The sequence below is a fragment of the Schistocerca cancellata genome, chromosome 7, assembly GCF_023864275.1.
Source record: "Schistocerca cancellata isolate TAMUIC-IGC-003103 chromosome 7, iqSchCanc2.1, whole genome shotgun sequence".
Lineage (NCBI taxonomy): Eukaryota > Metazoa > Arthropoda > Insecta > Orthoptera > Acrididae > Schistocerca > Schistocerca cancellata.
In genome coordinates, this window is record NC_064632.1 from 420,700,461 (window position 1) to 420,772,549 (window position 72,089).

Here is a 72,089-nt window from a genome sequence, read left to right on the forward strand (position 1 = left end):
ACTTGGCAAAAACCAAATGGCTCTGAGCACTATGGGACTTAACTTCTGAGGTCATCAGTTCCCTCGCACTTAGAACTACTTAAACCTAACTAACCTAAGGACACCACACACATCCATGCCCGAGGCAGGATTCGAACCTGCAACCGTAGCGGCCTCGCGGTTCCAGACTGTAGCGCCTGGAACCGCTCGGCCACCAGGCCGGCGTACGTGGCAAAGTGACGCTATCCAAAACCGGTGTCGAAGCAAATGCGGTTCACCATGGGCCACAGATGACAGAGGTGAACGATGGTTATGGAGACGTGTATGGACGATGTGTACTGTTGAGCAACTGACTGCCCAGATGAAACTGCTTACGTACGGATATACCGCAACTTAACATCCACTGAGTGGCATCTAGTGGCCTTCCCAGAAGAACCACATTTTATGCTCCGTCATACAGACAACCATCGCATTTATGGCACTTCAACAATCGTCGGAAGGGTTAGGTCGAAGAAGAGAGCATTGTAGTCAGCGGTATGTACACTCCTGGAAATTGAAATAAGAACACCGTGAATTCACTGTCCCAGGAAGGGGAAACTTTATTGACACATTCCTGGGGTCAGATACATCACATGATCACACTGACAGAACCACAGGCGCATAGACACAGGCAACAGAGCATGCACAATGTCGGCACTAGTACAGTGTATATCCACCTTTCGCAGCAATGCAGGCTGCTATTCTCCCATGGAGACGATCGTAGAGATGCTGGATGTGGTCCTGTGGAACGGCTTGCCATGCCATTTCCACCTGGCGCCTCAGTTGGACCAGCGTTCGTGCTGGACGTGCAGACCGCGTGAGACGAGTCCCAAACATGCTCAATGGGGGACAGATCCGGAGATCTTGCTGGCCAGGGTAGTTGACTTACACCTTCTAGAGCACGTTGGGTGGCACGGGATACATGCGGACGTGCATTGTCCTGTTGGAACAGCAAGTTCCCTTGCCGGTCTAGGAATGGTAGAACGATGGGTTCGATGACGGTTTGGATGTACCGTGCACTATTGAGTGTCCCCTCGACGATCACCAGTGGTGTACGGCCAGTGTAGGAGATCGCTCCCCACACCATGATGCCGGGTGTTGGCCCTGTGTGCCTCGGTCGTATGCAGTCCTGATTGTGGCGCTCACCTGCACGGCGCCAAACACGCATACGACCATCATTGGCACCAAGGCAGAAGCGACTCTCATCGCTGACGACGACACGTCTCCATTCGTCCCTCCATTCACGCCTGTCGCGACACCACTGGAGGCGGGCTGCACGATGTTGGGGCGTGAGCGGAAGACGGCCTAACGGTGTGCGGGACCGTAGCCCAGCTTCATGGAGACGGTTGCGAATGGTCCTCGCCGATACCCTAGGAGCAACAGTGTCCCTAATTTGCTGGGAAGTGGCGGTGCGGTCCCCTACGGCACTGCGTAGGATCCTACGGTCTTGGCGTGCATCCGTGCGTCGCTGCGGTCCGGTCCCAGGTCGACGGGCACGTGCACCTTCCGCCGACCACTGGCGACAACATCGATGTACTGTGGAGACCTCACGCCCGACGTGTTGAGCAATTCGGCCGTACGTCCACCCGGACTCCCGCATGCCCACTATACGCCCTCGCTCAAAGTCCGTCAACTGCACATACGGTTCACGTCCACGCTGTCGCGGCATGCTACCAGTGTTAAAGACTGCGATGGAGCTCCGTATGCCACGGCAAACTGGCTGACACTGACGGCGGCGGTGCACAAATGCTGCGCAGCTAGCGCCATTCGACGGCCAACACCGCGGTTCCTGGTGTGTCCGCTGTGCCGTGCGTGTGATCATTGCTTGTACAGCCCTCTCGCAGTGTCCGGAGCAAGTATGGTGGGTCTGACACACCGGTGTCAATGTGTTCTTTTTTCCATTTCCAGGAGTGTTTTTGTGGCATTCCCAAGGTGATCTCGTTATTTTGGATAGCACATTGGATCGACACAAGCGTGCATCTATCCTCAGGGACCACGTCCACCCGAAATCACAGTTTCTTTTTTCAACAGGACAATGCAACGTGTGACACATCTCGCAGTGTACATGCTTCGTTCTAAAAGCACCGTGATGAATTTAAAGGTAGTCCTCTGATCATCAAACCCTCATGATTAAAACACAATGGAGAACCTGTGTGAACACATCGATCGGGCTGTCAGCGCCCTGGATCCTCAACCGAGAAACGTAGCTCAACTGTCCACGGCGCTGGAGTCGGCATGGCTCCGCATCCCTGTCGGTACCTTCTAGAACCTCACTGGCCTGGTACGGATCCCGAAAACTCGACCAGTACTCATGAATGGCTCGTACTAGTGTCTTATATTCTCTGTCGCTCTCAGATGAATCATACTTTCCTAAATTTCTCCGTATAAACCGAAGTCTACCATTCGCCCAGTCCCCTTCCGTACTTCAATCCTTACATTCTGGTTCCATTTCATGTCGCTGTACAGCGTTACTTCTGCACATTTAATAGATTTCACTGTGTCAAGCAGCACATTACTAATTCTGTATTCGGACATTATGGGTTTGTTTTTCATACTAGCCTGCAGTCACTTTTCTACATTTAAAGCTAGTTAGCTGACATTCATCACACCAACTAGAAATTTTGTCTGAGTCATCTTGTATCCTCCTGCAGTCACTCAAACGACACCACCTTCCCGTACACCATGGCATCACCAGGAAACAGCCGCAGGCTGCTGCGCACCAATTCCTTCAAATCATTTAATTTCCATCAGACTGCCACGGGGATTCGTGAGTCCACATAGTCCAACCATCTAGTGTGTAGTGGCACCGCTTTTTGCACTAGCTCACGTGTCGCTTAGCACTGACTACAGAAAGACGTGGCTTAGAAGGAGTTCTTCGGCCATTGTGCCCCATTCTTTTCCACTGCTTCCGCGTAGCGATTGTGCTGGAGGGGCTGCTAGTAGCTCTTTGGTACTAACGAGTGATTCCTTCCGCTGACTGCGCGCGGTTTTTTACAGCCACCCTTCGCAATGCTCGACGATCGCTGTCCGTGAGTACACGAGGCCTACCTGTATGAAACTTCCCCATTGTATGTAAAGTATGACAGTGCCGGGAAAAACTGTTACGTTATTTGATTTTCAAACAGCTGAGCAAAACTGAAAGCACTCAGACAGTTCTCTCTTTACTTGTTCTGGTCATCACTAAAGTGACACACAATATTTTTAGCGCAACGCAGTCTGATTTACAATACGCCCTACAAAAGAATGGCCCAGACTAACAATAACCTATACCTTACACGAATCACTTACCTCACAAAAATCTTCGTTACTCGAAGTACTGCAATACAGCGAGTGCCAGTACTGCCAGCTAAATAAAAAATTCTAACTATTGAAGGCACTAACTACTGATAGGCATTGTTAGCAAATGAAAGATTTTGATAGAGAACAAACAATGTATTTACCTTAATAGTGTTCAAAGTTATATATACATATCAGTTCATGACATCCAATCCTACAAATTTCCTTTTTCTGACGGACACACATTTGCTATGAAAGCGGTGCTGATAGACAATAAAAGCGGTTTAAAAGCTGTGAGCTATCTGGGGAAGTTAACCTTGCATTACTGCGCAACTGTTTCACCAGGTATCCAGTCTAGCTTACCAAATTCCCAACCGGACTAACATTAATTACAATCTTTTAATAGTCATACGACAACCGGTGATATATATATATATATAACCTGAAGATAATGTCTATATATATATATATATATATATATATATATATATATATATATATAAAACCTGAAGATAATGTCAACATCTCTAAGAAAATGTCCAAGAAAACAAAAGACATGGAGATCTCCTATACAACAAATTGGCGAGTTTCAAATAGATCATGTGGCGATTTCATACCCAGTACAAAAAGAAATTTACGACGTCCAAGTACGCAGAGGAGCAAACATTGATTCAGACCATTACCTAACTAGAATTAAAATCAAGTTTACAGCACGAAGAAGTCATCAGAAGAAAACAGAAATACAGAAATATGACACCAAGAAGATTAAAGAATCAAAAGTAAAGGAAGAATGGGAGAAGGAAAAGGCAAACACATGGGAAGAATTTCATTCTAAAATCACGCGAATAGCTAAGGAAACTATTCCCTTGAAAAAGATATTCAAACACCCTTGGTGGGATTCAGACTGTGAAAATGCATTGGAAAGGAGAAAAAAGGCATTTCAAGAATATAACAGTAAAAAAATCACAAGAAAGTCTACATTTATTTAACGAGGTTAGAAAACAGGTTTCAAAATCTATTAGGCAAGCAAAAAGGAAGTACACAAAGGCACAACTGGATGCCATAGAAGAAAATTTCCAAAACTATAATACAAGAGACTTCTACAGAACTTTCGCAGATAAAATACGAGGATATATCCCCCAAAATTTATGTTTCAGAAAACCAGATGGTAAATTAGCCCTAACAAACCAGGAAAACTGTCAAGTATTGGCTCAATATTTTTCTAACCTACTAAATTGCCCAGAACCTAGTTTAAGGTTTCCCAAAGAAATCAGTGCCAACGCTCAACCGGATTCATTACCACCAACACAGGAAGAAATCAAATGTCACATTAAAAACTTAAAAAATAGTAGAACATCTGGCGAAGATGGCATTGTTGCAGAGCTATTAAAAAACCTAGGACCAAAGACGTTGCAAGAGCTCACAAAAATAATAACAAAAATATGGGAAACAGAAAAATTACCAGAGGATTGGAAATGTGCCCTTATTCACCCGTTACATAAAAAAGGAGACAGAACAAATGTCAATAACTACAGGGGAATCTCACTTTTACAAGTCACCTACAAAATTCTCTCAACATGCCTGCTGAAAAGAACACAAGAGCAGCTGGAACGCCAAATTGGTGATTATCAAGCAGGCTTCCGCCCCGGTCGCTCATGCATAGAACAAATATTTAATTTAAAGACAATATTAAAACACAAAGCAATTAGAAATGCCCCCATAATTTGTACATTTGTAGATTTTAAGAAAGCCTATGACTCAATTGACCGGCAATATTTGTTTAACATTTTAGAGGAACTTGGACTTGACTCCAAAACACTAAGGCTTATCAAAGAATCACTGACAGACACTGTATCTAAAGTTAAATTCAGGGGAGAAATCTCTGAACCTTTTCTCATAAAAACTGGAGTACGTCAAGGTGACGGGCTATCTCCACTTCTGTTTAATATAGTCTTGGATAAAGTCATTAAGGAATGGGAAAAAGAATTAAAAAATCAATCCTACTGGAAACCAATCCATCTTGGTAGAACCAAAGACAACGTGGAGGTATCTTGTTTAGCATTCGCGGACGACTTGGCCATACTTGCAGATGATGAAGAAATCGCCACCAAACAAATAGAGATCCTTAAGGAATGCGCGGATAAAGTAGGTTTACAAATTTCGTTTCAAAAGACAGAATTTTTCTGTACGAAATTCCATATACACAGTTTGAACACAAAATATGGAAAAATAAATAGAGTAAAACATTTTAAATACCTAGGTGAAATTTTGGAGCCAACCGGAGGATAGAAAGTTGCACAGAAGATCAGACAACAGAAAATGAAGAGAGCATATGGTATGACACATGAAATATACAATAAAAAATGCATCTCCTCGAACACAAAAATCAGACACTACTGCGCAGTAATTAAGCCAGCAGCACTATATGCTAGTGAAACGCTCACACTCCACACAAAATGTGACTTAGAAAAAATACTAAAAGAAGAACGCAAAATTATGAGAAAGATTTTAGGTCCAAAATTAACAGAAGAAGGATACCGGATACAATCAAGAAGAACCACAGAAACTATATCAAACCTGACAGCAGACATAAGAAGGCGAAGATTAAAATTTTATGGACATGTCACTAGACTTCCCCCCACACGACTCACCAACAGAATTCTCACTTACATAGAAAAAGTCAAATCAACAACACCATGGATTAGCCAAGTAAAATTAGATTTACAAAAAGCAAATATTGAACTTAAAGATGTCAAAGATAGAAAAACTTTTAGAAATAAGGTGGAAAAGTGGATTGTATTGTCGGAGAAGGAAGCACTAAAGAGACCAGGAACAAAATGGACAGAAGAAAGAAAAAGAAAACATGGAGAACGAATGAAAGAAGTATGGAAGAAACGACGTCAGAAAGCTTTGCGTGATCCTTCTGGGTCCATTCGCGATAAGTAAGTAGTATAAAAGAGAATTTAAATATAAAGAAATAAATCAGTTTATATTTGGAAATTTATTTTTAACATTGACCATTGAAATTTCAGCATATTAAACTTGATTCATAACTAAACTGGTGCCTTATTTAGGATTGTGAAAATGTGAGATTGTAATCTTACGGAACACATCAAATATGGAGCCAAGATTGGGAGACTGCATACAACACTGCATTCATAAAATAACACACGAAGAACGTTGAAACATATGCAAGAGGAAATTAACCACAACCAACCGATTCAATTTTCACCCAAAGAAGTTACGTTCGTAGCACAATCCTGTCCGTCATGTAATTACCACACACTGGTATACTGAATTCATACTAACTCTCTGTTAAATCTTCCCGAAAACAATAGCTGAGGGCTACTTTGATGATTACACCACATGCTTCACGTGGTCAACTTGGTTTACACAAAGAGTGTAACTCCACAATAATTTTGATAATTAAAATAAATTAGATCGAAAAGCAATTTACAAAAGAAAAACCTCGAACTGGTTACTATCGTCTTACTATTAACCTGATGGGTCAAACAACTGTATAAGCACGTGGTACTGGTCTCACAAAGTACACCCCACATGGGTTGAACATAAAGAAAAGTTGCTATATTGAAAAATATTGTCAAGACGAGACGTTATAATCTCACGCACATTCGCGTTGAAGATTGATGATGCTAGTTAGAGTTGCTGATCAACACGTGGTTCCACTTTACTCATAAAGTAGTGACAAAGCAACTACCGAAATATATTCTGAACTTCACACTCGAATTACACTGCGTTGCAATTTAAGATAACATTAGATATTTTAGAGCTAAACCTGAAATAAAGGTGATTAAATTTTCAGTTAGGCTGAACTTAAGAAATCCATTGTCCTACGGACTTAGCATACACGCACTTAGCCGGAGATCTTACCACGCCACGGACAGACTGCGCTGGTCCCTTCCTGAGGGTGGCTCACAAATACAAACGGAAGTGGCCAGAGGGGCAGCTTCCTATACCAACATGCCAAGGGACGGACAGGACCATACTAAGGATAGAAACCTCCTTGCTTTTAGAAAGCGTAGCTACCTGTTCCGACGTTGGTCCTACTGTTCTCTAGCAGACAGGCTTGTCTGCTACCCTGAAGCATGCAACTAGAAATACATTTGCTCATTCATCCTCTCACACAGAAGGGAAGGGGTATGACAGTATCTTATCATATACAGTATATAAAAGAAAGCGGATGTAGGTTCCGTATGAGACTGTGTGACATGAATTACATATAAACTGTGTTTTAAAGTGTAGTAGTGTGACAGATCGTTCTTGTTTATGTGTAAAAGTAACACGTTCCACTACTCAGTCTCCTCCCAGATAGAAACGCCACAGTAAATTTAGAAGAGGAATTTATGCCGTAAATGACAACAGATTTAAGAAATTAACATGAAAGAAATCCAACACAGACCTTTCTTAGTAACCTCTCCCGGCATCCGCCGGCCGTGGTGGCAAGCTTTTAAAGGCGCTACAGTCTGGAACCGCGCGGCCGCTACGGTCGCAGGTTCGAATCCTGCCTCGGGCATGGATGTGTGTGCTGTCCTTAGGTTAGTTAGGTTTAAGTAGTTCTAAGTTCTAGGGGACTGATGACCTTAGAAGTTGAGTCCCATAGTGCTCAGAACCATTTGAACCATTTCTCCCGACATCCACCACTGCTGGCGGCTCACCTCCAACTGCCCAACGCTACGCGCTGTTGACATCCAACTGCCCAACGCTACACTAGCGAATATTCCAACAATGAGTCTAACCAGCCACAGACTGCACACAGAACAGTCATTGCTTTTCATACAGAGCACTACGTGGCGTTACCAACGTAAAAACCTAAACAGCCTACTTTCACCTTGTCGTGGTTTACCTGTGGTTGATCTTCGCATTTCTACTTCACGTTCACATCGCCAACAGTCGACGAGGACAGCTTTAAAATGGCTGAAATGTCCCTGACGGATTTGTTGCACAGGAAACATTCGTAATCGAAGTTACGCGCTCTCTTGACCAATCCAGTCTGTTGTTACTGTTCTCTGCTGAAACATAATATCTCCCTCGCCCCTCCTCTTTATTGGCGTGGTCGCTTCTTGTGTTACATAGTGGGCTTGTTTGAGGGAAGACAAGTATCCATACCGATAACGCGGTAACATGTCAAGCACTATGAATTTTTATTATGGCGGCCATTGTTGATGTTTTTCTAGGCATGGCAACAGTGAGCCACATCCGACAGTCCAACAGTGGCGTACCCAAAGACAATTCTAGACACTGGAGTGGGGCGACACGGGATTTTCAGAAGATTCCCGTTTCTGTAACAGGTGTGTGTACGGTTCTGTGTCACGGTAGACGTAATCGTGCACGGAGCCTCCGAGGAGAACGAATGTTGCCGAACTGCATTCTTCGTCGTTATACGTTCCCAGTAGCTAATGTTATGGTACATGGCGTGACTGAGTACACAATACAACCACCTCTAGTCCTCGCAGCCAGTAATTTGGACAGCAGGAGCTACATTTTTGGTGTCGTAGGGTCAGTGACTGCGTGCTGTCTGCAAGGTCTGCGTGACATTATCTTTAAACGAGAGAACGCAAACCGCGCACTGTCCGTGCTGTCCTGACCTACCTCGACGCAGACGGTGTTCGACAGCTGCCCTGGCCAGCAGTTTCTCCAGATCTCTCACCCATCCAAAACATTTGGTCACGGTTTGCCGAGTGACTGGCACGCCACCAGTCGCTAGCCACGACGATTGGTGCACTCCGCCACAGAACAGAAGCACCACTGAATGACGTCCCTGATGTCTGTCATACAGGACAATTTGTACTACATTTTTGCATCCTGTATGCCGCCAAATCACCTACAAATTTAATCGTGTAATCCTTCTACTATGCTGTGTGTATACAATACATAAAATTTAGTTATTTGCTAATCGTGGCTTGTGGTTTTAACGACAACAAAATGAATCCACCTCCTCAAGAATTTCTTCCGCATGTTCAACATTCAGCGATGTACATTGCTCAGCCGCATTAATATGACCACCTGTCAAAAGCCTGAATATGATCCCCAAGGACAGATGCGTGCTTGTGTTGATCCAATGTGTCGTCCAGGACGACAAGGCCACCCAGGGAATGCCACGAAATCGTTCCCTAGACCATAACACTCCCTCCTCCGGCCTGGACCCCTCCAGTTCTTGTGAGGTGTTTGCTTTCAGACGTTACACACAGACGGAGCGTAAGAAGTGATTCATCCGAAAAAGCCACCTGTCGCCACTCACAGCACGTCCAGTGTCGGTATTTGCGTGCACATTGTAGCTTTTGGCGTCGATGAACGGCAGTCGGCGTGGCTGCACGAACGAGGTGCCTGTGCAGAGGCCCTTTCGCAGCAACGTTCGTTGAACGGTAGAGGAGGACAAACTTATCCGTTTCGGAAATGCTTCCACGCTTGGTCCAAAAGGCAATGATCATACCCCTCTGGACGTCAGATCAATCGCAACCTTTCCTCATTGCAACAACGACTATACTGTTTCCCGCGTCCCCTCCCCCCCCCCCCCCATCCCCCTCCACAATGCGCTTCATATACCCTCCAGGGTTAATGTTGCCCGCCGTCGGCGACTGGTTATTGCAGGTCGACATCGAACATACGCGGTGGTCACACTAATTTCACTGGACGGGTAGCATATGAGCCAGTTGCACACACCAATGCCTCATTTTCCTTCTGTTTGCATACTGGACTCGCATTCGGGAGGACGACGGTTCAATCCCGCGTCCGGCCATCCTGATTTAGGTTTTCCGTGATTTCCCTAAATCGCTCCAGGCAAATGCCGGGATGGTTTCTTTGAAAGGGCACGGCCGACTTCCTTCCCCGTCCTTTCCTAATCCGATGAGACCGATGACCTCGCTGTTTGGTCTCTTCCCCCAAACAACCCAACCCCCAACCCTTCTGTTCGCATCAGCTTGTGTGTATCAGTTATTGCACGATCAGTTTCATTAAGCATCCGACTCCGCACCGTATTATTGAATAATACACACGCTGCAATATCGTATTTATCCGCAGACATCGGGCGAGCGACTTTTAATTATAATGTCACCCCGGTACGGGAATATACATATGAATGTACGAGTGTAGGTTGTAGACACATGGTTGATATATGGAAGTTTGGATCCGGCCGTTAGTCGTGCTCGGATAGCACGCACGGTAGCTCAGCGTATTCCGTCAGAAGGTTAGCTAGCCTCTGGAAAAAAAAGAAGAAAAAGAAGTGAGTGAATGGATCAAAAAAATGGTAGAAAAATGGTAAGACGAGAGGTTGCGATAAGCGGGAAATCCGGGTTAGAGTCCCCGTCCGCCACATATTTTCATTGTTGTCATTCCATTATACAGCTAACGGTTGTCCATTTCCACAACTGCGAATAAATTTCATGTTTCCCTAATTTTGGTCTTTTGTATCATTCTATCAGCGCTCACTAGTCAAGTCTGCTTCGTATGAAGACAATTGATTAACTTTCTATCCACGTGGTTGATACCACATTGCTAAATGACGGAAAATATTTTGCGAAAATTGGACAGCGAATGATGGATGGTGAGAGCGTAATAAAACACTCTCAGACACGGGACCTGGCAGAGAGTTTTTCGAAAGCTTTATACAACCACGAAAAGGTTCGGTGAGTAGCGACGACGGCTAGGCGCTAACACGGTGCGGCTGGAGGCAGAACCGCGATGTTTGTTCTCAAGGGCTGGAGGAGCGCCCGCTGCGGCTTGTTTATGGCCTTGCGGCGCGACAGGTGGACTTTCAATTGCGACTGTTTTGCCAGGTGCTGCCTCCTCAATAAAACACTTACACACGCGCTGTGTCTTGTTGCTCCTGCAGCATTCCGCGCCCATAAACAAGAGCCGGCACAATGAGCCCGCAACAGGTGGAGAGGCAGGGGGAGGAGGGAGTGGTGTCTCTCTCCCTCCCACCCCTCAGCCGGGCCCTCCAGAGTGGCTGCGTCACCTGTCACTGGGAGCAGCGGCGGCTCACTCCGCAGCATCGCCGTGCCGCTGCCGAGAACACACTGACGTTTGTTCGGGCCATGAAAATCAGGACGCGTTACAAATATGGTTAATTATCTCTTCAATGGAAATCACACTGCCCGGGAGAAATGCAACACGCTCAAGGACAAGGAAATTTTGTACATAAATGAGGTGAGCGGTAGTTAATCATTGTAGGAGTATATGATTACAAGCTCAGAACAAATTAAACCCACGTCATGGTAAGGGGTGCCTAAACACATCAATAGACAGTCGCACCCCTCCCCATTCTGGAGGCAACGCAGGCGTGTATTTTACATAAAGGTGCCGAATGGCACCTTACGATAGATGATCCGAAGCATCTTGCACCTTTCCTTGCAATTCGGCAACGATTCTTGCAGGCACTGGGGAACGAATAAGTTCCCTTATGATGTCCCGTACGTGTTCAATTGGCGAGAGAATGGTGACCTTGCTGGACAGGGCCGTCGTTGCAAGTTCACGTTCCTTTCGCAGTAACCGTGTAATTATGTCCATTGCCCTGCTGGAAAAGAACATCACCTTCCCGTTGATGAAATGGCAGTAAAAATGGTTCAAATGGCTCTGAGCACTATGGGACTCAACTGCTGTGGTCATAAGTCCCCTAGAACTTAGAACTACTTAAACCTAACTAACCTAAGGACATCACACACATCCATGCCTGAGGCAGGATTCGAACCTGCGACCGTAGCGGACGTGCGGTTCCAGACTGTAGCGCCTTTAACCACTCGGCCACTTTGGCCGGCTGAAATGGCAGTAGCTCGAGAATAACAGCGTGAGGAATTAAAAGACACTGACTGGTTACTACCCTGCAGAAACACCACAAATGTGAGGGCGAGTCATAACTAATCCCCCCCCCATACACACACATACGATGTAGGCTGGGATGGGACGTTTGTGTCGTAGGCGAATGTGCTCTGGTATAGGCAGCTCACCAGGTCTGCACCTCACAATTAGTCGCATACAGACCAAACTACACGTATCACTGAAGCCGACAAAGCGCCATTCCATTCTTCATTGAGCTCTTTCACGGTACCAGTGTGACCATGGGTGGCGGTGTGGTGGTGTCAGTGGTAGCCTAGCTAGACACACGTGTGACCTTAATTCTGCGTTTCGCAGTGGTTCCTAATAACACAGCAGGTGCAACATGTGCCAGGATCTCGTCCCTGCGTGAAGTTCGGTCGGCCATCGCTGCTCGTAAAGTGCGTCGATCTTCTACTGCACAACCTGGTCCACAGGTTTGGGAATGTCGTGTTGAAAGCAGCGACCCACCTCCGGTACACTGTGCCCACATGTGCAGCAGTCCGTTGATACATCCGTCCAGCTACCCACTAGCCCACGATGTGATCCCATTCAAATGGTTGAAGTTGTTCAGTAGGAGTATGTACTCGTCTGCGGGACATGGTTGTATCCAAGAAAGAAAGTTGCAAACATTGTTCACCTCTAAACTCATTACACAGAGGGTGCACAAGTAGGCCTCCTGATCGCCATCTGATCGATGATGACCGTGACAAATGAATGACTAGCACTACAGCCTCTTAGTATGCACATATTATACCCTGGTGCCACTGAACATAGTCCTTGAATGAACTGCATTTTTCCGGCAGTGTACGTTTTTATGGCGTAAAGAGACTGACAGCTTCCGCCAAACAGTATACGCAACTTTGTGTATAATTATCTTGGTTTTGTGCTTTGGTGAGACGATAATCTGCCACTTTAATATATCACGATCATGTTAGCTATCGCTGTTGTCGGGCGAAAAGAAAGGCCGATTAGGGTCGAGGCGTTGTCATTAGAGACGGCGCACAGGCACAAATCGAGGAAGGATGGGGGAAGAAAATAGGAACCATCTTGGCGATTGCCTTAAACTGTCAAGGAAACCACGGACACCAGTCGCCGAGCTCTGCGCTGCGAGAACTGTGTCTCGCCATCCTTGCCCTTGTTCCACCAGTTATGGTCTGATGCCGAGGGAGATGGTACAAGGGTCAATGCAATAAACTCGCCTTCAGGAGGAGCAGGGTTCAAATTTGTGTCCAGGCATCCATACTAATGTTTCCCGTCACTGTCAAAGCCATTTCAGGCTAAGGTCGGCATGGTTCCCTTAAGAGAGCAATGCTGAATGCCTGTCCCTTATTTATCTACTCACAGCTTGAGCTCAGTATTTAAAGACTTTTCCATCAGTGGAACGCATTGGTGCCCGTATTTTTACTCTTGGAGAAGGAGCGGGCTAAGAAAAATTCGCAATATAGTCACGTGTGTAATGTACAAAGTTCTAAAATTTACTGAAACAAAAACGGATACTGATTATAATTAACAATTAAGCAACTTAGCTGGCCGAAGTGGCCGTGCGGTTAAAGGCGCTGCAGTCTGGAACCGCAAGACCGCTATGGTCGCAGGTTCGAATCCTGCCTCGGGCATGGATGTTTGTGATGTCCTTAGGTTAGTTAGGTTTAACTAGTTCTAAGTTCTAGGGGACTAATGACCTCAGCAGTTGAGTCCCATAGTGCTCAGAGCCATTTGAACCATTAAGCAACTTATATCTTATATTGTGCGCGGTACATCGAGAAAGATTTCTATTCTATTCATTATATGAATTCAGATAAAAAGAGAAAAAGTAGTGAGACGTGGATGGCTCATGCTATGTGTTGAATTAAACCTTGGTTGCTATTCTGTTTTCAGACTCCGGCGGTTATCGCGATTACGCTGTTATCTTCTCTTTTCACGGGTGGCAGCAGTGGTGTGTATCGATATTCGCACCTTGGACTATATTTGGCCTGGAGCTTGAAGTTTCCAGCTGGGCTGTGTGCGGGCAGTTAGTCGGTTGGCGTGGAGCAGCGAGAAAATCTCCAGGGCTCGTTGTTTGGCCGGGCCCGCTGGCGGCCTCTATGCTGTGCCGGAGTGTGTGGTGCTGTTCCCATTGATATGAGGTTCGTGGCTCACCGATCCTGGACATGAAAGTTGACTTTCGACTTAATGTACCAGCAAGTCACGACTGTTCACATTGTGTCATTTGGAGTTCGTTGTCGGCTGTTGGAATATTCCTACGAGCAACAGCGTGTGTTTTCAAGTTGGCAAATTTTAGACACCCTCCAATGGAGTTTAACTGTACTTGGTTATTGAAGTGCGCCAGCGGAATCTTCTGCCTTGTGGCCGCTAACGTTCCGGTTACTTGCCCTGGCCATTGACGTAAATTGAGGCAGTGTATTTTCCTCATTGTGTTGTCGCTGTCCAGCACAGTGTGTAGTTTGACAGCTCTATGTATAACTGGTTGTGGGCGCCAATACTTTCTACGTTGTTCCATTGAACTCCCTGTTATGTGCTGGTCGGGTGAAACCGAGGTTATCTTGCCGGTGGGTCCGTCGACTGTCTGTCGGTTGGGTTGTCATTAGATCGACAATGATTGGGCCGACTGCCGGTCTCACCTAAGCGAGCGTTAGTGTTCAAATTCCAGGCTGACCCTCGGAACTTCTGAGCGCCCTTGGGTATACTGCCTTTTCTTGTTTGTTCTTCTTGTTTGTGCGTGTATGGTTTCTAGCCGATTTTCAGAGTAAGGTTGTTTTGCCTTTAAGGCGTCAGATGGTTCGGGCGTTCAGCCTAATTTAAGAACTATTTTTGGTATTTTTAAAATTAATGTTATTGAGTCTTCAGCCGATTTTGAATTTAAGTTGTTTTGCTCTTAAAGTGTCAGATTCTATGGGCCTTCAGCCTAATTAAGGAACTGTTTCAAGATATGGCTTTGCCTTTTAAATTTCTGATTTTGGTGGAGCTTTAAGTTATCGACTTTCAGCCTTTCTTAAATTAAAGTGGTCTTGCCCTTAAGGCATGAGATTGTACGGTGCATTCAGCCGCTAATTAAGTTTCAAAACTAAATCTGTGTTGTTTTTTTAGTTTTTTTTTTCTTGGCTCGTGTAATGTTTGATCAAATAATACGTTGTATGTTCGAGTGTAACTAACAGCCGCTTATTTTGGCCCCTTTCCACAACTTAAACTACCTGTCCTGTCCTGAGGGTTTAGCAGGGTGTCTCAGGTAGAAATGCCGTGGCTGACAATTGCATTGAAATTTAGAATAAACTTTCAAACTGCGATTATGGTTCCGCATCAACTGTAGAATATTTCAGGACAAATGAAAATTTGAGCTGGATCAGGACCAGAACCCGGATTTCCCGCTTGTTGCGAGCGGTCGCCTTAAACACATCGGCTATCCGAGCACGCCTCCAAGAGTGGTCCAAATCTCCATTTGTTCCCATATTTTCACTCCCTTGTTCTCGCACAACATCCCCACGTTGCCTGCACAGGATAAGACACTGTTTTCTCTCGTCATCGCCTTGTTATTACATTAAATTACGTAATTAGAATGTATTGTATTAAATTGAAATTTACAATTACATGTTACATGATGTATCAAAACTGCATTTGCAATCAAGATTAATTTTGTACCAATTTTCTTTGGTGAAGAAGCTACAACTGTACTATGAAATTAAAAATGTAATCTGGCTCTGGAGAGCACGCTTTTGGTAAATGACAATTACACCATGATATTTGTACTTTTATAAAAAGCAAACTGAAGGTCCCCCTTGATTCTGGAAAACATGTCTATGACTAAGTATTCCAAACTCATCTTTTTTTTCTGTTCTATTTCTCTCTGATCATTGCATAATTTCACGGGGTTCATAACTCTGCCCAAAGAACATTTTTCTAAAAGCGTTTACAAAATTGGGGGAATAAAGCGGCAGGAAAATAAAGTGTCTGGAAAATGGAAAAATAGCAAGGAGATCTAGGAAATTACAAGTTTTAAGACAGATGCTTTTCAGGTGCTCGCCTGGGGGGTAGCCCGCTTGGTTGCGCTTGCGATTTGACCGGCTGAGTCACTCATTCCAGTCAGGTGATGGCGCCTGTTAATGTGATGACCGCTCTTTCTGCCAACAACAAGACCAACACTATACACGAGCCCACTTGTAGAATCGACAGCCTACAGAAATCTGAAAATAACGAGACTGAAAGAAGACACCCTTCCCCCCATCTCTCAGAGTTACACACTTGCGTAGACCCATGTTCACAACTGTAGTGTTTCAGTGCTAAGTGAATCAACTGATATTGGTGGTTGCATGCTTAGATTTTATATCGCGTGAAGTAAAATATTGTCAAAATTGTGAGAACTTGTTGCTGGTACAGTTCTTAAATTAAATGCGTGACACGAGGACTGATACTGATGCGACCTGGAATGGCGTGTTCAATACTACGACGTGTTGGGAATATCAATCCAACGGAAGTTGATGAAACGTGATATAGCATTCCTTCCCCTTTACTTTAGAGAATAAATCTTGAAGCTGCGGAATCTGGGATCTATGTACAATAAGGAGAGAACTTAATGTTCTTACGTCCGCACAAAGTCTAAGGATGACATTACATTTCTGTACGGATAGCGTTGGTGAAGTTAAATGAAATTGGGTGATCACTGCAGCAACTTGTGAATGATAACATTTGTTTGAACGCGTCAACACTAAACGCATTCTCGATGTTGAAAAATGGTTCAAATGGCTCTGAGCACTATGGAACTGCTGAGGTCATCAGTCCCCTAGAACTTAGAACTACTTAAACCTAACTAACCTAAGGACATCAAATACATCCATGCCCAGGATTCGAACCTGCGACCGTAGCGGTCGCGCGGTTCCAGACTGAAGCGCCTAGAACCGCTCGGCCACAACGACCGGCCTCGATGTTGAACATCCCATATCTAAACAAGGTACTTTTCTCGTACTTTTATGGCACATAAATTTGAAACTCCATTTTAAGTGTAATGGGTGTGCATGATAAATTATTACTTTCGTATTATGTGGTTGAAATACTAGAAGTCCAATAGAGAAGTATGTAAACCGTTTTATAAGTGATGCATATGCCCTTGTTGTTCTGAGGCATCAAGGGATCACCAATTTAGTATTGGAAGGCAGTGTGGAGGGTAAAAATCGTAGGGGGAGACCAAGAGATGAATACACTAAGCAGATTCAGAAGGATGTAGGTTGCAGTAGGTACTGGGAGATGAAGAAGCTTGCACAGGATAGAGTAGCATGGAGAGCTGCATCAAACCAGTCTCAGGACTGAAGACAACAACAATGCCCTTGTATACATTGGAAATATTGTTCTACTCAAGATTTATAGGGCTATTAATACACTGAAGCGCCAAAGAAACTGGTACAGGAACGCGTATTCCAATATAGAGATATGTAAAAAGGGAGAGTACGGCGCTGCGGTCGGCAGTGCCTATATAAGACAACAAGCGTCTGTCGCGTAGATCGGTTACTGCTGCTACAATGGCAGAATGTGGTGTTATAGTCGGCGCACGAACAGTGGGACACAGCATCGGCGAGGTAGCGATGAATGGGGGGGGGGGGGGGGGGTTCCCTTACGCCCATTTCACGAGTGTACTGTGACTATCGGGAATCCGGTAACACATCAAGTCTCCGGCGTTGCTGATGCCGGAAAAAGATCCTACAAGAACGGGACCAATGACAACTGAAGAGAATCGTCCAACGTGACAGAAGTGCAACCCTTCCCTAAACTGCTGCAGATTTCAGTGCTACGGCATCAACAAGTATCAGCGTGCGAACCATTAAGCGAAACATCACCGATGTGGGCTTTCGGAGCCGAAGGCCCATTCGTGTACCACTGATGACTGCACGGCACAAAGCTTTACGTCTCGCCTCTGCCCATCAACACCGACATTAGATTGTTGATGACTGGAAACGTGTTGCCTGGTGGGACGAGTCTCGTTTCAAATTGTATCGAGCGGGTGTATGTGTACGGGTATGGAGACAAATTCATAAATCCATGGACCCTGTCAGCAGGGGACTGTTCAAGCTGGTGGGGGCTGTGTAGTGGTGTGGGGCGTGTCTAGTTGGAGTGATATGGGACCCCTGATACGTCTAGATACGACTCTGACACGTGACAAGTACGTAAGCATTCTGTGTGATAACCTGCATCCATTCATGTCCATTGTGCGTTCCGGCGGACTTGGACAATTCCAGCAGGACAATGCGACACGACACACGTCCAGATTTGCCACATAACGTCTTCAGGAACACTCTTCTCAGTTTAAACACTTATGCTGGCTACCAAACTCCACAGACATGAACGTTATTGAGCATATCTGAGATGCCTTGCAACGTGCTGTTCAGGAGAGATCCCCACTCCCTCGTACTCTTACGGATTTATGGACAGCCCTGCAGGATTCATGGTGTCAGTTCAGTACTACTTCAGACGTTAGTCGAGTCCGTGCCTTGTCGTGTTGCCTCACTTCTGCGTGCTCGTGGGGGGCATACACGATATTAGGCAGGTGTACCAGTTTCTTTTTCTTTTCAGTGTGGTTTCTGAAGCTTACACCTTTTTAGGACTCGTCAGTGTATCACTGCAATTGGGATTTTCTGCCTTGTGTGATGCAGAGGAATATCAGATGCCGGTGATGTGAGCATGTTTCTCACACTGGACATATATTTGCTTCTTCTTAGGACAACGGTGACGTTGATGACGTATAGAACCCTCAGGGCTCAAAGAATGCATTCTCGCCCATTAAAAACATTTGGTTTTGGGTTGTCCAAAAACTGGCACGCTGTCACTATGATTGTTGACCTCTGGCACTGATCTGAAGCTGCATGGAATGACGTGTCCGTATCTCTCATCTAAGGTCAGCTAACCTCGATGTCCATCATGCTTAGAGCCATTATAGCTGCTAGACGTCGCAGCTCTGTCTCATGAATCTCGCACTCTTTACACTTCCAAAACACCTACAAGTTTAATCAGATATTCCTCCTACCACACTGCATGCATGCAATAACTAATATTTCGTTATTTATTATTCTTCCTGGTGTCGTAATTGCAATGTTCTCTGCTTGGCAAAACAATAAACACGCAGAAGGGGAGGAGGAAGCGAAATGAAGCTTCACGAGCTGAGGGGTGCATGATGTAATTTCTGTGACTATTTACATGGAACCTGGCAATAAGAACCCAATTGAAGCATGACGTTGCACCATCTCTGACCTGAATGTATACACTGATTCATTTGGGAAGTATGTCACAAAGCCATGGTATCCTCTCCTAAGGAAAGAAGGGCCACAACTGTTGGAAGCGGTTTTTGATATCCTGGATACTGACACAAGGACGGAACAGATGCCCGAATTGGCCTTTCATGTGATCCATTGGGGATAGATCTGGGAATCTTACTCGTCGCGAGAGTACCTCAACATCATGCAAACAGTTCATAGAGAAAGTGCTATGTTTGGACGAGCATTGTCCCATTGGAAAGTGGCACCACGGTACTGTCTCATCAGAGGACGTCCGTGGCGCAACACTGCGCCGTCAGAGTTGGCTCAGTCACTGCCAGCCATGAGCCGAAGTCATACCCGACGGCTTCCCGCACCTTTGTGACAGGAGTCACTCTGGTGCGTCTCCCTAAAACAATGAAAGAATGGGACATCGCCCCACGTCGTAGCTATGCTTGCCAGCGACGGTCAGACGCAGATGTGAATTGTGCACGATGTGCTTGGTGCACAGTACGACGATCCCCCTTCGTGGCCAGATGTCATCGACTGGAATCTTGGCGACAAATACATATTGTGTTTCTGTTCCGTTAGGATAGCTAATGTGAAGTTCCAAGCTGCAATACTATCTCGTGGCGAGTTACAGCGTTACGATCCTTGAAGTGTCAACAGCAACTGCGTGGAAAGTCAAACCACAAGCATCACTGCAGCAGGCGTCCAGACTGCGAATGTAACAGTATGTGTCTGTCACTCGCCGGAAAATGGCGGTGGAGCAATGAGGCAACATCAAGTTTTGTGTTGGGTTAGGCACACCAGCCAGTGAATTTGTCCGATTTTACCCGAATACCGATGGGCAGGGTCCTGGTTAGTCCACAACGACGTGCCGGCCCACAAGATGAATGTCGTTTGCGAGTGTATGGCCAACAGACGGATCAGAGTCCTGGATCACCCGCCCTATTCGCAAGATTTGACCCCAGGCAGTTTCTGGTCGTTCCTCAAATTGAAGTTCTCAATGAAAGGACACTGTTAAGATACATTTAAGGACCTACAAGAAAACTGTACTGTAGTACTAAATGCAACTCCAGAAAAGGACTAGAGTGACATTTTAAAATATGTTTAAAACGATTTCAGCTATGTATTGATTTAGGGGAAGACTATTTTGAATAAATACAGTGGTGTTGTGGACATAATCCATGACTTTTATCTTTCATAGACACAGTCATACACAACACTTCACATCTGGCCAATGTCACATCATATTTGTATATTGTACGACTCTCCCAGCTGGCCAAATTGAGACCGACGACAAGGTCCTTTCAAACTCTGTCAGGTGTTGATAACGCTGTCTGACAGAAGTTGGTGGCATCTCAGTGTCCTGCACAGAGATGACTCAACATCTGATGACGTTCGTGCCGCTTACCCACCACACCAGCCCTGGTGATACCACTGAACACGAACAACACTAATGCACCTTGGTGGCGATTCCATCAGTTACGGAGAATTCCAACGAAACTGTAATCATTTAGATACGCATCAAAGATATGTAGGCGTAGAGAGCTACGTTGACATCCAGCCATGTGTTCTGGGCACATCATGTCTTTTTCTATTTTCTTCCTTTTTTTTAAAAGATAGTGTATACATTACAAGTTCACAGCAAGTTACTCTTTCCGAATACTGTCATCCGGATGTAGTTTGGATTGAGAGGAGTCAAAAAATTGGTTCAAATGGCTCTGAGCACTATGGGACTTAACTTCTGAGGTCATCAGTCGCCTAGAACTTAGAACTAATTAAACCTAACTAACCTAAGGACATCACACACATCCATGCCCGAGGCAGGATTCGAACCTGCGACCGGAGCCGTCACGCGGTTCCAAACTGAAGCGCCTAGAACCGCACGGCCACACCGGCCGGCTGAGACGAGTCAACACAAACTCTGTCTGACCCTACACAGGCCTTGGATGCGCTGCTTCTCGTTCAAGTTGTTCTTCAGTTAGCATCACAACATCACGAAACTGTGTCCACCACGTGACAGTTCACCCACTTAGACAAAAAAAAAAAAAAATGCCTGGTAGTACCGAAAATGGCATCCCGCCAATACCGTCGCTGGAACGTTCTACGAACCGGGCGGTAGTTTCCTCCTCCCTAACATCATCGAATTTCTATACATACAATAGAGGAGGTCGGAATGAACTGAAAGGAGCAAGTGGAAATGAAATTTTTGGTGGACAAAATTTCAGCTTCGGACACAAGTAAGCCTAAGTTTCGCAGTGCAGTGCCTGAGACACTGCGTTCACGATCAGCAGCCACTTCGAATTAAGAATGAACTCGTAAACTGTGATTGTATAAGCTATACAATATTTCGAAACACATGAAAATTTGTGCTGGATCTGGACTCGAAACGGATTTCCCATCTGATATGAGTGGACGCCTTAACTATTTCTGCTATCCGGGAGAGTATACGCCATGGCAAATGGAGGTTTGGGGCGTTCCTGGGAGCGTGCACGGATAGCCGAAGTGGTTAAATGGTTCAAATGGCTCTGAGCACTATGCGACTTAACTTCTGAGGTCATCAGTCGCCTAGAACTTAGAACTAATTAAACCTAACCAACCTAAGGACATCACACACATCCAAGCCCGAGGCAGGATTCGAACCTGCGACCGTAGCGGTCGCTCGGCTCCAGACTGTAGCGCCTAGAACCGCACGGTCACTGCGGCCGACGAAGTGGTTAAAGTGAACGGTCACCACAAGCGGAAAATCCGGGTTCGATCCCCGGTCCAGCACAAATTTTCGTTTGTTTTGAAACGTTTTACAGCTGATGCGAAACTATAACAGCAGTTTGCGAGTTCGTTCTTAAGCCAGAATTGTTCTTTGTGTGAGCTCGAACTTGGTCCGGCAGACTCCTGGCTACGCGAGTAGCTGGCAGCTGCAGCGCTGCGAGACGCATACTCTCCGGGTCCGTTTAATTACGTGGCAGCCGGCTGAACGGAGCCGGGGAACGCGGCGCCGCTGCCGTTGCCGCTGCCGCTGCCGAGTCACCGGCAGAAATGACCCGCCGGCTCTTCATTACGGCCGCCTCCCCCCGCATGCCGGCCAGGCCATCCCAAGGACGCGACACCGACCACTGCCGACGGTCAGGGGGCTCACTGTCCAGAAACTCTCCGCCGTTCTGCCGGCAGCAGCTGTTGCGTCCCGAGTGCAATACACAGGAAAATGGGAAAGAAAATTGAGGGTCTATTAGACGGGCTTCAGGAGACGTAAAGCCGTAGGGCGGCAGTTTTCTCGTTACGATTGACAGTTGACAGTGGAAGCAGGACATCTAAAAAAAAAAAAAAAAAAAAAAAATCAAGGCTCTTCCTTAGGAGGTAACCACTATTAAAGGCTTTCGACAACGGAAAACGCTGCAAGATGTTTGAAATCATGAGAAAAAAATTTGTACGCTACAGGGAAAGAGGGATAAATAAGAATGGATGCAGTCTTTCTCCTACGCTGTTTAACTTACAGCGTGGTTATAATCAAACTTTTACGACTTCAGCCTGTATAGACGGAAAACTATTTATCGCGTGAACTTCATAGGAATGATGTTCAGACTGTGTGCTACAGGACTTGCGTTGTTTGTAGTGCTGGTGTCATGATTTGCCGTTAGGTGCCGGTGCTGGTACGGCGACGTAGAGTTGTAACACAGTAGCAGACAGTCAACATGAGTGGGGACACGGTGGGTGAGGCTTTACTCTTAAAGCTCTTTTACCAAAACAATAGCAATAGTGCTGCTATTCTTCGCGAATATCGATTCATTAAACGCTCTCCTTCCGCAACTAGCTTGAAGAACATGAGTCCAAATTTCCAGTTAACTGGCGATTTGGGAATATCCCCTGGAAGACTTCGACGACCAATTGTGCCACAAATTATTGAAGTCGTTACTGTTTCATGGATAAAATGTTGGACGAAATGTACGAGCTTCCAGCTGTGTCAAGATAGCTGAACATTCCTGGGCAAACCGTTCGAAAAGTGCTGCGAAAAATTGTGAATTAGTCCTCTAGCGCGATTCCAGGCAGTCATGGGGACAGATGGTCGTCGCATTGAGCAATGATTGTAACCTCAAACGTAGCCATGGTACACAATTAACAAATATTACCATCTAATGTGGAAATTAATAAGTGTTTCTTTCAGTGTGAGGCGTGGCGGCACTAATAAAGGCTGCACGGCATTCCACTGGCGCCACTAACTGCTTTGGTTGCTAGTATCGATCCGATCCTGTGTCGAGGTGTGTGTCAAGGCGTGTGTGTTGTTGGTTTGCGGGAGGTCGGAAGTGGTGAGTTGGCTGAGGGGCACGCGGCTGGCAAGTTATGGCTTTTGCGGGACTCTGGCTGTCTGGCACGCGTCTCCAGGACGTCGTCTCCTTAAATCTGCCGGCGGTAGGCCTGCCCGGCTCGCTTAATAACTGGTAGCGGCGGGCAGCGCGAAGACAGACGGACGTCACCTGCAACCTGGTCAAACTCACATCTTGCTCTGCAAACTTAAGGTTACGTCACCTCGACGTTCGCCTGTGTGGGTTCGAGGCAATAACGCCCTGGCTGAAATCCTGCAGCTCGCAGCTCCTTCACACCTGAGTGAAGTCAAGTGTTCTTTCCTTATTCCGAGTACTTCATATTGTGCTATGGGGAATGAGGCCTGTTATATTAACGCGCGTACCAGTGTTTGAGCGCATGACCATCGGTCAGTGTAAGTGACTCCAATTTGTGTTCTAGGCCATATCTCGTGCAGTAGAAGTCGTGAAGGGAATAAATGGTCGCTCGATCTGTCTGCCGTCCCTACCAGTCGTGTCATGGTGGCTCAAGTTAAGTAAAATTGATCGTTTCGTGTGTGCCACGGCGGAGCGTCGCCGATTATGCAGGAACCAGTAGTTAGAACTGCTTGGTGAATTTAAAGAGCTCAGGAGGTTAAGGCCTGTTTGCAAAGCCTGAGGTTTTTCCTCTGTAGCTGTTCTCTTATCAATATAAACTGCCTAATCTTACCTTGAGCCACAGTCATTAGCTACTACAGTTGCTGTGAAATTTGGCCGCTCGTTCCTCGTTGGCAGTGACAGCCGTCTGCTGTGGCTCTCAGCTTACTTTGGATTTTGGGCAATTGTATACCTATTGAGGATTGTGTCAGAGTTTCTGCTGAGCTGCACCAATTGTGTGTGCGTGTGTGTGTGTGTGTGTGTGTGTGTGTGTGTGTGTATGTGTGTGTGTGTTTGTTGGGGCTTACGGTCGCCCTGATACGCATTAAAAGAAACGAATGTGGACAAACTTAGTAAAATGGAAGCATACACGCAAAGGAAGCGGGAAAAGATGAAAACGTAAGGAAAAGAGCGTCAAGGATGCCACAGGACATTGTCACTGGCTGGCCACTCACGTAAAATATGGGGGAGCCAGTCACCCTGTGAACATATTAAGACCCTCTCCTTAAAATCTTGGTAAAAGCATTGGACAAGTCACAAAACTTTAAAACTTTAGCCACATTCGCTTGAGTTTTTCCTAAAAGACATGGCAGATCCGCCGGCATGTCAGCCGCGCCCCGCTAGTCAGAAAATAAAACGCAGTCCAATAAAATGTGACCTGGACGCCACAAGCACCACACATTGGAGGGTCCGTCCTCTCGCCGGAGCAGGAAGCCATGCGTCATAGGACTGTGGCCTATCCGAAGCCCGGGTTGAGGAGAACCTCGTCCCGTCTACGGGGCTGGTAGGAAGTACAGCACACATGCGTTGTGGGCTTGACTAAACGGAGCTTATTGTCAGTCATTTCCAGCCACTCAACCTCCCAGCGACGCATGACTCGTGAGCAACAGCGAGGTGAGTGCGTGCAGGAGGATGGCACACTGAAATACTTCCGGATCGAGACACGCCTCCTTGGCTGCAAGATCTGTCCTTCCGTTCCCAGCAATGCCGACGTGTCTTGAAACCCAGCAGAAAACCACCTCCTTCTCCAGTCGTTGTAGTTGGAGGAGGGCATCCTGGATGGTCTGAACTATATTATCTGCTGGATACAAACATTCCAATGAGTGAAGGGCACTTAGTAAATCGGAACAGACATAGTAAATTGGAACAGACAAGAAATTTAGGACGGGAAGAGAGTCTCATCTGCTCCAGTGCCAGCAAGATCGCAGATAATTCTGCATCAAAGACAGTAAACGCTTGAGGCAATTGGACCTTGACGACACGACCCAGAAAAACAACAGAGCAATCAACGGAATCCCCCTATTTCGAACCATCCGTAAAAACAGCTACATAGTCGTGGTGCTCAGATAAAATGGCAGGAAATTTTGCATTAGGAACGGTGGCAGGAGTGCAGTTTCTCTTGTACCGCACCAAATCTAAAATTACTATGGGTCTCTATAGTAAACAGGGTGGCAGGCGGTTAAAACCCTGGATTTGGGGTTGTACGAGATCCACACCGAGGGACTCCAGCACACATTGCACACGGATCCCAAACGGCATCGTCCCTCGTGGACGGTGGGAAAAAGGTCCAGAGGCGGATGCGCCACAATATGGTGAGCGGGTGAGGTTGGAGCTGCAAGAAACTTACACACCTGGCGCACCAGGAGGAGCTGCCGCCGGATGGTAAGTGGCGGTTGCCCGGCCGCAGCACAGAGGCTGGATATGGGACTGGTCCTATAAGCACCCGTGGCCAGTCGAATCGCTGCGTGGTGGACAGCGTCAAGGACCCGCAAATAAGAGGGCCTCGCTGACCCATACACCGTGCACCCGCAGTGCAGCTGCGAACGCACAGAAGCTCGATAAAACTGGAGGAGACGCGCCCTGTCTGCTCCCCAAGAACTGTGGCTGAGGCACTTGAGGATATTCAGTGCCTTCAGGGTTCTGGCTTTCAAGTCTCACAGGTGTGGCAACCATGAAAATCTGGAGTCAAAAATAGGTGTACCAATTGAAGTACATGGAGTACATTTCAGTTGCATATACAATCCAGACGAATGATTTATTCATCAGGTACATTCGATTCGTTATGAATACGTAAAAAACTACAGCTGTGAAAATAATGGAACCTACTTTATATGAAAATGATACTTACCGGCGTATCTACACTGAATAGAAACATGGGAAGAATGGGACATGTTCAAAAAACACTCAGTTAGAAACTAAAGTAATTCTTACCTACTTGGAGGTCCGCTGCATACGCAACAGCAACTTAAGCCAGAGCAAATGCCAAACTGGAAAAAACCCGTTAAATTACACAACCCCAAAATGAAAAAAACCACTCATGTAAGTGATCATTCTATTCTGCATCTTTAGAGGAGTCCAGTGATTAACAAAGGAATGAATTCCCATGCAGTCAGAGTGTCGCTTGGTTGAACATACTGGTATACTTATAAAGAAACCCCACCTCATTTTACAAAAAAATTATTTTCAATTCGTAAAACGGCATATATATTGTATGAGAACTGAAGATGTGAGAATTTATTGATCAATGGTAGAAGAAAGATTACGATTTCTACCACCAATCCTGTGGCATCCTAAAACAACAAAGCTGCTAACTTGTGAGTCCGCGAGAGCAAAGAAAATACAAAATTCAGTTACACTTCACACGATTGTGGTTTGTTATTTTACACATTGGAAGCAATTTCACATTGTTAACTGCAGCGGAGGATAAAGTCTCTTTCTACTCAACACCACATGGGAACCGATACACTGACAAAGTACGCCCTCTCAAAACACAAGAATAATGGTAAATTCACACTTGAAATTACTCCTACGATAAATATCATGGTTTCCCCCTAATATCCAAAATGCTGAAATAAAGATTTTTAAATATGAACGTCACAAAAAATGGTTCAAATGGCTCTGAGCACTATGGGACTCAACATCTTAGGTCATAAGTCCCCTAGAACTTAGAGCTACTTAAACCTAACTAACCTAAGGACATCACACACACCCATGCCCGAGGCAGGATTCGAACCTGCGGTTTCGGACTGCAGCGCCAGAACCGTTAGACCACTGCGGCCGGCATGAACATCACACACTAATTGAATTCACAGACTGTTCGAAGACACGTCCGCCCTTACCTAGTCTCACAAGGAACCCCTTAACTGCGAGGTAGCGAAACGCCAATAATGTTTACGGCATTCGACGCCCTACATATTACCTACCACGCAACCACAGTAGTGGTTGCTAATGGTAACAGGGGGCAGGACTGGAGGCATCCAATGGTGAGCACGGAACGTAGCTGAAATGTTCAGTCGACGAGGTAACTCAGAACAATACTACAGCAGAGGTGGTGTTGATACCAAACGGAGCAATGGCAACGATAAATAAAGCAAACATTGCATTGTATCTACAGCAAGAGTTGTTGAAGTTGACATTTCTTCAGAAAGGATCCCAGGGCATTTTACAGTGAGAAAGAAGTTACAGATGACATATTAACTTCTTTGCAAGACGAGCCAGTGGAATGTGTGGTGTCGTATATCCTCGACTGTGCGGTCAATGTGCATGAGGGATACAAGGATGACGATACGTACTTAACAAGTGAAACCGATACTGAAACAGGTGTAGAGCCATGTAGTTCACAGTCCGTCTCCAGAGGAACGCAGTAAAGGACAATCGATGTCCAAGAAGCGGGTGCTAAACATAATTACGTACATGGAAGATCGTATGCAGCATACTAAAAAAAAACTAAAAAAAACATTATGAACAGATTTAGAGTAAGGCCACAGGAATATCGCAGCAATATGAGTGTGCAGTCCATAAGAAAAACTAATTACGGATATTCCAGGCAGAACACGGCACTTGTTACAAAAACTGGTGTTTGTGCATTCCAAGGATGCTCGATACAATTTACAGGATGTGCATGATAGTTACCTACTACGTTATGCACATTAAACTCCGTGCAACATAGATTGCGTAATTTCAAGGAAAGGAGTGGAGGGTTGTATAAATTCAAACAGTGCTACAGAATTGGAAGACGTAACTTGACGATGCACAGCAAACTGCGCAATCGGCCCGAAAATTTGTAGATGAGATAAGCAAACTTACCCGTCGTCAGATAAGGGATTTGTTTTCAACTCCGACCAATAGGGATTTGAAGAGAAAATGGATATGAAAGGAACCGTGTAAACTATAAGTGCCAAGAGAGTTCTATCAAGATCAACTAATAGCAATGCCTTAACGCTTTCGTATACAATTGTGCTGATTGTTAATGTGGATGGTAGATTGGCTGGAAAATTATTTGTTGTGCTAAGAGAAGTTGGAGGTGCTCTGCTCCCCACGATTCTATCTCGTGTGCGTGACCCAACAAGGGCAGTAGGGAATGTTCACGGCACAGCGAGTGAGAGCGGTAAAATGGGCGTAAGAGAACTACAACTATGGTATGAGCTCTGCTTTGTCCAATAGCTGCTCAAAATAACTTGCTTTTGCTTGATTCCTCGTTTTCTTATAAAAACTATTTTCCTTTAGAGCAAACTGTCCCTTCAGTTCACACCACCTAGAACCACTGGACAAATTCGGCATTTGGACGTTTGTATTTTCCGTTCCTAAAAACATATTACACCACCATCTGCAGCTACTCCTTAAAGGATAGCCAGTTTCACGATGAGCTTCACTACACACTGTTTCGTATTAGGTTGCATGCCATCACATTCTATCAGTTCCCATCACCCCCATTTCACCAATATGATTTTATATTCATTCTTTAAGAGTAGATATCTAGCAGAACCCCGTGAACGGTTTGTAGCTTACAAGGAGTTAGCCTTAAATCTCGATGGTACGAACCTTTGTGATCACTGTGGCGCTCAATTTTTCATTCGGTGTTCACAGTGCAAGTTAATGGTTTGTTTCGGACATTTATTGAATGTCGACGATGTCCATTATGTGAAGTATAATACACACATCTCATAGAAGGTTGATCTCTGCACCTCCCGGACATTTATTTTCTGTCGCCCTCCCGATGCGCATTAGCAGATAATATTTTTATTGTCATAAATGTTAACACAACACTTTCAAATGAGTCTTACTAAAGACTGAACTTGTGACCTTGCACTCAAGGGGTTCGTTGTCAGCGGCAAAGTGTGTTCATACCAGACGAGCGGAAACCATCGCTCATTTACTCATAGCGGAGTTAGCCAGCAGAGACGACTATAGCGCCCACTTGAAATCCTAACTGCAGCTACCTGCTCATAAACCTGCTCTGATAATTCGTTTAAGTGCTTCTTCCTTTCTACCTGAGCAACTGTTATTGGCAAAACTCCATTAGCAGATAACAGATACCGGCCATCCAATTAAACCCCTCTTCCTTTCTACCCGAGCAACTATATTGGTAAAACTCCTCTAGCAGGTAACAGATACAGGCTATCATTATGAAACTCAACTATACTCTTGACAGTTACACATACTGCACTCAGTAATAAGGCAAGTATGCAGGATGACATAGGTCCACAACTGTCAAAGTAAATATCAAGAATAAAATAACTCACTTTCCTTGAGAGGCATGCTACCTGCACAGACACATAACTGGTGGTACCCCAGAATAGGGCAGACCTACAATACCAGAAATTTGTGTATGAGATGGATGTAACGGATCCGCTTCAAGGGGTTAGCAAAAATGTGACTAATGATGTTTGGGTTTGTGGGGCGCTCAACTGCTCAGTCATCAACACCCGTATGGAGTCCCAGTTTTTGCACAGTCCAACTTTTGCACAATCCAAATTAGCCATGGTCACTAATGATGATGATGATGAAATGATGGGGACAACACAAACACCCTCCCCGGCCAGAGAAAAATCACCAACCCGGCCGGGAATCGAACCACGGAACCCGTAATCCAGAGGCAGCAATGCTAGCCACTAGACCACGAGCTGCGAACAAAAATTTGATTAATGATGAACTTATAAAAACTGTGGCCGACTTAGTAGACGAAGCAAAATGAAATGAGACGCACTAGGCAAGGCGGACATGAGTAGCAGAACAGCACTGGCAAACAAACCATTCCTCGCCAAAAAGTCGTCCCCATGCAATTCCTGGCGCATAGAAATATGGTACGGGTGCAATCGATGTTGACTGATGACCATAGATGTCCCATAATGCTCAGAGCCACTCAAAGAGCAATCGATGTTGATGTAGCTTTCGCCCGCATCTCGTGGTCGTGCGGTAGCGTTCTCGCTTCCCACGCCCGGGTTCCCGGGTTCGATTCCCGGCGGGGTCAGGGATTTTCTCTGCCTCGTGATGGCTGGGTGTTGTGTGCTGTCCTTAGGTTAGTTAGGTTTAAGTAGTTCTAAGTTCTAGGGGACTGATGACCATAGATGTTAAGTCCCATAGTGCTCAGAGCCATTTGCCATTTGTAGCTTTCGCAACACCCACGGAAGTTAAAACACCTACCTGGGCATCATCATTTGTTGCAGGTCGTGGCTGACGTTTCACATGTGGCTTAGCAATTCCTGTTTCCTTAAATAACGTAACTATCCGGCGAACGGTCCGGACACTTGGATGATGTCATCCAGGATACCGAGCACCATACATAGCACACAACCGTTGGGCATTTTGATCACAATAGCCATATATCAACACGATATCGACCGCTTCCGCAAATGGTAAACGGTGCATTTTAACACGGGTAATGTATCACGAAGCAAATACCGTCCGCACTGGCGCAATGTTACGTGATACTACGTACTTATACGTTGTGACTATTACAGCGCCATCCATCGCAAAACGAAAAAAGTGGTCCAACTAAAACATTCATATTTTTTTACGTACTACACGAATATGTAATAAAATTGGGGGTTCCTGTTTAAAAAAACGCAGTTGATATCCGTTTGACCTATGGCAGCGCCCCATATTTGGCCCGGTCACGATCAATGGACCACCCTATATATATATTATTAGTATATCGTATAAAAGTCTAAAGTAAATCAAGTAAGAACTTTCCGAGATTTTTCGTAACAATTTTAAATAAGGATTTGTCTTTATATAGTGCTATAGATTACCCTTCTGTTGCGCCACAAATAATGTAGGTCAACAGTGATTTTGCTTTTTTTATTTTGAAGTCTTTTTTTAGTAACTAATGTTTCCTGATTCTAAAAATAAAGCCCATATAATCATTACACAAAACATTTTTTCAAAATTAATATCTTCAGTTTCTATTGCTGTTTATGTGTGAGCATGAACCGCTAAATCTTTACAGTAATGTCATCTATTGGAATACATCTAATTAAAGGAGCTGGTTGATTACATGGCATCACAGACTAAGCTATTTACACTGGTTTTCTTGTGAAGAAGCAGAGAAAAAAATATAACCTCATTGATAATAAGCACTTGTATGGTGTACTTCAGAATCAAACTAAGAGATCAGTTGTGTACTTGGGCTTCTCATACTATGGGCAGTGCTTGTATTGAAGACTTATGAAATTGGACAAAGGAGAAGAAAGAGTAACTAATTTAACTGATGTGTTTCACGATAACCAGTTTGGATTCAGGCTGGGCAGACAGTTCTGACGGTGCTGCTGATAATACAGACAAGACGAAAGAGAAGTCAAGGCACTTTCATCTGATTTGTTGATTTGTAAAAAGCATTCGACAACGTGAAAGAGTGCAAGATGATGGAAATTCTCATGAAAATTTCTATAAACAATAAGGAGAGACGGGTAATATACCATATGTACAAGAACCAACAGGAAACAATTAGAACGGAATGACATTTAATAGATTCTCGGATTAAAAACTGAGTAAGTCAGGGATGAAGTCTTTCTCCCCTACTGTTCGAACTGTACTTTAGAGAAGCAACAACAGAAACAAAAAGAGGATTCAGAGTGGGATTAAACTCAGGGTGAAAGAATGTCAGCGATAAGAATCACTGTATATAGTTGCTACCCACAGTGAAAGTGAGGAAGATTTACAGAATCTGTTGAATGGAATTAAGAGTCTGGTGAGCACAGAACATGGTTAAGAGTAAACCAAAATGGAACGGAAGTAATGAGGAGTAGCAGAAATGAATTTAGCGATGAACTAGTGTCATTCTCGAGGAAGACGAAATAAAGTAAGTATGAATTCTGCTAGCATGGAAGCAAAATCACGCTTGACGGACCAGGTAAGGATGATTTAAGAAGTACTCTAGCACAACCTAAGAGGTCATTCATCGCAAAACGAAATCTATTAGTATGAAACGTACGCCTTCATTTGAGGAAGAAATTTCTCAGAGTGTACGTTTGGAACACAGTACTGTACGGAAGTGAATCACATGCTGTGAGGAAACCAGAAAAAAAATCGCACGCTTTGCGATGTTGAAAATAAAGTGGACTCATAAGAAATGAGGAAGTTTTTTGCAGAGGAAAGAAATATTTGGACAACACTGACTAGAAGAAGGGAAAGAATGGTGGGAGGTGTAAAGGATAAAGACAGAGACAGGAATATACATCCTACAAACAACTGAAGACTTGGTGGAAGTGCTGCTTTGAGGTGATGAATTTGGTCCTGGGGAGGAACTCATGGCAGACTGCATCAAACCAGCCAGAAGACTGATGACAAAAACAAAGTATAGAATCAAAAATTTTTGGTGCTTCGTTGGGTTGGTTCAATTCGCCAGTAACAAATTATGTCCCTCTGTGAATCGATGAGATGGCGTTTAGTGTCGTCAACTGCAGCACGTGACAGTTAATCATACTGAATTATGCTATCTGATCAAAAATATTTGGACATCATTACTGGATATTAGTATGGGATGTATACACACTTCACCTTTATGACTTGTCGAACTCTGCTAGTGACACTTTCAAAGAGCTGTTTTTATGTCTGCGGAGGAATGGCAGCGCATTCTTTCTCAAAAGCCAAAACCAGAGAAGATAGTGATCTTGGACGCTGAGGCCTGAAACGAAGATGAAGTTACGTTCATCATTAGGATGAGGCCGGTAGTTTGGACAAGATACAGCGATTTTAAATGTGTTCGTATTCCTCCGCGCTTTTTCTTAAGCGCAGTGAGGGGACCACATTCTAAACATTAAATGTATTAGACTCCACCGTACTACAACAGCACCTACTCCGTACTTCACTGGTGGCGCTATGCCCTCCAAGCATTCTCCAAACCGAAACCCTTCCATCGGATTGCCAATGGATGTAGCGCGATTCATCGTTCCATACTACTCGTTTCCAGTCGCCCACTGTCTAGTGGCATCGCTATTTAAACTATTTTGGGTGTCAGTTAGCGTACGTTACAGAAATGTGAGGCTTATGAGGTGCTGCTCGACCGTTGTGTCTCATTCTTAACTCTCTAAGCACAGTCATTGTGATAGGTGGGAGCCCCTTGGAACTCAGGAACAGTTGCCTCCACTGGTTTCATGCGATATTTCACAACTATCCTCCGTAATGTGATGTTTAAAGCTTTCCCGGAAACAATCCTCCGTAATGCTCGACGCTCCCCGTCCCTTAATACATGATGTCTGTCTGGTCTTGGTTTACTATGGTTGTTCCCTCGGGTTTCCAATTCACAGTCACGTCATCAGCAGTCGACTTGGGCAGCTTTAGAAGGTTTGAAATGTCGCTGATGGATTTGTTACTCAGGTGACGTCGAATGAGTGAGCTGTCCTGACTGACTCATTCTGCTGTCACTGCTTCTCTACTGACACCATGGCACTCCCCAGCTCCTTTTATACTGGCGTGTCCGCCTCACGCGACATTTAATGTCAAATTCCGCATTACGTAGTGCTTTCCGGGTACTTGTAACTGGTGAATGCACCGTGTTCAAAGATCTGGAAGTCACTACGTCGATGCAACATACTGCCTCTCCAAACTGACGATCAAAATGTTCATGTTCTTTAACGTTCCTGAGCCAATTGTGTGTTGTCACATCTCGCCATATGAGGACACGAAAAGCACTGTAGAACATTATCGTTTTGGTGGTTCAGGTGTTCTTTTATGGAGAGACATAATGTTGCATGGACATACTAGCCTCTGAATCTTTGAATACGATACATTCACCATTCAACGTTACTGTGACACTGTACTGCCTCCGCATTTGCGTTTCTTTAGTGGTGCATTCGTCCCTGACTTAATGTTTATGCATGACAGTGGGCGACCGCAGCTAACAGCACAGGTTGAGAAGCTCTTGGAACGAGAGGATATTCGGCGAATGGATTGGCCTGCCCCTTCCCCTCCCCCCCCCACCCCCCCCTCCACCTGCCACCCGAATGAAAGCCTGTCGAGCACATGTGAGATGCGTACGGGAGACGTATTGATGCACGTCCACACGCACCAACGACCATAAAAGAGATGGGGCGCCTTCACGCCCGCACCAACGTGATGACCAAACCAAAAGTTCTACTGTCACCTCCGTCAACACGATAGTTATCTAATAGGTGGATCACAGGATGCTGGGCTGTGATGTTACCCGTGCGTCTGGGTAAGACTATGCATTAACACGGTCCATCAGGTGATAGATACTGGACGAAATGCGAAGGCTCGTGTGTGGGAAAAAAACCTCTTCGACAGTGGGATGGGTAGTAAGAGCAGTAGTGGCTTACTAGCCGGCGTGGCTGGGGGCGGTAACAGTGCCGTTAATCTGCATGCAAGGTTGGGTTTGTTAGTGTGGGTATCATGCATCATTACCGTGGCAGGCGATGGCGATGTATCCCGGTTTGCTGCGGCCGCTGCATTCCTGGAACAATTCTGATCGTTATATATTAGTGGGAGATCGGCCATAGATCATCTCACTGTGTGGGGAGCGTGTGTAGCTTGTCTGCATGTAGTGTACGGTGTGGCTTCCCTGCGTGGTGCAGTTATCCGGCAAGTGTGTTCCAACTGGATATCCAGTAATGGTGTCTGATTAACAGGGGCTCACCTGTACCGTTGTGTTTGCGTCTACTTGGCCATAGATGTTAGGTCCTTACAAGTATGTCTTTTGGTCTTTTATGTTTCCATCTATCGTTGTGGTCGTAGTTCCCCAGATTCAGAATAAACGGGTTCTGTGAATGTCTGGAGTTTCTGTATAGTCTTGGGGTGAGTTTGTGGATTACCTCCGTGAGATTTTCAAGTCGGTATTCCCGGTGAAGGTCCGCAATGCGTGTGTACTGTGGAGCGTTGCTTATGATTTTGAGTACTTTGTTTTGTATGAGCTGCAGACGGCGCAGGCGTGTGGGCGCAGCGTATCCCCAGACAGGAGCTGCGTATGTCATCAGGGGTCGAAAAAGTGTCATGTACATGGACCTCGACACCCTTCTGTTCAGTGTGCTACGCCTGTTGAGCATAGGGTAGAGCTGTTTGAGCCTCGCGCTTGCTCGGTTGGTCATGTGTTGTATATGCCCCCCCCCCCCCCCCTCCCCCGAGTAATTTCCGGTCCAGCCAAACACCGAGGTATTTGACTTTCTCGCGGAAACGTATTGGGCGTGCATGTAGAGTTATTGGTCTGCAGTATCGGTGTTTGCGCAGTTGCTTCGGTCTTCTAGCGGCGTTTACTCTAACACGCCATTTCTCCAACCAAGGCTCAGCCACTCTGGCTGCGGTCTGTAAGCCTGACGCAATGTTTGATGGTTTCCAATCCTGCGCGAGGATGGCTGTGTCATCTGCGTACATTGCCATCGTTGTGTTGACCTGGTGGAGAGCACGGAAGCACGTAGTAGAGCATGCACTGTCGTCCGTGGTGATCACACACCCTATTTAGAACCATGTCCCGTGTTTTGCAATGTTCAGGGACTATCAGTGTAATTGTCGTATTTGAATAAATGTGTTATTCGGAAGTTACTTTCTTCCTGAAGTTTTGCACATCGGTGTGTTGAGGCTCTTGTCCACACAACGTGGCACAAGTCCGGGGACACGTGAGGGTCTGGCTGAGTCACCAGATTCCGCGTGGCACCAGCGGGCGAGAAGGAGCACACCGAGAGTGCAGCAAAGACAAAGGCCGGCGTGGCTGGGGCGGTAACGGTGCCGTTATCTGCCGCAGATAGCCCCTACCTGCCGGCCCTGGGTGGCCGCCCACGCGGGGGGCGCATTCCTCGCCTAGCCCCGCGCGGCCCAGCGGCCCAGCTCTCACGGCCCTCTCACAAATTTCCGCTCATCCCTCCGCTCCGGCTGTCCGCGATAGCGCACCGGCGTGCGCCGTGCCGCTCCCGAGGGAGAGCGAGGGAACCGGCGCTGGCCCGTGCGTCTTGTCCCTCCCACTGGCAACAGACAGCGTGCCCGTCTGGCGACACTGTATGGCCGCCGGGGCTCAGGTTCTTCTGGCTCCATTGAGTCCGATAAAAAAACAGATATCAAAAGATCCAAATAGGCAGAAAAACAAACACAGGGCAATAAAAATGTCGCGTGGGTCCCATCTGCTGCGAACCGGTGCCGGTACTAATTTTCTGAACGGCCGACTTCCATGTTCTTCACTACTGCAAGTACACATATGCACGAACAAGAAAAATCGCACCCGGAAGTTCCTTATCAGCTTCCTTATAGGAATCTGCAAGTCTATTCGCATCCATGGATGCTGGAATTTTTTAAATCGTTTTAGCTCGTTCTTAGTCAGCCGCTGCTCTGGTGCTAAGAAAGCGCCTGACATGAATCTTCGCCTACTGAAGTTCGAAAAATGATTGAACTGACTCTGAGGACTATGGGACTTAAAACCTGAGGTCATCAGGCCCATAGAATTTAGAACTACTTAAATCTAACTAACCTAAGGACATCTCACACATCCATGCCTGAGGCAGGATTCGAATCTGCGACCGTTGCGGTCGCGCGGTTCCCAGGCTGTACCGCCTAGAACCGCTCCGCCACTCTGGACGGAACAGGCGTAATAATTTCCATGTGAAGTCAGGATTCGAACCTGCGGTTCCTGACTGAAGCGCCTAGAATCGCTCGGCCACACCGGCCGGTACTGAAGTTCGACCTCTTTAATTTAGATCCCATAACTAACAAGGAGAACGTGGCTATTCGTTGTCACTGATTTACGGAATATGCAGGGCTTTGCCAGGAATGAAGGTGACATAAGTGGGATCTAAAAAAAAAAATTGCCAGGTGCTAATGGGACTGGTCTATTACAAATTTATTAGGCATATAAACAGTTAATCCATCCCAGAAATCGAGAATTTCGACGATTTTTGCCCGTTTCTACACTGATACTGGCAGGATAACCGTCCCAGGCATTAAATGAAAGACTTTCGAGAATGTTTTAAGTCTGAAATCGAATAACAAATGACAGAAGAAATATTTTTGTGCTATATAACCCCCAATTAACAGTTTTCGAATCTTTTTCCTTTACTTGTACTGTGAAATTTGTTTCCTGCCAAATTTCATGATTAAAAGTCAACGGCAAATACCCTATAGGTTTTGATAAATGATTTTGTGGGTATCGAATCAACTGACATAAATGGCAGTATCTTCCGATTTCATTCACTTAGAAGTTTCCGTTTTATGCATCACCAAGGCGCTACAGACCTTAGCACGTGACATAAATTTCAATGTGATACGTCAGTCATTAACTGAGAAAAATGGGTCGTAAGATACGGGCAGACAGACAGTTGGTCAACAAATGACAAAAATATTTTTTTCTTGTGCTTTAAATGAAAAATAACAACTTTCCAGTTTTGTGCTTTACTTTTGTGGTGAAAGCTTGCTGCTCGACACATTTAATGGTTCTAGGTCAAAGGCAAGTACTGTATAGATTTTGATGAGTGAACTTTCGAGTATCGAAATATGTGATATAAATGACCGTATCTTTTGATTGCATTGACTTAGAAGCTCCAATTTTTTTTACATTTCCAAGGGAGCGCAGCTCTTACTATGTGGCATAAATTTCAGCTTGATTCGTCTACCCGTTCCTGAGAAAAAGGGGTCTAACAGTCGGAGAGACCGGCAGGCAAGGAGATAGATGGACAACAAAGTGATCCTATAAGGATGCCGTTTTTACCGATTGAGGTATGGAGCCCTGACCGCGAGACGGGCGAGGAATGAGCCATTACTGTTAGCGCGATTGCCAAGCGGCGGTTGGCGCAGCGGGGAAAGTCTACAACGATCCTCTCAAGGTCAGGAGCTCGAAATAGTCTGATACTACAGTTTCTCTTATTTTAGATTTTTACGTTAGATACACTGTAAATTAACCGAAATAATGCTCAATATTTTAGAGGTAATCACACAGTTTTAATTTTCGCTCGAAAACTTAACGTTACAAAATTTCATTTTGTGTTTTATTTTCAGATAAATATTTGCAGCCCTAAAAGATACTGAAAACCCCGGTCCAGGCTGTTAGAGGAACCACAGACGATTGTAGATGAAACATAAACGAATAAACAATTGGTATCGTAATCGTGTCTTCCAATGTTTACGTTCCTTCAGGTTCGTTAGTGACTCACGGTATCCTAATAATGTCTTCCAATGTCTACGTTCTTTCAGCTTCGTTAGTGAATCACCTGTTTAGGAGATACACAGGGTGGTCAGAAACAGATGGAAAAGGATGTTAGGGTGTTCAGGGTGTGTTGTGCTGAGAAATAACTGTTAACAAAAAAGTTCGATACGTTGCTTTCAAGTTCGCCAATCACGCCTTTGCGCGCATAAATTCAAGCGGCCCGCCAGAGACGGTGTCACCAAACGTGTTCTACGTTTGCTTTCCAAAACCGAACCAAATACCGTTACAAAAATTGGACGTGGGACGGTAGTAATGATCGAAACCGAGCCAAAGGCCGAGCAGTCTCATGCACTATCATCTACGCATTGAGAACAACTTAAATTCAAAGTAATTAATAGGGCAGCCTATCAATGCCACTCCCTCTTTATTCGTGCAACCACAAAAAGGTTACCTCTTGCGTCTTTCAGGGACTCTTGTCTCAAAGAAGTTCTTCTGAAACCCCACTGGGGCTATCTGGCAAATCTGAGCACACTGCGTTTAACCTCGTATACATTTGCTCCACAGAATTCACAGCATCATGTGTGAAGGGGGAACCTTGTACACGTGTATCATTTGCCTTTTTCCTGTCCCTGTCGCGGGTTGTGTCTGACAATAAAAAGTGTAGGTACGTTTCGACGTAAGTGCAAATCTCCCCTATACTGCCGTCATGGCCCTAATGTGAGGAAGTTATATATTACTTGACTCCTCTTGCAAAGCTTGCTCGAGGAATTTTAAGTTTTCCGCAGCGCCCACACTCTTAATAGGAGGGTTTACATTCTCACATTGATACGGGAAACGGTCCTCCGATTCTTCTTCGGCTATTTTGTCAATCAATTTTGGAAAGTATTTCAGACTGTGGAGCAGTGAATGAGAATCCGTCGGTCGAGTGACTTTTAAAGTTATTTCCTTGGGAAATAGATTACGGTCTCTTAGGATTATTCCAATGCATCTCCGTCCGACATTTGTCTTCATCACAGCTAGAATTATATAGCCGTCCAATCTTAAATCCCTGCGATTTGGTGTTCATGGATATTTGATGGATGTGACTGACGCCAAAGGTTGATTGGCGTTGGTCTTCCATAATTTTTTCACGTAGAACTTTTCACATATATACAAACACGACGTTCCTTTGCCTATGTTCAGAGTGAAGTGCAAATCGCACTAAGGCGTTGCTCTCTTCAGGCGATCTCAAACAGTTCTGTAAATGTGCGACTTTTTTTTCATCTGCAAACGGCTGTAGCTTTTTCTCATTTTAAAAGCAGAAGTACGCTCATCACCACATCGCTGCAGACAACAGTTCTCATGACGTAAATGTGAAAGTGTCATTACAATGTCTGAAAAAGGAGTGTTCAGACAAGACGGCAGTGTCGCAATACACGCCGGATCGACGAATTTAACCGGCGTGTCTCTGACAATCTCGGTAGTTCTAAACAATATAAGAATTGAGAATAAATACAGTGAATATTATCAGAAATTCAAAATTTTCAGCTTTTTCATAACAGAACGCTACAGTTATCCCAATGATTGTCACAACGAGTATTTTTGTCATATTTTTAACTCCATACGATTAGATGCTAGAGGCCACTAGACAACTTCGTTCTTTCCTCCAGATCTAAGAGATCTAGGACTCGGGAAATGGGGATCTCAATTCTGAATATCTGGAACGGGAGAGCCCGTTCCGGAGTTTGTTGATATCCAAGTGGAACCTCCCAAAATCTTGGCTGAACCCGGGGATTGGAGGTTATAGTTATCATTTACAAAGAAGCTGGTGTTATTCTCTCAAACTATGAAACGAAGGTAGAAGGAAGAAGTGAAATAGCAGCCAAAAATTAACAGACGGAATTACTTTCTATTAACAAATAACATAGCAAGAACTGCAGTCTTCTGAGAAAAGTACAAGAGAGGCTACGGTTGCAAAACCGAACTTTCCTACCAGGACTGTGATGGAACATGGAGTCCACTCCTTAGGGGGGAAAAAAGGGGGTTACATGGAAAGTAAAGTTATGAAGGACGAAATGTTAATTTTCTTTCTACACATGTCCTGAAAATAACAAAGCGATAACCGCTACTGAATCACTTGTTTACGTGGCGTAGAACCACAAACTCAGATCATAGAAGAAGGGTTGTAAGATGGCAAGAACTATGCCCCTTACATGAAGTATATAAAGATCACCTAACTCACGTTGAGCGAACAGTAGGGCTGAACAAAAATGACTGACAAGGCACAATGTATCTTGTAGAGGGTATAGTACGGACGTATTGGAATAATTAATGTCGGGTGATGGTTTTAAAGTAATTCACACGACATGAAAACTTTGTGGAAACGCATCGATCTACTGGAGGCTAGTTTACCCCAGGGAAGTACTCAGAATTGACCGTGGCCGCCGGGCGAGCGGCTAAGGGAAGCGACAATAGGCAGCTTAGGGAGGCTCAAGCTCTGAGAAAGCGGTAACGGTGCGCGGCCTCAAGCCGCCTTGAGATGAGTGACAGTGAGTGGGTGGTTGAACCCCGACTCCATGCTGGTGTGCTGAGAAACAGACGGAGAACTTGTACGCCTGTTGATAAAAGTCCGCCGTCCCGTTTTCTGTGAAACATGCGAGAAAGCCGCGCAAAGCTATGGTGGAGCGGTCAACAGAGGTCAAAATATGCGTGTTCATGACTATAGCAACTTCACACTGAATTCACGGTCTGCAGAGTCTGAAGCAAATCAGGTGAAGAGCGACTGAATGAAATACGCCGGCCTCCGACGGGAATGTAGGACCAAGGAATTTGAAGTACTCTCCTGGAAGTCAGAATTCCGGAAAACTTGGTGTTTGTGGAGACGCTAACCTTGATGGGTGGCCTGCGAGGAGCAAAATACAGGGTTATTACAAATGATTGAAGCGATTTCTCAGCTCTACAATAACTTTACTATTTGAGATATTTTCACAATGCTTTGCATACACATACAAAAACTCAAAAAGTTTTTTTAGGCATTCACAAATATTCGATATGTGCCCCTTTAGTGATTCAGCAGACATCAAGCCGATAATCAAGTTCCTCTCACACTCGGCGCAGCATGTCCCCATCAATGAGTTCGAAAGCATTGTTGATGCGAGCTCGCAGTTCTGGCACGTTTCTTGGTAGAGGATGTTTAAACACTGAATCTTTCACATCACTATGCGTGAAACTTGCCCACACGCGTTCAACCGTTTCTTCGCTCACTGCAGGCCGACCCGTTGATTTCCCCTTACAGAGGCATCCAGAAGCTTTAAACTGCGCATACCATCGCCGAATGGAGTTAGCAGTTGGTGGTTCTTTGTTGAACTTCGTCCTGAAGTGTCGTTGCACTGTTATGACTGACTGATGTGAGTGCATTTCAAGCACGACATACGCTTTCTCGGCTCCTGTCGCCATTTTGTCTCACTGCGCTCTCGAGCGCTCTGGCGGCAGAAACCTGAAGTGCGGCTTCAGCCGAACAAAACTTTATGAGTTTTTCTACATATCTGTAGTGTGTCGTGACCATATGTCAATGAATGGAGCTACAGTGAATTTATGAAATCGCTTCAATCATTTGTAATAGCCCTGTAGAAGTTGAGAGGAAGGGAAATTTTGTGGGAATTTGTTCACTTCCCAGAGCAGGCATTGGTCGGCGCTGGGAAGCGACGCATAATTACCACGACTTGCGCTGCAATTGGCGTAAGTGATTTTGCTAGAGGGGAAACCGAGGCGAAGAGCGGACTGTGAGAAGTCTCCGTAGAGGTCTTCCCAGCTTGCCTAGAGTGCGCACGTGACGTTCTTGACTCAGCTTGCCTGAGAAAGAGTGAGCATCTCTGCAGTTTAGGACTTAGCAAAGGGAACGATTGAGCTTGGAGATAGGAAGTTTTGGTTCAGCTATATACTGAGCAACATAGCTAGGAGTGAATAGACGAGCACAGCCTTGCAGCACCAGGAGGTCGGCCGACGTCCACACAACGACGCCGCTCCGCCACGCTGTATTCGGTGATATTGCGCCCGCTCCGGCCACGGATTAATTTGTTGGATCACATCGGCTAAGTTTCCACGAGGGTTTCATGGGCCGTGTATTGTAGAATTCTTCTCGCACTTCGCATTACGCCTGGGGCAATCTATAGGAATTACTTTTGAGTTACCGCGCTTTACTCCACGCAAACGCAATTTATTACCACTGCCTGTTAGGAGAGTAATGTAATGAGATGATTGAAGGTCGTGAGTTAAAATAAATCTGTGCTAATCGACTGCATCTGTTTTCAATCAAGTACTTGAAATCCCAAGTCACTTTCTTCATTAATTTTATGTTCAACATTTGCATCTGGTGTTCAATAGCTGAATATAACATCAATGTGCACCCCTTGTAATTAAAAAGGGAGCAATTCTGAATCAATTAATGTCAACACTGCCACCGCAGTTTAATCAGGAGTCACAGGGCCTTATTACTTTCTTTGCATTATCTGACATTGCGGCAGTTTTGCACTCTCTGTCGATCTATTGGTCAGTTACCTGGGGTGAAGACACACCAAAACCAGATAAGTGACGGGTGTTACATATGGCGACCCTGCCAGGATACGATACTTAGGAATTTGCTAGGAAGTAGTCTTGAAAAAGGAAATGTTTCCACGTGATCCATTGCTTAGCCATCTTCAATTGAAAAAAAAAAAAAAAACGAGTAGCATTAGTTACAATATGTTACACTGTCTTCTTCATGTGCTGTCCTTTCAAATTGACATATATAGGTGCATTGTATTTGTGATTTGTTGGAGTACTTATGATGTTCAGTGCCGTAATCAGCCGATGCTGAGCACACAGAACACAATCATTGGTACTAGCGATTTTGGGGGAATGCTTCATGAACTATTTGTCGGGTCACTGCTCACACCCAGTGTATCAATTTGTGTCCTGATATATGCTTTGCGTTATCTAATTATTGAGAGTAAGGGATACTTGGGTTTTGAGTTTTCGTGTGACATAAAAGTGCAAATGATAACGAGGGGAAAAGCCAAGACAACGGCAGAATATAAGCAGACTGTTACTCGGGAGAGCGTGACGAACGCGAGTTGCAACTTCCTGAAACTGCGTCTCACGACTGGTTTAGTCCGCTGAATAGCAAGGACGTTGATTCAGGCAGTGATACTGAGGGCTCGGTGGACGCAGGGAGTACAGGATTAATCCACAGGTTTGGAAGATCCAGCCTAAGAAGCCAGAGTGTGTTGGAACAAAACGGTGTCCGACCATTATCAAATGATTCATTCACAAGTGATCCTTCGGGGGCGCGGAGACGGTACTTGTCTAGATATTGAAGGGTTCCTCAGAACAGAGGAGAAGGGTAGCTTTTCAACCACAAAAGGACAAGGATCAAAATGTGGCTACTCTCAAAAACATTACGGACCTATTGCAACAGATGCAAATGGTGAACATAGAGCAGAGCAGGGAAGTAAAAGAGGAGGTAAAGAATCTCGGCGTCAAAATAGGGAAAGAGATTGCCATCATCAAACGAACGGCAATTGAAGCCAAATTAACTGCGAAAGGTGCAAGGAAAATAGCGAGAGAAACTCGGGACTCCACGCAAAGCACGGAAAAAGTAGGAAAGGTCATGTTATCAAGGCTACAAAGCCGGATAAAACGTGTCGAAGAAAAGCAACAAGAGCAACCGGACATAGGGCCTAACGAGATGTTGAAAGAGGAGCTGGCGATATTAAAAAGAAATTTAGAGGACGAGGTAAAACGTCTCATTACAGAGACATTAGGAAAGGAGAAGGGTGTAATTACCGCGTCGACTGAACCGTCACTTGCCGGAACACAGATAACCGCTTCACGGTGTGACAAAGTCGACACTACAAGCAACGGGAGCCACGTCTTGATTCACAGCTCTGAGGCAACGACCGAGATAAACACGGACAGAGCGCAGCTGTCCAGTGAGCATAATTGCTGTCGGCTGATTAGATGTAACGAACAACTGTCGAACATACAGAGGGGGCGAGATGACGATAACGTGTCGGAACGAATTATTCCACGTCCCGAAGTTCACACGAATCGTAAGAACGGGCGAAATGATAACTGGAATGATGGCCGGTTTGACTACAAGCATTTTGTATCAGTCCGAAAGTTCCATCAATACAAGGACGAAGGTAACAGCTTTCATCCAAAAACTTTTATGGGACAATTCGAGTTATCTTTGCCCCCACACTGGCCATTGATGTACCAGCTGGACTTTGTGTGCTCCCATATGGAGGGCGCGACCGCTGAGTACATGAGAAATGTAGCGAAGACGAACGTCTGGTTCGAAGAATTCAAAAATACCTTCTTGGGCAAGTATTGGTCTAAAGAAACCGAAGAAAGGATCAAACAAGAAATTATGATGTCCAGAGATATGGAAGGGGCAGGGTACCGGAGTCCGGTCAAATTTTTTGAAAATATGACGAAAAGGAACCAGTACCTAGACAACCCATGTAACGGTGCGGAAATCATCAGATTATGCTACATGAAACTTCTCATCTCGTATCAACAATCACTTGCCGGTCGTTGTGGTAGCGATACTGAGGTATTTAAGGGCATTTTGCGCGAACTGGAATTCGCATTTCAAGAAGAACAGGCGCGGGAGAAACGCCGACAGCGTGAACAAAATAACAACCGTCGCAATAATGGACCCCAGTGGGATAGTAGGCCAGTGCCGAACTACAACGGCCACAATCAAGATAAGAGTAATGGCAACTCGAAAAGGAGGTACACGGAAGAAGAGCGACACTCTCCGGTGCAACATAATAAATTACAAAGGACTTGGGGCGGTAATCAGCAATCGGGAAGGAACAGGAGTAATGGTTACCAAAATAACAACCAGGAAGAGGTCGAAGTCCGCCCTCCGAAGCCTGGTCCATCCCACCTTAACGGGCAGGATTACGAATGACTAGACCAGAGCGCAGACGTAGTAAATATAGGCTTAGAATACGGATTTTTTTTTCTAAAGTGTCTTGTTTGTTTGTATATGTACTGATCTTAGTGGTAGAATGTCTCGTTGTATGTGCCTATATTTTGTGTTTTTATTATTAATAAGCAGCTCGTGGTCTTGCGGTAGCGTTCTCGCTTCCCGCGCACGGGGTCCCGGGTTCGATTCCCGGCGGGGTCAGGGATTTTTCCTGCCTCGTGATGACTGGGTGTTGTTGTGTCGTCTTCATCATCATCATTCATTCCCATTACGGTCGGAGGAAGGCAATGGCAAACCACCTCCACTAGGACATTGCTTAGTACAGCGGTGCGGGTCTCCCGCATCGTCCCCTACGCTCCTCGGAGTACGGGACCTCATCATCATCATCATCATCATCAATGATATCTCGTCTCTCGATGTTAAAAAAATAAAGTGCACTAGAGTATTTTGTAAAGACACATGATTAAAGAATGGAAAACAAGTATTTCTGGGCGTACCCCTAGAAAAAGTTTGATTAGGAACTCTGTAAATTACAGAAAAGTTCCCCATAATTGTATCTCCGTCATTGGAGAACATATTTAAGGTGGCCAGTCCCGTAGGTCGTTACGAGGACGCACCGACGCATCTCGTATGCCCCTGAATACGTAAGGGGTGGACAGCTATGCGCAGTTGCGTGAATTAGCGCACCCAGTGCATGGTAAAATGATCTGGATGAAATCATCTACAGAGCGAACAGCAGCATTGATACGCAAGAAATACTTGTTGATACCAAGATAGGTGGGGGACTGATGACCTTAGCTGTTTAGTCCCCCTTAAACATCCCAACAACCACCACCACCACCACCAAGATAGGGTGACAACTGCGAGTGTGAGCAGTGAGCTATATTTGTGTTGTGCCATTGTGACATTGCTAATCCGAAATATGTTCACAGGCCTTATAAAACCATTCGTGTCAAAAGGAGAAAACGGGAAGAAAATACAGGAGAGAAGAAGTGTCACAATACAACACGATAAAGGACGCTGTCCAAACTTCCAACAAAAAATCTTGGTAAGACTGACACATGTCTAAGTTTGTTGTGTTTTATATATGGTCGCAGGCACAATAAGAGGGACGTCTACCACATAGGGAATTCAGAAAAAAAGAAGATTAGAGATAAAAAGTAGTAAATAGTAGATATGTAGTCGGGTTGGCCAACATCGTGTTAGTCGTAGGAATTGGTAGTTAGACATGGTGATGGGATCCTGTCCAGATAATCTTGATTCCCTATCCCTTGATTGTGTGTGTGTATATGAACGATTGTGAAGGAAGTTGTCTTGTACATTTTTATGTTTATGTATAAAAAGGTTCTGTTACATTTCTATTTTAATTGATCCTGAAGTTGATTTACAAACAAGTAAAATTATTCCTTTTGTAATGAAACAAGTTCATTGTATTAAAAAAAATTATGGTACTGACGGTTAAACATGAGCACTTTTCATGTACTAAAATTAGTTGTCTTAGTGTCTTAAGGTGGCGTAACTGAGCAAGAGGGAGTTGAACTACGACACCTGGCACACCACACACGAGCTGACAAGGAACGAGGACGACAGCAATGAGGGGAGCACACAGCTGACGATGGTGATGGCATGCAGACCACGTCCTGAATCGACGGGGACGGTGGTCAACTCAGCAGCCAAGGAGAGGTGAGATGCAGCACCTCTGTCTACGACAAAGAGGTCGGTCCTGGTCTCTGTACACGGTACGGATCGGGGGCAGCAATGAAGAGGTCCAAAAAGGTTTCTATATTTGTCGCTCGCCACGTCAGGTGGAGCGACAGCCCAGCTGACCTTTTGTGCCTAATGACACCAACTTTGAAGGCCTGAGCAAAAAATAGGCTCTTGTCTGATCATGGTCCCTCCCTTGCCCTAAAACGTCTATAGAACGAGCAATGACCTGTGGCTGAGCCGCGAGAGGTCACCGATCATAGATGCACCGATGGGGTCTTGTGCCTGTCGGACAAGATGTCAACAACGAGCTCTTAGGTGAGAGCCATCCTGCCTCAAGAAGAAGCGGGCGCCTGTGGCGCCATCTCCGTAATCGACGTTGCTCTCTTCTCAGCCGTTAGCCATCCCTCAACTTGCTAGTCAGAACTAATGTCACTTCCGTTCCTGCAAGAAACTTGTGCCGTGTGTGTGAGTGTGTCAGTGTGGATTCAAATGAATAACATGCGCCTCAACGAACGTACTCATTTGTTCTGTTTATGAATTATGTTATAAGAAGGTTATCATTTTATAAATGTGCCATTTGTTAAAACGTCGTATATTTGTCATGCCATGTCTGTTTATGTTAGAATAAGATTTCATACTTATACCTTGTTACAAATACACAACAGTGGTTGCTCAATATGCAATGATTCTTGTCATTTTGCTTGTGTTTTATATATACATATATACAATACATGTGTGTACACAATCCAGACACTGGACTGGGCCAGACCTTGTTGAATTGTGTAAAGATGACACTTACACCATGCACAATATAAACGTCCAGAGACAGACACAAAAAAACCTTTATTTATAAAATGTCAAAGGGGGGTTCACATATAATTGAATGAGAGCAACCACTATCAACTTCACAAAATGTTACACGAATATCGTTCATGTATGTTTTTAGTAATTTAGGTCCAGTAGGGATGGATAACTGAGAGTGAATGGACCTTATAATTGCGGGTCTTGCTATTCAAATGACAAGCACAGAGGTGTTTAAACATGTGTATTTGCCCTTTGCGACGTGTGTCCTTGTAATATAATTCTAGTTTTCTTTTGAGTACTCTGATCAATAATTGTCTCAGGAATCGGCAGAGATTAAAGTAAAATTAGACTAAGTAATGACCACGTCTTTAACAGTAAATCCAGTCATTGAAGGCAGGTACCATAGGAATGAGTGGGAGTTTGCATCAGAGAGGAGGCAGTGGTAATCAATCACCCATAATTAATCATGCGAACAGATTAAAAATACCAGTTATGGAGATATTAATTTTGTACCACAGGTGGTAACACATAGGAGTCATCACCTGCACTACAAAATTGATTTGAAGAGAGGGGCTATGTAAGATGGCAAGAACTATGCCCCTTACATGAAGTATATAAAGATCACCTAACTCACGTTGAGCGAACAGTAGGGCTGAACAAAAATGACTGACAAGGCACAATGTATCTTGTAGAGGGTATAGTATAGACGTATTGGAATAATTAATGTCTGGTGATGGTTTTAAAGTAATTCACACGACATGAAAACTTTGTGGAAACGCATCGATCTACTGGAGGCTAGTTTACCCCAGGGAAGTACTCAGAATTGACCGTGGCCGCCGGGCGAGCGGCTAAGGGAAGCGACAATAGGCAGCTTAGGGCGGCTCAAGCTCTGAGAAAGCGGTAACGGTGCGCGGCCTCAAGCCGCCTTGAGATGAGTGACAGTGAGTGGGTGGTTGACACCCGACTCCATGCTGGTGTGCTGAGAAACAGACGGAGAACTTGTACGCCTGTTGATAAAAGTCCGCCGTCCCGTTTTCTGTGAAACATGCGAGAAAGCCGCGCAAAGCTATGGTGGAGCGGTCAACAGAGTTCAAAATATGCGTGTTCATGACTATAGCAACTTCACGCTGAATTCACGGTCTGCAGAGTCTGAAGCAAATCAGGTGAAGAGCGACAGAATGAAATACGCCGGCTTCCGATGGGAATGTAGGACCAAGGAATTTGAAGTACTCTCCTGGCAGTCAGAATTCCGGAAAACTTGGTGTTTGTGCAGACGCTAACCTTGATGGGTGGCCTTGGAGGAGCAAAATAGAAGTTGAAAGGAAGGGAAATTTTGTGGGAATTTGTTCACTTCCCAGAGCAGGCATTGGTCGGCGCTGGGAAGCGACGCATAATTAACGCGACTTGCAGTGCAATTGGCGTAAGTGATTTTGCTGGAGGGGAAACCGAGGCGAAGAGCGGACTGTGAGAAGTCTCCGTAGAGGTCTTCCGTTCCCAGCTTGCCTAGAGTGCGGACGTGGCGTTCTTGACTCAGCTTGCCTGAGAAAGAGTGAGCAAATGGCTCTGAGCACTATGGGACTTATCATCTGTGGTCATCAGCCCCCTAGAACTTAGAACTACTTAAACCTAAGTAACCTAAGCACATCACACACATCCATGCCCGAGGCAGGATTCGAACCCGCGACCGTAGCGGTCGCGTGGTTCCGGACTGAGCACCTAGAACCGCTAGACCACCGCGGTCGGCAAAGAGTGAGCATCTGTGCAGTTTAGGACTTAGCAAAGGGAACGATTGAGCTTGAAGATAGGAAGTTTTGGTTCAGCTATATACTGAGCAACATAGCTAGGAGTGAATAGACGAGCACAGCTTTGCAGCACCACGAGGTCGGCCGACGTCCACACAACGACGCCGCTCCGCCACGCTGTATTCGGTGATATTGCGCCCACTTCGGCCACGGATTAATCTGTTGGATCACGTCGGCAAAGTTTCCACGAGGGTTTCATGGGCCGTGTATTGTAGAATTCTTCTCGCACTTCGCATTACGCCTGGGTCAGTCGATAGAAATTACTTTTGATTTATCGCGCATTACTCCACGCAAACGCAATTTATTACCGCTGCCTGTTAGGAGAGTAATGTAATGTGATGATTGAAGGTCGTGAGTTAAAATAAATCTGTGCTAATCGACTGCATCTGTTTTCAATCAAGTACTTGAAATCCCAAGTCACTTTCTTCATTAATTTTATATTCAACATTTGCATGTGGTGTTCAATAGCTGAATATAACATCAATGTGCATCCCTTTTAATTAAAAAGGGATCAATTCTGAATCAACTAATGTCAACACTGCCACCGCAGTTCAATCAGGAGTCACAGGGCTTTATTACTTTCTTTGCGTTATCCGACATTGCGGCATTTTTGCACTCTATGTTGATCTGTTCAGAAAATGGTTCAAATGGCTCTGAGCACTATGGGACTCAACTGCTGAGGTCATTAGTCCCCTAGAACTTAGAACTAGTTAAACCTAACTAACCTAAGGACATCACAAACATCCAAGCCCGAGGCAGGATGCGAACCTGCGACCGTAGCGGTCTTTCGGTTCCAGACTGCAGCGCCTTTAACCGTAGCTGTTGATCTGTTAGTCAATTAGCTGGGGTGAACACACACCATAACCAGATAAGTGACGGGTGGGGTGTTACAGGGTAATTTCCCTTTGGGAACATAACGTTTGAAACTAGTTTGGTTACAAAATTCGTGTAGCAGAATTACAGAATCCTTCGACTCAGAATAGGAATAACATTACTTAGTGATGGACTAATTTGAGTAATTAAACAAAAGAAAAAGGCTGAAGAAAATTTGGTATCTCGTGAGTTGACTGCAACTTTCTAACATTGCCTCACTTTCTTCTTAATAGTCTCTCAAAAAACGTGAGACATTTTCGGAGTTTGCTACTAGTAAGACGGGTGGAACTTTTATAGGTATCTAGATAGAGAAACCGAGAACGGACATAAGAGCAGCGTATAATTATCGTTAAAAATAACTATAACTCTATAGCAGCATGAGGGTGTTTTCCATGCAGGACATACGAATAGTAATAAAACTGACCATACAAACCGTTAACACAGTCTATTGTTTACGTGGTTATTACAGCAGTAAGAAGAGTCAGACTGAGTTTTCGTATCGATTCAACTACATTTCTGAGCTTGTGTCTGAGTTTGCTTTAAGTACCTTACCCACAGCGGTCGGCGGAGTGCTCGCGTGTTCGTCACATTCCAGAATATGCGTCCAGCGTTGCATTAAGACGGTTAGACGTATTGAGTCAAGAAAATGACACAGTTCTGTGAACGTTTGTTGCGAAGACTGTTGGTAGTGTCACCTATTGATGTCCGTAGAACTAAACTGGACGAGACGTAATAATAAATTTAGAGATGTAAAGGTTCTTATTAATATTAACATGAATCACCTATAAAGTATAAAATGGTCCAGATTACGTTTATACGAATTATAAAGAAATGAATGTAATGAAAGTGGGTCTTCGGTCTGCGTGATTACTCAGAGTGTGCTAATTCCGTTCGCAAGAATATCATTCCACGTAACATCGCTAAATACGCAGCGACCGAAGAGAGTTCTTGGCACCTCCTACCAGCGTGTCTTAGTCTTGAATTTCGTCGAATACAAACACCTCGAAAGGGATGACCTCCTCCATGACATCCCGAAAAGACTCCGAAAACACCGGTTATGTGACACCTAATTCGCAGTTTCCTCAGATGACATCCTGAAAGCAGTGGGTCAAGACAGTCAGTTATATGCAGCATTTCTCTATTTTCTGAAAGCATTTGACTCAGTACTACATTTACGCTTATTATCAAAAGTACGATCGTAATCCATGGAGAAGAAATAAAAACTTTGAGGTTCGTCGATGACATTGTAATACTGTCAGAGACAGCAAAGGGCTTGGAAGAGCAGCTGAACGGAATGGCAGGGTCTTGAAAGGAGGATAAAGATGAACATCAACAAAAGCAAAACGAGGATAATGGAATGTAGTCGAATTAAGTCGGGTGATGCTGAGGGAATTAGATTAGGGAATGAGACACTTAAAGTAGTAAAGGAGTTTTGCTATTTGGGGAGCAAAATAACTGATGATGTTCGAAGTAGGGAGGATATAAATAACTGATGATGTTCGAAGTAGGGAGGATATAAAATGTAGATTGGCAATGGCAAGAAAAGAGTTTCTGAAGAAGAGAAATTTGTTAACATCGAGTATAGATTTAAGTGTCAGGAAGCCTTTTCTGAAAGTATTTGTATCGAGTGTAGCCATGTATGGAAGTGAAACATGGACGATAAATAGTTTAGACAAGAAGAGAATAGAAGCTTTCGAAATGTGGTGCTACAGAAGAATGCTGAAGATTAGATGGATAGATCACATAACTAATGAGGAGGTATTGAATAGAATTGGGGAGAAGAGGAGTTTGTGGCACAACTTAACAAGAAGAAGGGACCGGTTGGTAGGACATGTTCTGAGGCATCAAGGGATCACCAATTTAGTATTGCAGGGCAGCGTGGAGGGTCAAAATCGTAGAGGGAGACCAAGGGATGAATACACTAAGCAGATCCAGAAGGATGTAGGCTGCCTTAAGTACTGGGAGATGAAGAAGCTTGCACAGGATAGAGTAGCATGGACGGCTGCATCAAACCAGTCTCAGGACTGATGACCACAACAACAACAACAAGGGATATCAATGAAAAGTTGTGACTGGACTGTGGATTTCGTGGTAGGGAGGACGCAGTAGGTTAACTTGGATAAAAGGTCGTCGACAGATGTAGTAAGTGCACGTGTGCCCCACGGAAGTGTGTTGGGATCATTGGTGTTCGTATAGTATCTTAATGCCCTTGCAGCAACATTATTAGCAACCTCGGAGTTTTCGAAGATGTTGCGGTTATGAGTAATGAAGTACTGTCCGAAAAAAAGTTGCACAAATATACAGTTAGATCTTGATAAGTGGTGCAAATATCGAAAAATTGTTTAGAATGTTCAAAAATGCAAAATTATACACATCACAAAACGAAAAAGTTGCTACAGTCCCAACTCATACAAATAATTGGCTGTAACGCTTTGTGGGGATATGAAATGGAACGATGACATAGACTCAGTCGTAGGGAAACAGGTGTCAGACTTTAGTTTATTGGTAGAATGCTGTGAAAATGTCATCAGTATTCAAAGGAGAATACTGTTTAATTGGTTGGTACCCACATTACTTAGGATTAATAGGGGATATTGAACTAATACAGAGAAGAGCAGCACGAATGGTCACAGGTTAGTTTGATACGCGTGAGAATGTGAAAGAGGTACTGAAAGAACCGAATTGACCGATTCTTGAAGATAGGTGTAACTATTCCTAGATTGCCTATTTACAAAGTTTCGAGAACTAGTTTTAAATGGTGACTCTAGGAATACACTGCTGGCCACTACGTGTCGCTCCGGTAGGGATCGTGAGTACAGGATGTGACTAATTGCAACACGCACAGATGCATTTAGATAGTTATTCTTCCCGCACTCCATATGTGATTGGAACGAGAAGGAGCCCTGGTAACTGATTTAATGGGAAGTACCGTCTGCCACGAACTTCAAGTGGTTTTCAGAGTATAAATGTAGATGTAGGCAGATACTCTGTGGGGCTCCCATGTTGTTCCTTCTCAGAGTAGGGGAGAGTGTTGTACCTGGAGGTTGGTGTTTCAAACCAGTTATATAAGGTGTGAATGCCAAAGCCATCTGCTGTACCTCGACTGCTTAATTTCATTTCACTTATTGATTAATTATTTATTGATGCGTAGGAGAGAATAAAGTAACAGAGACCACTAAATACAGTACTTGCAAGATTTTACCGATTGCAGCAACTTTAAATTTCAGTAGAATATTTGTTCTTGGATACATGTAGATTGGATTTTTTTTATATTTGGAGAAACCTTAATTTTTCAGAGTAATTTTTATAAGTTCATACAATGGCTACAACACAGCCATAAAAGAGAATGCCATAATTTAAAAGTGGAATAAGAGAATATATTAAACTCGTGTTACAGAGATGACTAAGAGACGAAAGTGTGAAAAGTGTCCGTAGGTGCGCCTCTCCCCAACGAAACTGTATTTAACATATGAAAAGCTTGGGCAGCTGGAGGTTAGCAACGTTTGGCTCTGGGATAACACTGTGAGAAACTATAGTCCTGTTTTGAAGAGTGTCGTCACAATTGTTGAAGCTGGCTTTTTGCCACATGTATTCATCTGGACACATACTGCTGAAAAAGTCCATCAGGTGCTTTTGCTACAAGGCCATCACTGCGTTTGTAAGATTTGGAGAGAACGAGGTATTCCGTTTCAGGAATTATATTCATGGTGCTACACTTCTGCCCCTTCGCTGGCAGTATAATTCGAAGTGTCGGGGAGGGAGGAGGGGGGAGAGGGAAGGCGGGAGATACTCGGGCTTCCCGCGCGAAAGCCAGGGCTGTCTGCTGTGAAGTCACAGTTACTGTTTTTAGTAAACTGAATTGCTGATGAAAAAGATAAGAGTAGGCGTAACTGTCCTTTCATTCACTAACTCATTAATAGTTTTCCGAAAATACTGAATCTATTCCAAATTCAGCCACATTAGTAACGGACAAATAAAATGAGCAGCTCAGGAAACAAGTAGTAACAATACAGTTAAGGCGAATGGTGTTATCACGCCTCAGAGAAATATAAAATGAAACATAAGACTGGATGAGTGCCCATGCGACAGTTTGTATGGGGGCAGGGGCAAGACCTGAGAATATTTTGGAAGACGAATAGCGACTTCCTGTAAGTACCCATAAAAAGTTCTAGTTCCGACCCTATTAAAAAGCTACATAATAGCGACCTCTAAATCATTTTCTTGAAAGAAAAACATCTGGTTAGACTATATTTTATTTTTTCCTCTCCCTAAGAGTAAGGGACACATATTGGTTCCCACTAGCAATCAATTCGTACGATGTTACCATGTTCGTTATATCACTAAAGAGACCATGGCTGCGCTAATTAATGTCAAAAGTGCTTTCTGAAATGCTTACAGACATACATATTTCCTTACGATCATTCCCGAACGCATTTCCAAAAATCATCTTCAAATATTCTTCCGGTTTTTAAGGTAGAGGCCGTACACGATTTTCGGAGAAATAATATCCTTCTGTACATCGAGTTGCACTTACTAGTTCAGTAATATTACCTTTGCGTTTTTGTAACACATATTTTACATCTTGTGCAGAGTGGTGTGAAAGTAAATGCGCAGTTATTCTCAGAATTCGACGTACATCTTAAGTATTATTCATGTGTGTGCCTAAAATATGCAATGCAACTGAGAGTTCACCCTTTTGATGATCCATCACATCTTGTATTAACCTCGATAACGTCTGGTAAAAGGACTCCTTCGTCTGATAAATGGTTTCTTGTCAGTTCTGACAACAGGTATATTTTACAATATGCGCACATGTGTACTATTCTACCACGTTCCGCATGAATTAATAAACAAATTTTATTCGTAGATGACCCTAGCTGCTTGCATCCTTTTAAATTATTGACACCCACGTCGCAACCATAGCTACGAAACGTAGATTAGCTGTTTCTGGATCTTTTATTATTCTTATTCTTTTTAAGAATTCTCTAGTCGTTGTGACGTCAAAATCAGAATATACTGAGTGTTGCAAGTAGCAAATAACTGCGTGACACCATCAACTGAAGTAGACGTAACTTATTCGACTATCAATGTTCGCTTTAGGAGCACATGGGCTGTCTCTTTGAAGATTTTAAATTATTCATCTTTTGGATTTGCAGCTCTTGTATTTTTTTCATGTTTGCAGTTAAAATTTTTGGATATAGATACAGATAGAGATAAAAGTAAACAAAATTTAAATTCGGCGCAAAAGTCACTCAGGAACGAATGAACGTCGACAGGGTTAAGACACGCAATAACATCGTACACACCACATTTTGCGAAGTGAAAAGACGACTGTAAAACTGAAACCACACAAAGTACGTTTAATATGTATGTGCAGTGCCCTCAGAACGCGATAGAAGAAGGATCAACCACAACTAAACGCGAGTAACAACAACTATAACCGCAAAACCTTCTGCCACATCAAAATCACGATTTTTCTTAAAAAAATCAAGGGGTGTGTTAACTCGCTGGTAAAATTCACATTTACATCGTTTGGATTGCAGACGACAAGCTATCAGCGCAGGACACCATACAGATGGTCCTGCAAAACCACATAATGCAAAACCAGGGTAAGAACAAAAACTGTCTTTGGGTCTCATTTTGTTAGGTCACCTACAACCTAAAATATGCTCACTTTTTACAATTTCTCAATAAGCTAAATCCACTGACGATGGCACAGACATTTTTGGGTAAGAAGATAAAATAATGTTTAGGATGAAAGGCGGAACTTATATCCAATAATTTTAAACTGTTCCCTCCAGCTCTAATTAAGCTACTTCGACCATCTTTACAGCTTTGAACGGCAAGTTTAAGGATAATTTTGTCCTCTCAAATAATTAAATATTGAGGGAGAAAACAATGCATACTAGCACTCAGTTGTCTATCAAATTAGAAGCCAATTTAACCGGTGATTCATGTTATAATAATGCCAAGGACAGAAGCGAAGACAACTTCTTTCTAAACATTGTGCTCAGTTGTTCAGTATTTATCAGGGAAGATGTGATACTTATTACACTTACGTGCCTCACTAGGAGATGAAACAAAAAATTATCAGCTTGTTACGAAAGAAATATCGGATCGTGACTGGATTGCTATGATATTCAAAGTTCTCTCATCTCCATCACCTAAATGACGGAGTATGTTGATATGGTTCGAGTGTATTAATACAAATATTGTTTAACCCATCACTTGTCAAAACTCTATTACTTTATTTTTTCAACATTTTTTGACATTTATGTGATACTCTACATCTACATCTACATCTACATTTATACTCCGCAAGCCACCCAACGGTGTGTGGCGGAGGGCACTTTACGTGCCACTGTCATTATCTCCCTTTCCTGTTCCAGTCGCGTATGGTTCGCGGGAAGAACGACTGTCTGAAAGCCTCTGTGCGCGCTCTAATCTCTCTAATTTTACATTCGTGATCTCCTCGGGAGGTATAAGTAGGGGGAAGCAATATATTCGATACCTCATCCAGAAACGCACCCTCTCGAAACCTGGCGAGCAAGCTACACCGCGATGCAGAGCGCCTCTCTTGCAGAGTCTGCCACTTGAGTTTGTTAAACATCTCCGTAACGCTATCACGGTTACCAAATAACCCTGTGACGAAACGCGCCGCTCTTCTTTGGATCTTCTCTATCTCCTCCGTCAACCCGATCTGGTACGGATCCCACACTGATGAGCAATACTCAAGTATAGGTCGAACGAGTGTTTTGTAAGCCACCTCCTTTGTTGATGGACTACATTTTCTAAGGACTCTCCCAATGAATCTCAACCTGGTACCCGCCTTACCAACAATTAATTTTATATGATCATTCCACTTCAAATCGTTCCGCACGCATACTCCCAGATATTTTACAGAAGTAACTGCTACCAGTGTTTGTTCCGCTATCATATAATCATACAATAAAGGATCCTTCTTTCTATGTATTCGCAATACATTACATTTGTCTATGTTAAGGGTCAGTTGCCACTCCCTGCACCAAGTGCCTATCCGCTGCAGATCTTCCTGCATTTCGCTACAATTTTCTAATGCTGCAACTTCTCTGTATACTACAGCATCATCCGCGAAAAGCCGCATGGAACTTCCGACACTATCTACTAGGTCATTTATATATATTGTGAAAAGCAATGGTCCCATAACACTCCCCTGTGGCACGCCAGAGGTTACTTTAACGTCTGTAGATGTCTCTCCATTGAGAACAACATGCTGTGTTCTGTTTGCTAAAAACTCTTCAATCCAGCCACACAGCTGGTCTGATATTCCGTAGGCTCTTACTTTGTTTATCAGACGACAGTGCGGAACTGTATCGAACGCCTTCCGGAAGTCAAGGAAAATGGCATCTACCTGGGAGCCTGTATCTAATATTTTCTGGGTTTCATGAACAAATAATGCGAGTTGGGTTTCACACGATCGCTGTTTCCGGAATCCATGTTGATTCCTACATAGTAGATTCTGAGTTTCCAAAAACGACATGATACTCGAGCAAAAGACATGTTCTAAAATTCTACAACAGATCGACGTCAGAGAGATAGGTCTATAGTTTTGCGCATCTGCTCGACGACCCTTCTTGAAGACTGGGACTACCTGTGCTCTTTTCCAATCATTTGGAACCTTCTGTTCCTCTAGAGACTTGCGGTACACGGCTGTTAGAAGGGGGGCAAGTTCTTTCGCGTACTCTGTGTAGAATCGAATTGGTATCCCGTCAGGTCCAGTGGACTTTCCTCTGTTGAGTGATTCCAGTTGCTTTTCTATTCCTTGGACACTTATTTCAATGTCAGCCATTTTTTCGTTGGTGCGAGGATTTAGAGAAGGAACTGCAGTGCGGTCTTCCTCTGTGAAACAGCTTTGGAAAAAGGTGTTTAGTATTTCAGCTTTACGCTTGTCATCCTCTGTTTCAATGCCATCATCATCCCAGAGTGTCTGGACATGATGTTTCGAGCCACTTACTGATTTAACGTAAGACCAGAACTTCCTAGGATTTTCTGTCAAGTCGGTACCTAGTATTTTACTTTCGAATTCACTGAACGCTTCACGCATAGCCCTCCTTACGCTAACTTTGACATCGTTTAGCTTCTGTTTGTCTGAGAGGTTTTGGCTGCGTTTAAACTTGGAGTGAAGCTCTCTTTGCTTTCGCAGTAGTTTCCTAACTTTGTTGTTGTACCACGGTGGGTTTTTCCCGTCCCTCACAGTTTTGCTCGGCACGTACCTGTCTAAAACGCATTTAACGGTTGCCTTGAACTTTTTCCATAAACACTCAACATTGTCAGTGTCGGAACAGAAATTTTCGTTTTGATCTGTTAGGTAGTCTGAAATCTGCCTTCTATTACTCTTGCTAAACAGATAAACCTTCCTCCCTTTTTTTATATTCCTATTAACTTCCATATTCAGGGATGCTGCAACGGCCTTATGATCACTGATTCCCTGTTCTGCACTTACAGAGTCGAAAAGTTCGGGTCTGTTTGTTATCAGTAGGTCCAAGATGTTATCTCCACGTGTCGGTTCTCTGTTTAATTGCTCGAGGTAATTTTCGGATAGTGCACTCAGTATAATGTCACTCGATGCTCTGTCCCTACCACCCGTCCTAAACATCTGAGTGTCCCAGTCTATATCTGGTAAATTGAAATCTCCACCTAAGACCATAACATGCTGAGAAAATTTATGTGAAATGTATTCCAAATTTTCTCTCAGTTGTTCTGCCACTAATGCTGCTGAGTCGGGGGGTCGGTAAAAGGAGCCAATTATTAACCTTGCTCGGTTGTTGAGTGTAACCTCCACCCATAATAATTCACAGGAACTATCCACTTTTACTTCACTACAGGATAAACTACTACTAACAGCGACGAACACTCCGCCACCGGTTGCATGCAATCTATCCTTTCTAAACACCGTCTGTGCCTTTGTAAAAATTTCGGCAGAATTTATCTCTGGCTTCAGCCAGCTTTCTGTACCTATAACGATTTCAGCTTCGGTGCTTTCTATCAGCGCTTGAAGTTCCGGTACTTTACCAACGCAGCTTCGACAGTTTACAATTACAATACCGATTGCTGCTTGGTCCCCGCATGTCCTGACTTTGCCCCGCACCCGTTGAGGCTGTTGCCCTTTCTGCACTTGCCCGAGGCCATCTAACCTAAAAAACCGCCCAGCCCACGCCACACAACCCCTGCTACCCGTGTAGCCGCTTGTTGCGTGTAGTGGACTCCTGACCTATCCAGCGGAACCCGAAACCCCACCACCCTATGGCGCAAGTCGAGGAATCTGCAGCCCACATGGTCGCAGAACCGTCTCAACCTCTGATTCAGACCCTCCACTCGGCTCTGTACCAAAGGTCCGCAGTCAGTCCTGTCGACGATGCTGCAGATGGTGAGCTCTGCTTTCATCCCGCTAGCGAGACTGGCAGTCTTCACCAAATCAGATAGCCGCCGGAAGCCAGAGAGGATTTCCTCCGATCCATAGCGACACACATCATTGGTGCCGACATGAGCGACCACCTGCAGATGGGTGCACTCTGTACCCTTCATGGCATCCGGAAGGACCCTTTCCACATCTGGAATGACTCCCCCCGGTATGCACACGGAGTGCACTTTGGTTTTCTTCCCCTCCCTTGCTGCCATATCCCTAAGGGGCCCCATTACGCGCCTGACGTTGGAGCTCCCAACTACCAGTAAGCCCACCCTCTGCGACTGCCCGGATCTTGCAGACTGAGGGGCAACCTCTGGAACAGGACAAGCAGCCATGTCAGGCTGAAGATCAGTATCAGCCTGAGACAGAGACTGAAACCGGTTCGTCAGACAAACTGGAGAGGCCTTCCGTTCAGCCCTCCGGAATGTCTTTCGCCCCCTGCCACACCTTGAGACGACCTCCCACTCTACCACAGGTGAGGGATCAGCCTCAATGCGGGCAGTATCCCGGGCAACCACAGTCGTAGTCCGATCGGGGGATGCGTGGGACGAGCTGGCCGTCCCCGACAAACCCCCATCCGGACCCCCACAGTGATGCCCATTGGCAACAGCCTCAAGCTGTGTGACCGAAGCCAACACTGCCTGAAGCTGGGAGCGAAGGGATGCCAACTCAGCCTGCATCCGAACACAGCAGTTGCAGTCCCTATCCATGCTAAAAACTGTGCAAAGAACGTCTGAACTAATCTACAGAGAGCGCAAACAAAACGACACAAAATTGAAGCGGTTATTAAAATACAAGATTGCCTAGTAAATGCAGTAATGCTGCCACTTGTGCACTGCTGACACACTGCTCGGCGGCGGAAGGAGACTACGCGATTTAACACTATTCGAGTACTAAAACGTGATGCTACAACTCTCAAATACTATAATACGCCCGAAATTTATGAATTAAACAATGCAAGTACCAAAAACACGCAAAGAAATTAAGAATTAAACTATGTAACAAATGAGTGAGCTAGGAGTATACGACTTGCTGCTGCAGCTGCTTATCCAACGGCGGCAGGGAGCACACTGACTGTGACCAACCGACACTGGCCGTTCAAAACAAAAACAGTTGACAGACGACTACGCGAATTTACACTATTCAGGTACTAAAACGCGATGCTACAACTCTCAAATACTATAATACGCCCGAAATTTATGAATTAAACAATGCAAGTACCAAAAACTGATAAATGAAAGAAGAAGCTGTTTCGAAAAAATGCAGTATATTAGTATAAAAACTACAGACCGTCCCATTTTTGGGACTTTGGCAAAATTAGCTATCAAAATACACAGTGTTAATATATATGCAGAAAACTATAAGAAACATTATGAACAAAATAAAAACACCATTTGTAATGTTACTGATTTTCTTCACACACGTCTCATTTGTGCTTTACTTGACATAATAATCTTTCATCTTTGCTCACCCTTCCCCCCATCACTTTGCTTCCTTCTGGTCATCCTGTGCTTGAAAGGTACATTACTATTCTCCTTCGTACATTCAAAAGTGAGAGCGTCTCATTTGGATCTCCGACGTACACCGCAAAGTGGAAGTTTCTCATTTCAGTTAGCAATCTGACTGATACATGCACTGTGTACTTACTACGCAGATATCAATCAGTTGGATGGATAATGGCCTCCGCCACATCTCTGATCTTGCCCTCGTCCTATACAGGGATGTCTGGTTGTCCAGTAGATCAACATCTGTTTCCAGTACCTGTTCTCATGGGAAAGCTTATGATAACCGTTCATAGTATGCCTACAAAGGGTTTAAGCTCTTCTCTGGCTGCTGGTGCTTTATTCTGAAATAGTATTCACTAGTTCCTTAGGAAAAAATCCTCAAATACCTGGCGCACTGTGTTATTTGCTAGACAGTCTGCAACATAATTTTCTTTGGTCTTACGTGCTTCTTTAGTACTTGTGTTTTCCAGTCCACCTCCTAATGCCTTTCTTCGCTTAGCTTCTGGTTGTACATCGGTAACATTAGCTTTATCCCTTGTGGTTATAAGTTATAAAGCACCTCCTACATCTTTTACGATATAGTCATCGTCCAGCGCATTTTCTTCAAAGTCTTCTTCATCTGTTATTTCATCTACGTTGGGTAGGATAGTGACAATTTTAAGTCATTAGCATTGTCTTCACTCACTTCATATCTCTCCAGTTTTGCTAGAACTTCTTCAGTTGTTAAGGCCGCGCAGCAAGTTTTCATCCAATTGGAATCTTAATATGTGAAAGGAAACATTTCATTCTACTACCTAATGATGGATAAAATCACATACAATGTAAGGAAAGCAGATCTCATTAATGTAAATGTTAATTTTTGTATGTAAGATGTGTACAAATAGGCACATTTACAAAGGAGTCATAATGTGACATGCTACTATCCCATAATCGAGAAACAGAAAATAAACTGACATTACTCTTATTTTACGAAATCTGAAGTGCATTGAATGTTACATGGGCATCCGTATTTTCATAATGAACACCTGCGACAAATAAATCACAATTCATTATTGTACAGAAACTACCATCAGGCCAAATGCGAAGATAGGAAACAAGCAAATAAATTCCTTTCCTAAAATAAGCTAGTTAGATAATAATTATTTGTTTTCAATTCGCAGGGATTACAGCAGTCAATTCAACCTATAGGTACAGTAATCGAAACTAAAAGTTTCATTGCTTATGCAAAAATAAGTAACATATTTGCGTCCTAAAAAAGGGGCAGTGGTAAATAATGAGTTAAAATAACTTCGCTGTTATTTATTAACTAGCGAGGCACATCTGATGTAAAACTTAATTACGTTTAAATTGGTATTCACGTTCATGTGAGATTTATTATGAAACATTAAACACAAAAATGGTTCAAATGGCTCTGAGTGCTATGGGACTTAACATCTGAGGTCATCAGTCCCCTAGAACTTAGAACTACTTAAACCTAACTAACCCAAAGACATCACACACACATCCATGCCTGAGGCATGATTCGAACACGCGACCATAGCAGTCGCGCGGTTCCGGACTGAAGAGCCTAGAACCGCTCGGCCACCGCGGCCGGCCATTAAACACACGCAAATGCGGAAGACAGTAAAGTTGGCTGTCAACAGTGTGCTGCTTTGAGCAGCTTCTTTCTGTTTTTAATTCAATTATGTAAGTGTTTCTGACAGTCCGTCTGTATCGGCGGTTTTCTCTAATTTTAAAATAAGTAATAAGGCTTAGGCAATGTGAAAAAAATTGAAATAATTTTCCGAGCGAGAGAGTTATGCTACACGTGTGATATAAATCTTGTATTAATGTTTTTGAAATGTGTTTTAGGAAAGTAATGCGCCGCTACATACTAATTTAGGAGGTGAAGCGCAGAGGTGAACATTTCTGAACAAATGAGATACAAAATGGAAAGGTACATATAGGATAAGCAGAATCTAAATAAATCACGGAGTTTAGGTGAATTTGAACACGTCCCACGATACAAGCCCGTGAAAATACATGGTTCAGAGCAATGACGAACCAGTTAACAGATATTATATTTCTTGCAAAGAAGAACTAATCCATTAAGGCCAATAGGAGACGCTGATTCATGTCACGTAATTTCCATTGCACTCACGGCCAGACGTTCCCGCGCAGAGCAGCCTTAGCGTCAGTCTGTGCTTCTGTGTGTTCGCTCGTGATAATGTTGCATAGAACTAAGCAGCCTGTTTTGCATGTTTTACACATCTGTTGATTTTAACGATAAGAGTGTGGTGAAACATTTCCGTGATGGATGTGGGGCACAAAACAAGAACAATAGCGTGTTTCGTACCCCCACGTACGTTCTTGGAAAATATTATTGTTCTGTTAAGTTGCTTATATGTTGACCGCGGTTTCGACACAGAAACTTCTACGACAATCTGTGGGTGAAGTAAGAAATCTTGGTGAAGACTGGAGACGGTCAGACGTGAAATAACTATCTCATTGTCTACGAAATTTATAAGTAAAATGAAACGGAGTTTCATATACAATGTGTAAGCTATGAGAAAACTCATACAGAAGTGGAGGGTACTGCATTCTACAGGCCCCCGCAAGATGTACACTACCGGAATTCTCTTATGAAACACGGATGGACCATTACTAATTTCTTTTTCTCAATCGTGAGCTGAAGTACTTCTCAGCCGTACAGTCTCAGATGACAAGAAGAATGATGTCGGTGATTTACCGAAAATTATTTTGGAAGAAGACTGGTGGAATCAAGAACACTTACGCTGGTTTACATCCTTCATTAACGATATACCCATGTTGTTCAACAAAGAAGTGGAGAAAATAGACTGTGATTGTTTAGAAAATGGTTCTCATTTACATGTTGAAGTGTAATAATTACCTAAACGAACCTTCCTAATAATAGATAATGCCACTGTACATAATTATTTTCTGTCAAGGTGATTTGAATATTGTCAATAATTGTGAAGCAACGATGAAATCAGAATTTTTGATAAAACACTGAAAAGGAGTATCTTTATTGTCACATTTTTTTCTGTGATACTAAATTACTGAAAATACGTAATATGATATAGTACAGCAAACATTATACAATAAGATGTAAGTTATTCTCGGCCATAATGGCTATTTTGTGAACTGTGAGTGTGTGGGATAATTATTTATTTCTAATTTCTGCTACCAGTCAGTTTTTTATTTTATGTTTACTCTAACATAATACTACGCGTTTCGAACATGTTCTGCTCATCTTCAGACGTTTATGCATACATACACACATACATACATACATACATACAGAGAAATGTTACTTAAAATAAACAGTCTTAAACTAGATCAATCTAGAACTCTTTGTCCATTGTTTGTTACTGTAGCGGCTGGTATGGCATTTGCGGGGAGGAGGGGGGCAGTGGATGGCTAGAATTCGAAATCAGTGATGTCTTCTGCTGGTTTTCTTCCTTGTGGTTGACTATGTATGATATCACAGCGATTTCATCATCAAATTGCTTCGACATACATGTAAACATTATGGACATAAAACAAGATGACAATTTATGCAGTGAATTACGTTGGTAATCAGTGACAAAATACAATGTGCAATACTGTAATGTTAATCAACAGCTCCGCCATTACATCAGTGATGCAAGTGAAGCAGCAAGATGATGAAATAGCTGTGATATAATACATAGTCAACCACAAGGAAGAAAACCAGCAGAAGACATCACTCATTTCGATTTTTAGCCATCCACTGCCCCCTTCCTCCCCCCCCCCCCCAAATGCCACACCAGCCGCTACAGTAACAAACAATGGACAAAGAATTCTAGATTAATCTAGTTTAAGATTGTTTACTTTTATGTAAAATTTCTATTTATGTATGTATAAAAGCCTGAAGATGAACAGAACATGTTCGAAACGCGTTGTATTATGTTAGATTAAACACAAAATAAAGAAATGACTGGTAGCAGAAATTAGAAATAAATGATTAAGATGTAAGTTATTTTTAAAAAACAAAATAGTAGCTTTTGAAAATTATTCAGAGCCAGACATTTCCAAATGGTTGATGTAAATGAGAACATGTCCATATTTAAATCTACTTTCTAGATGACTATTTTCATTGTAGACTCGATTTATAGATATTAACTGCCTTTTGGCACAAGAGCACAGATGTCTGCATTGCAATACGTTACGTTCATTCATATTCATACCTGAAATCTGTTTAATGTTGATTGTGAAACACGGCATTTGGTGGACATGTTCGTCTGTGCATGTCACCTCCTCGATTAGGCTCGTTGGGGAACTTGGTACGTGGCCGCAGCGGCATGGGCAGTGACGGTAGAGTGACGCTGAGTCTACGGCAAAAGAGCGTTCAGAGTGCTGGAGGCGTTCGGCTTTCTGCGTCCGTGGCCGCTCAGATATATCAATCAATTATATTAAGATTCGTCTTGTCCGGCTTTCCTTAGTCTTTTTAGCGATAAAGTGAAGAACGTGCAAAGGACAGTTCTAAGCGAGGCCAAAGAGAAAGACTCGTGAGCCATGGTTCCAAACTAAGGACGTAAGTGCGAGAAATAACAAGGAATAACGAGAAGTATCATAAGGATACGTAGACTTACCGACTTCTGTCTGTGTCTTGTGTTTTTCTTAGTAAGACGAAGGAGCGTAACACAGAACGTCACCAGCGCGCTACGCGCAGAGCGAGAGAGGCACACCAGTCCCGCCCCGCCCTCCTCGCGCAAGTGCGTAATGAAGAATTTTATTGTGAATATTTGAACTGGCACAGTTTTACTTTAGAATTCCAGCCAATAATGCTAACGTCGACAGGGTGTACTGTTTTATAAACGTCCAATGGGCAAAGGAACACGGTAAATTCCAAACCGACACAGTCACAAACATGATGGTGTTGTTGCGTAATCTAAAGTTATCCTGTCAAGAGTTGAACGAAGTGATTTACAAGACAAATAACGTTCTTGATGAAGGGTGTTCAACTTACGAATATTAATCCTATTAAGCAGTAAATTATTTTCATTTCGTTATAAGTCTAATTGAAATGATCAAACTTATTAATTATCTTTTCGTTTTCCGTCACAGAAGAACTGATAATTGTCTATCTCGTTAAATGAAGGACTTTTAGTTTATTTTGACATAAATTTTTTTAGGAAGAAGACATAAATTAAGAAGACTGAGCACTTAATTACTATCATAATTGCCAACTTATAAAGCTGTTTACTGATTTTTCTTTTTTTAAGCACTCTTAAGATTTTTTTGCAAAAAACTGACTGCAACTTATACTACAAATACTCAACTGACTCAACTTTTTTTCAAATCAGGCATTTCGGCTTTTATGGAAAACGTCTGGCCAAATATAGCGTCGAGTCCGGCTTTTCTATTTCTGGGCCTAGAAACTCTGGTCCGGAGGCCGACATCATTTTATGAAGATTTGATTTGAGCCATCTATTATCCAGTCGTTAGATTGTGTGACTACGGGCAAACCGTAATGATAGTAGTTGCACCAGGCTAATTTATATGAATGAAGTTATTGTTAATATTGACTGAAATATTTAACAGTTTGCCAAGGGTTACAAGGCACAGTGCTTGTAATGCTTACTCTCAAGAATATACGTTGGAGTATGCAATACTGGTATTCTGACGTTTTCTTTGGTATTTTGGAGAAGTGTCTGTGAGGCTTTCGAATTTATTACATACAACGCAATGATTTTTATTTATTCTAAGAATATTACTTGACCTGGGGAGGAATTATTTATTCTGTAGAACTGATAGAGATTTTTTGGAATTTAATAAGCAATCAAATGCACATTTAGGGTCACAAATAAGTTTAATCAATTATCCACTGTGAAAGACATCATTTATGCAATAGGATTCACATATATCTCCTTTATTGCTTGTGTGGTTAGCCAGTTTCGACTCCATCATTTTCAAGCACATACTAGTAAGCATTACGCAATATGGCATACGCGTTGTGGCATAGAATCGCAAAAACCATTACATATATTCACTGGATATCAAGAGCTCAGATGAGAAACCACTGCTAATCAAAAAAGAAAAGGCTGAAAGATGGGGTGAGTGTATAGAGGATCCACACAAGGGAGATGAAGGCAGTATTACTGAAATAGAAGGAATGTATGTAGACGAAGATGAGATACCATAGTGCGAGAAGAATTTGACATACCACTGAAGCACAGGGAGTACACGACATTACGTCAAAACTCCTGGTAGCGTAGGAAGAGCCAGCCGTGATATGACTCTTCCATCTGGTGTGCAAGATGCATGAGACAGGATAAATAGCCTTAGACTTCAACAAGAATGCAGTAATTCCAGTTGGAAAGAAAACAGTTGCTGACGGGTGTGAAAATTACCGAACTATTAGTTTAAAAATCTTGGTTGCAGAATATTAACACGAATTCTTTGCAGGAGAATAGGAAAACTGGTAGAAGGCGACCTTCGGGCAGGATCAGTTTGAATTCCGGAGAAATGTATGAAAACTCGAGGCAATACTGACCCTACGACTTATCGTAGAAGATAGATAAGGAAGTACAAACCTACGTTTATAGCACTGATTGATTGATTGACTGACTTACAGCAAGCTTTCGACAGTATTGATTAGAATACTCTCTTTGAAATTCTGAAGACAGTATGGTCAAATAAAGGGAGCGAAAGGTTATTTGCAACTTGTACAGAAACCAGACGGCAGCTACAAGAGTCAAGAGGCACGAGAGACAAGCAATGGTTCAAATGGCTCTGAGCACTATAGGACTTAACATCTATGGTCATCAGTCCCCTAGAACTTAGAACTACTTAAACCTAACTAACCTAAGGACATCACACAACACCCAGTCATCACGAGGCAGAGAAAATCCCTGACCCCGCCGGGAATTGAACCCGGGATCCCGGGCGCGGGAAGCGAGAACGCTACCGCACGACCACGAGCTGCGGACGACAAGCAATGGTTCAGGAGGGAGTGAGACAGGGTTATAGCTTATCCTCGATATTATTCAATCTGTGAAATAAAAACTTTGAGGTTTGCCGATGACGTTGTAATTCTGCCAGAGACAACAAACAGAACGAACAGTGTCTTGAAAAGAAGATAGATCACCATCAACCATAGCAAAACAAGCATAATGAAATAGAGTCTAAATCAGGTGATGCTGGGGGGGGGGGGGGACTAGATTAGGAAACGAAACGCTTACAGTAGCAGACGAATTTTGCTATTTAGCAGTAAAATAACAGCCCGCAGTTCGAGGTCGTGCGGTAGCGTTCTCGCTTCCCACGCCCGGGTTCCCGGGTTCGATTCCCGGCGGGGTCTCTGCCTTGTGATGGCTGGGTGTTGTGTGATGTCCTTAGGTTAGTTAGGTTTAAGTAGTTCTAAGTTCTAGGGGACTGATGACCATAGATGTTAAGTCCCATAGTGCTCAGAGCCAGTAAAATAACAGATGATGGCCGAAACACAGAGGATATAAAATGTAGACTGGCAATGGCAAGAAAAGAGTTTCTGATGAAGAGAAACTGTTAACATCGAATGTAGACTAATGTGTTAGGAAGCCTTTTCCGAAAGTATTTGTCTGGATGATGATGATGATGATACTTGGTTTGTGGGCCATTCAACTGCGCGGTTATCAGCACCTGTACAAATTCCCAATCTTTATACTGTCCAGTCTCGCAAATTTTCGCGAATGATGATTAACTGATGAGGACACCACAAACATCCCGTACCTAGGCGGACGAAATCCCCGACCCAGCCGGGAATACAACCTGCGCCCCGCGACCTAGAGCAGCAACGCTACCCACTAGGCCACGAGCTGCGGACTGTTTGTCTGGAGTGCCGCCGTGTATGGAAGTGAAACATGGACGATAAACAGATTAGACAAGAGGAGAGCAGTAGCTTTTGGAATGTGGTGGTACAGAAGAATGCTGAAGATTAGTTGGGTAAACAACTAGAGAGGAGATACTGAACAGAATTGAGGAGACAAGAAATTTGTGGTACAGTGTGACTAAAAGAAGTGCTCAGCTGATAGAACACATTCTGAAAAGTCATTGAATCTCCGATTTAGTATTAGAGGGAAGGGTGTGCGCAGCTCGCGGTCTAGTGGTTAACGTTGCTGCCTCTGGATCACGGGGTCCCGGGTTCGATTTCTGGCCGGGTCGGAAGGGTCCTAAAGAGAGACCAACAGATGAATACAGCAAGCAGATTCAGAAGGATGTAGGTTGCAGCAGTTATTCGGAGATAAAGAGGCTTGAGCAGGATAGAGTAACATGGAGAGCTGCATCAAGCCATTCTTTGGACTGAAGACCATAACAACAAGAACAACAATAACATGTTCATCCTTGGTTTTTTCGATTTTATGCCACAATACATAGGACATGTTGCGTAATGTTAACGTGTAAGTGCTTGAAAGTGACTTAGGGGAAATCGACAACCTCCTGTTTTCTGTCATAAAATCTTGCAGGCTGTGGACCCATATATCAACAAAATATTTCATTATCTGTTGCGCATTTTCGGGAATTTTGTGTATTATGCACCCGCTGACGGACGTTTTACCTGAGCCAGGACCGTATTATTGCTTAATCACTCAGGAAAGGGAGGTTGGGACGATCAGCAGTCACGCCATGTTTACAGCCACAACCCCATTAACTACGAAAACCGCCACAAGTTATTTTAAAATGTACCAGAGCTAAAAGGTACTAATTGTTTACGATCAGTACCCTGAGGAACAACGTTAACAGTCACAGCTTAGTGCAACAGAGATCTCAAGTACGCAGAACAGCTCTGTCCCTGGAGATGTTAGAGGGCGTTGGCCAAGGGCAGCGTATTAGTCTGGAGTGGCCAACCTGTTAAATCTCTACCTACCTTGAGTACAGCTAGTTCCGTCTTCTGGCAGCCAAAGGTGTTATGTTCGTGTAATGGCAAAATGAATTATAACTCTGCATTCTGAGCAACAAGGAGGAAGGGCCAAGTTTGTGGTATGGAGACAGAGTGAAAGGAGCATGGAAGTCGGGAAGGCGAAAGTGTGTAGCAGGGAGGGCCGTCAACTAGCTTCAAAGGTCTCCTGTACGTCTTCATCGAGTTCAGTAGTAAACATGGGTACATAGTTCGGCGTCACCGCCAGACACCACACTTGCTAGGTGGTAGCCTTTAAATCGGCCGCGGTCCGTTAGTATACGTCGGACCCGCGTGTCGCCACTATCAGTCGTGCGGTAGCGTTCTCGCTTCCCACGCCCGGGTTCCCGGGTTCGATTCCCGGCGGGGTCAGGGATTTTCTCTGCCTCGTGATGGCTGGGTGTTGTGTGCTGTCCTTAGGTTAGTTAGGTTTAAGTAGTTCTAAGTTCTAGGGGACTTATGACCACAGCAGTTGAGTCCCATAGTGCTCAGAGCCATTTTTGAGCCACTATCAGTGATTGCAGACCGAGCGCCGCCACACGACAGGACTAGTCTAGAGAGACTCCCAGCACTCGCCCCAGTTGTACAGCCGACTTTGCTAGCGATGATTCACTGTCTACATACGCTCTCATTTGCAGAGACGACTGTTTAGTATAGCCTTCAGCTACGTCATTTGCTACGACTAGCAAGGCGCCATATTCAGTTACTATAATTACTTCAAGAATGTATTCTGAACAGATAATATTGTGAACCATGTACCGTCAAGAGCGACGTTCATCATTAATGGATTAAAGTTAAGTATCAAACTAATTGCGTCCACTTTCTGAATTCTCATTCCTTGTCATGTTCCAGACCTCACGTCAGTATAGTTCTTCCCTCCTTACGCCAGCCTGCGTGAGCTAAAACGCGTGCATCTCGGTGGCCTCCACTCGTAACACGCTGTTGGCTCTTCTGCTAACACAAAACATAGTTTCACTATCTTCACATAGACAGGTGATCCTTGACAGTTTCCTTGAAACCTGTGAGAATTGTGAATTCAAACGCGTTCTCGTATGCCGGGATTTCATATTTACACAGTTTTGATTTTCTGCCTTTTGAAAGTTATTTCCTCCGGCAAAAAACATGCAATACACTGCAATAATCATTTTCTGTGCTTCTTGTTGATAGTGGTAAAAGTTATGTGGTATGTTCTTGCACTGAATGGCATTTCCTATCATCTCCTTCCACGTCGGCATCCATTTTGAGTATCAGATGTTTGAGGGCATGTGTCAGCATACATTTGGAGTATCAGGTGTTTGAGGGCATGTGAATGGAGGAAGATTTCATGTTTTATTGCAATAAAGCAGGGATTAGTTACTTCATAAAAATCTATAGCCGTGCTGCGTATCGGAGACTTATCCCTTTATTTCAGTTTAGAAAATTTAAGCGAGATTTCATGTTCCCAGAAACGAGAAAAC